This window comes from Coregonus clupeaformis, chromosome 35 (assembly GCF_020615455.1).
Source record: "Coregonus clupeaformis isolate EN_2021a chromosome 35, ASM2061545v1, whole genome shotgun sequence".
NCBI classification, from domain to species: domain Eukaryota; kingdom Metazoa; phylum Chordata; class Actinopteri; order Salmoniformes; family Salmonidae; genus Coregonus; species Coregonus clupeaformis.
This window is the reverse complement of record NC_059226.1, coordinates 40062255-40128992: the sequence shown is the minus strand read 5'-3', so window position 1 is coordinate 40128992 and position 66738 is coordinate 40062255. Positions and strand designations below refer to the sequence as shown.

The 66738-nt window shown below is 43.9% G+C and overlaps 1 protein-coding gene and 2 pseudogenes across 1 annotated transcript; 1 reads left to right on the top strand and 2 right to left on the bottom strand.

Annotated features, from left to right (window-relative positions):
* LOC121564181 overlaps positions 1 to 299 on the bottom strand; it is a 99501-nt pseudogene extending 99202 nt beyond the window's left edge.
* A 6070-nt stretch (positions 300 to 6369) lies between these two features.
* Positions 6370 to 25807, bottom strand: LOC121538044 (annotated as a pseudogene).
* Positions 25808 to 47224: 21417 nt separating this feature from the next.
* On the top strand, positions 47225 to 55522 carry si:ch211-153b23.7. The gene is made up of 7 exons (XM_045211097.1): positions 47225 to 47727; positions 52207 to 52357; positions 52615 to 52758; positions 52881 to 53015; positions 53173 to 53469; positions 53731 to 53856; positions 54829 to 55522. Exons 1-7 carry the CDS (start codon positions 47606 to 47608, stop codon positions 55093 to 55095), a joined length of 1242 nt encoding a protein of 413 aa, XP_045067032.1. The 5' UTR covers positions 47225 to 47605; the 3' UTR covers positions 55096 to 55522.
* Positions 55523 to 66738: the final 11216 nt, after the last annotated feature.

Sequence of the window (66738 nt, the reverse complement as noted above, 5' to 3'; positions counted from 1 at the left end):
GCGCAGTGGTGAGGGCTCTGAACGGCGCAGTTTCAAAACAACGCAGGGGCGGGATGCTAGAGTGTTCGCTGATGTTCACGGGCGGAGAGGTCCAAAGGTAAGAGGTAACCTGCAGCGGCAGCCGCCCTGACAAAACTCCCGTCGGGATAGATTAAAAAAACCCTGAATATGAGTGTAGTGGTCAGATCTGGTCGCCAGTTGGTCCCACGGTCGGGTCTTCCCTCCAGCACGCCTGAAGACCCGATCCATCGCTTCTCCTGCTGGCTAGCATCTGGAATGTTCCAGTAGCAGCCTTCCATGACCAGCATGTGGTATTTTCAAAAGACGACCCCAGCTGTGGCGGGACAAATCACCGAATAAAGGTTTGTTTCGTATATGCTGAAGCTGAAGCCTGGAAGTTTACACACTGGATGGAGCCACAAAACCTGTTTCAATCACTCCACACACTTCTTGTTAACAAACCATAGTTTAAAGCAAATAGATAGGACATCACTTTGTGCATGACACAAGTAATTTTTCCAAAAAATTAGCTTAATTATTTATTGTAATTCCTGATAGCAATTCCAGTTGACAGTGCTCTTTAAAACAGCTTGAAAAATTCCAGAAAAATGACGTCATGGATTTTGAAGTTTTCTGATAGGCCAATTTGAGTCAACTGGAAATGTATTGTGGGGATGTATTTGGCTGCCCACTCTTAAACCTCAGTGCCTCTTTGGCTTAATCATCATGGGAAAATCAAAAAGAAATCAGCCAAGACCTCAGACGAAAAACATGTAGACCCCACAAGCCTGCTTCATCTTGGGAGCAATTTCCAAACGCTGAACCAGTCATTGTAAGACATGTATGACCTATGGACCACGGAGTGGCATAGCTCAGGAGGAGACGCGTTGTAACGAACATACCTGCGTGAGAAAAGCCGCAAATCAGTCCCAGAACAACAGCAAAGCGACCCGGGGAAGATGCTGGAGTGAGTCACAGTCAAACGAAAGCCCATATCAGACAAACCTGAAAGGCGGCTCAGCAAGGAAAGAAGCCACTGCTCCAAAAAACCCCACAGAAATGCCAGATCATGCCACGGCTGCAAACCGCACATGGGGACAAAGATTGTACTTTTGGGAGAAATGTCCTCTGGTCTGATTAAATAAAAATCGAATCTGTTTGGCGACAGTGCGGACCATCGCTATGTTTGGAGGAAAAGGGTAACTTTGTGTTGCAAGAAACCATCCCACCGAAGCAAGGGGGAAGGCGCAGCACCATAGCTGGGGGGAAGTGGTTTGTTGCAGGAGGGACTGGTGCATTTGACAGACTAGATGCATGAGGAAGGAAAAATGATATTGAAGCAAACAATCCAAGACACAGCTAGGAAGTTAAAGCTTGGTCTCAAAATGGCTCTTTCCAAATGGGACAATGACCCCAAGCATACTTCCAAAGTTGTCAAAATGGCTTAAGGACAACAAAGTCAAGGTATTGGAGTGAACCACCGCAAAGCCCTCGACCTCAACTCCTATAGACAATGTGTGGGAAACTGAAAGGCGTGGTGCGAGCAAGGAGGCCTACAAACCCGACTCTGTTACACCAAAGCTCGGCAGGAGAGAAGGGCCAAGCAAATTCACCCAACTTATTGGGGAGCTTGTGAAGGCTACCCAAACATTATGACCCAAGTTAAAAAAATTTAAAGGCAAATAAAGCCCAACTACTAACTGAGTGTATGTAAAACTTGACTCCACTGAGAATGTGATGAAAGAAATAAGCTGAAATAAATAATTTTCTCTACTATTATTCTGACATTTCGCATTCTTAAAATAAAGTGGTGATCCTAACTGACCTAAAACAGGGAATTTCTTACTAGGATTAAATGTCGGTGGAATTGTGAAAAACTGAGCTTAAATGGTATTTGCCAAAAGTGTGGTCCCGCGCAGCTCAGCTGGTAGAGGCATGCGCTTGGCAACGCCAGGTTGGTTGACTCCCACGGGGTCACAATGAAAAATGTATGCACCCCGACTTCAACTGTATGCTCTACACAAAGTACGAGGCGCCCACCAAGCTCATATGTTAACTCGGCAAAAAACAACCAGCACACAAAGACAAGGGGGGGCAGAGGGAACACTTGAGACATGGTACTATGAGGGAATTGAAACCAGGTGTGTGTAATAAACAAGACAAAAACAAATGGAATGATGAGATGAAGAGTGGCAGTGGCTAGGAAGGCCGGCGACGACAAAACCCAAAGCCTGCCCGACGGTGACCCTCCCCCCGCACAAGAGAGGACGAGGGTTCCCCTCCCCCCCCAAAGCTGGAGCCACCGCCCCTCCTTCTATCCCTTTTTTTTCTCCCTCTATGTCTGCCTGTCCCACTCTGCTCACTCCTGCCTGGGAGAAAATCAATGGGAGCACAGTGTGGAGCAGCGTGTGTAATTTGTCCTCTGATTTGACAGAAACTCAATAAAGCCATTGCCTCTGCTACTTTCTCCCACTAGCCCTACAGTGTGCGCACGCACACACGCACACGCACACACGCCCCGCACACACACACGCACACACACACACGCACACACATGCACACATAAGCACACACACACACAGAGGTGGCTTCTGCCTGACACAGCAATACCCTGACTGCTTTGAAATGATAAACACGATATGGGCACGTGACCCCTGATCCATATCTCTCCCTGCCCTCTATACTGATCCACCAGCATCTCTTCCTCCATATTCCCTCATTTTCCTGTCTTACACTGATCCTCAGTTCTTCATCTTATATTCTCCATATCTCTTTTTATTTCTCTTCTCTCTTCATATTCTCCCCAGCTTTGTCCTTTTCATGATCCATCGGTTTTTCTCTCTTCTCCATATCTTTCTCTCTCTCTATTCTTCTTTCTCCATCCCTTTCCTTTTTCTTTCTGACTTACTCTCTCCCTCTCTCTCTCTCATCTCTTTCTCTCACCAGTCTATTTTCTCTCCAGTGTCAGAAAGCCGTGGGGTGAAACCACCACCTCTTCTTTGCTCCCCCCAGACACCAATACAGCCCTTTCACTGTTGAGTAAACAAGCTAAAACCAATGTGGAGTTTTTTCCACCATTAACGTAAACTTTGCTTGTTGTGACCAGACAGAAGAAGAGACGGAGGTGTGACTATGATGAACAAACAGACACAGAAAATCATTAGAACAAAAATCTTTATTACTTGAAGCAGTGAGAAAGTGAAGAAACGGATGACCTGTTGTTTAACTGGAGAAGGGCCAGAGTGTGGTCATTAGTCCCTACTAGGGTTTTACGACTAGAGCTACCGCCCAACCGGCCTCACAACTAATTTATTTATTTCAATTGACTGATTTCCTTATATGAACTCAAATCAGTAAAATCATTGAAATTGTTGCGCTTATATTTTGCTCAGTATACAGTATATGGTATACACTCCCCTACGTATTGATTTGGACAGTGAACTAAAACTTTTAATTTGGCTCTATACTCCAGCATTTTGGATTTGAGATCAATTGTTTCATATGAGGTGACAGAACTGAATGTCGGGTAATTTTCAGACATATCTGTTTATGGTTTAGAAATGAAAGCACTTTATGTATTTAGTTCCACCATTTAAAGGTGTCAAGTTTTTTGCAAATCTACTTACGGTATTTGGATAAAAGATAGCCGAACGTTTAGCATTTGGTAACATATCCACACGCAATGACTACACAAGCTTGTGACTCTACAAACTTGTTGGATGTATTTGCAGTTTGTTTTGGTTGTGTTTCTGATTATTGTTGTGCACAATAGAAATGATTGGGTAAATACAAAAAAAGTCACTAATATTGTGAATAAGAATAGAATATATTTTTGAAAACTTCACATGAATGAAAAATCATGAATGAATAATGATGGGTGAGAACGACACAGAGGCACAAAGATCATACCAAGACAGCTAACCCACTCACCATTACCAAAACAGGGGAGGTTAGGCATTTTTGGGGGTAATTATATTTTGCGTGTGTGGGGATGGTCCCCGGTTGTAAATCAGACCCCAAGCAGAAGGTAGGGACAGGTAGCTCATGGGGTCCCAACACTGGAGACCTGCACCACTTTTAATAAACACTACAATTACACCCTGTGTATTTCAGTTTTATATAACTGGTTACTGATACCGGGGGGAGGAGAGAGAGGAGGAAGTGGAGGAGAGTGATGAGGGAGAGTGGAGGAGAAAAGAGGAAGGTGGAGAAGAGTGAGAGAGAGAGAGAGTGGAGGAGAGGGAGAGGAGAGAGAGAGGAGGAGAGTGAGAGTGGGAGAGTGGAGGAGAGGAGAGGAGAGAGAGTGGAGGGAGAGTGAGAGGAGAGAGAGTGGAGGAGAGGGAGAGGAGAGAGAGTGGAGGGGAGAGTGAGAGAGGAGAGAGAGAGGAGGAGAGTGAGAGAGAGAGAGAGTGGAGGGATCCACATAGTAGCATCCACTACGGTGTAGAGAGGCCCATATGATCAGTAGAGGGAGGCAGGGAGGGAGATAGAGGGACCCACGGGCACAGACGCCACTTCAACTTCTATTCCACGTTGGTGTCATTGTAGTCCGCTGAAATTCGTGGAAACAACATTATTCAACCAGTGTGTGCCATGGGGAGGGAGAGTTAAGGTACCAGTCGCCATTCATTTTATTCACGAGACCCCCTTCAATGTCATCGCAAAAACATAATTGATTTGGCGAGCTAATTTCTCTGCTTATGTATCCCACCACCCTTCTTTGTTTCGATCTCTTTCCTTCAGTCTCTCTCTCTGTCACAGCCTAACATCTCTACATCTCTCTTCCTTCCTCGCTCTCTCCTCTCTACCTTCCTGTCTCCTTTCCTTACATAACCTGCTGTTAAATGCAAAATGATCAAGGTCTGATGAGAGGGATCATGCTAAGAGGTTGCTGGGATTCCTAGTCTAAATATAGGGAGAAATGATGTTGCCGCAACGCTAGTCTGTATGCGTCCCAAATGGTGCCCAGCCATTGCAGAATAAATTCCTCACCTTTTCTGGGTGTAATGACATACTCATGAAATAGCCTATAGGCATACAAAACATTTCTATTTCCTGTATATACATAATACATATACCATAACCATCACAGAATAAATTCCTCACATTTTCTGGCCACGATGAGTTCATATTCCCGAAGCAACCGTACAACAAATTACCATGCGCATCTCTTATTTAATTGGGCCTATAAGATAGCCTATTATAATTTCAAGAAATGTCATGCATCCGACAGGGAGAGCAGTTTATAATTTACAGGAGAATTTAACAGGTGAACAGACAGTTGATCTTTTGCATTGAACTGTGTTCTGTAATTTCCATCAGAGTAGACCATGGTTCAGAATTCGGCAGCAGTGCAGCATATTTAGGTTAGGGGGGAAAAAGTGAATGGAAACATTATTGCATTCAAACGATCTGTTTACAGGTCCATAACAATTTGTAATTGGTTTTGTCTTTCAGAAACGGTAGATACAGCAAATGTTCCTGCAAAAGAAAAAATTCTGCCAATACCTCCAAAGACATTTGATCAAGTTCTCAATGCGTTGCTATTTCCTTTACATACATTATTGGCCTAATTCTAATACTTCCAAAGTAAACAGCAAATAAGGGCATTATTGTCACCATAAAAGGTGACTTATGGGCGTTTTTCAGGCAGAGTCTTATTGCCCTTTCACCCACGCAGTTTTACGGTAGGTCTGATCCATAACAGGAAGTATGGCCTGCGTCAAGTTTATAAATCAATATTTTTGTGCGTGTGTCTTTTTAGAAATGGCACATGCAGATATTTAGTGTTACATTTACACAAAGGTTATAAATGAGGCCCCTGGAGAGAAAATAAACTGACCTCAGAACAACTCCTTACTTGGAGTCAGACAATCAACAGTGAAGATGAGAGAATCCTTCTCTGGGTATGAGTTGCTAATATCTGACACAAGACGAACAACAAAGGAGAGGAGATGTGAATTTTATTATGATATCAAAAATTGGATTTAAATCTTGCCATGTTAATGACTTAAGGGGGAATACATTTCAGTTGGCAATAATATTACTTAAATATTTACAGTTAATATACACATGCGTAATTTACTATATTCAAATGTGACTTGAGTTCTGTGAATATCATATCAGAATAATTCAACAGTATTCCAGTCAATTCAGAGAGTAAACCAAATTCCAATTCCACATTTTCTTCATTGAAAAGCATTGGAAGAGAATTGGAATTTGATTGTACTTCCTGAATTGACTGGAATTGACCCCAACCCTGGTATCTATGTAAAAAAGACTTCAGTCATGTTTCTTGATAGAACAAAAACTTACTGCATCTCATTGTCACATTACCATCCCATTTACAAGTGAAAACGACTTTACTCTTTAAGAACACTGGTGTGTCTTTAGATTGTATGACCGACTGAAAGTCTTCCCACACTGGGAGCAGTGGAACGGCTTCTCTCCTGTGTGAGTGCGCTGGTGTATTTTTAACTTTCCTGACTCCCTGAAACTCTTCCCACACTGGGAGCAGTGGAATGGCTTCTCTCCTGTGTGAATGAGCTGGTGTCTATTGTAATCACTCCCTGTATTGAAACTCTTCCCACACTGGGAGCAGTGGAACGTTTTCTCTCCTGTGTGAATGCGCTTGGTGTGTTCTGAGATTACTCTCTTGACTGAAACTCTTCCTACACTGGGAACAGTGGAATGGCTTCTCTCTCTCCTGTGTGAGTGCGCTGATGTGCTGTTAGAACGTGTATGAAACCAAAGGTCTTCCCACACTGGGAACAGTGGAATGGCTTCTCTCCTGTGTGAGTTAGCTGGTGTCTGATGAGATTATACGCTCTAGTGAAACTCTTCCCACACTGGGAGCAGTGGAACGGCTTCTCACCTGTGTGAATGCGCTGGTGTATCTTTAAATTTCCTGACTCCTGAAGCTCTTCCCACACTGGGAACAGTGGAATGGCTTCTCTCCTGTGTGAGTGAGCTGGTGTCTATTGTAATCACTCCCTGTATTGAAACTCTTCCCACACTGGGAGCAGTGGAACGGCCTCTCTCCTGTGTGAATGCGTTAGGTGTGTTCTGAGATGATCTTCTTTAATGAAGCTCTTCCCACACTGAGAACAGCGGTGTGGTCGTTGCTTGTCCGTCTCTCTCTTGTTTCCTGGTGGAGCTGGATTGGAGGAACCTGATGTGGTTCCATGGTGTTGTGAGCTGCTGGAGGACATGAGATTCTCTGATCTGATCTCTCCACTCCTCAACAGTCTGACATACTCATCATGGTGACATCTCTTTATGTGCTTGAGGAGGAAGATCTGAGAGGTGAAGGAGAACGGACAGCCAGAACACGAGAAGATCTGGAAAGACTCAACGTTCACATCTGTGTGTGAGAGAGTGAGAACAATTAAGATAAGGGAAATCACAATAAATATAATCATTTAAAACATACATGTTTTCCTGACTATGTGACCTGAACAGGAACATCTCAGGACATGATAATACACAACAGAAAACATTGTTTAAAATCAAAATCAATGATTTGTCATTAGCTAGGATACCAATAAATTGGCATTAGATTTTCATGCAAATATTCTAAAATCCGCATTAAAAACAATATTTCCCACCAGAGATCGTTTCCATCAAACTGACAAATGCTGTGTGTGATGACTTAGTGCAAATAAAAATAACTTTTACAGTTAACCTCAAACTCTGATGCTGTCTGCGCCAAGGCAAGATCATTAGCGGCACTTAAAAATAAACGTTTTGTTATGCGTGTTCACTGATATACACTACCAGTCAAATGTTTGGACACACCTACTCATTCAAGGGTTTTTCTTTCTTTTTTTCTTTTTTTTACATTGTAGAATAATAGTGAAGACATCAAAACTATTAAATAACACATACGGAATCATGTAGTAACCAAAAAAGTGTTAAACAAATCAAAATATATTTTATATTTGAGATTCTTCAAATAGCCACCCTTTGCCTTGATGACAGCTTTGCACACTCTTGGCAATCTCTCAACCGTTGAATTGTTTATTATTTCCAATCCTTGAATGAGTAGGTATGTCCAAACGTTCTCCTGAGTGGCGCAGAAATGGTCTAAGGCATTGCATCGCAGTGCAACTGTGCCACTAGAGATCCTGGTTCGAATCCAGGCTCTGTCGCAGCCGGCGCGACCGGGAGACTCATGGGCGGCGCACAATGGCCCAGCGTCGTCCAGGGTAGGGAGGGAATGGCCGGCAGGGATGTAGCTCAGTTGATAGAGCATGGTTTGCAACGCCAGGGTTGTGGGTTCGATTCCCACGGGGGCCAGTATTAAAAAAATATATGTATTCACTAACTGTAAGTCGCTCTGGATAAGAGCGTCTCTAAAATGACTAAAATGTAAAAAAATGTAAATGTTTGACTGGTACTGTATATACAGTATGAGGAGAAAGCTGAAGTCTCTACCTATGTTGTTGTTAAAACGAATCGTTACACCCCTACTACCTATCCATTGATGTAAATATATCCCCCGTCTAATTCCCAGTTCGTGCACTAGATAGCAGTTGACGTCTCTTGGCCACTTGAAACCAGTTACGTCTGGTTTAGGTAGTGAGGCACTGTGCCAAAATGCCTGTCGTCTTAAAATGACAAATCAGGGCTTTCAAGTTGTGGAGTTACAGTTGAAGTGGGAAGTTTACATACACCTTAGCCAAATACATTTAAACGTAGTTTTTCACAATTCCTGACATTTAATCCTAGTAAAAATGCCCTGTCTTAGGTCAGTTAGGATCACCATTTTATTTTAAGAATGCGAAATGTCAGAATAATAGTAGAGAGAATGATTTATTTCAGCTTTTATTTATTTCATCACATTCCCAGTGGGTCAGAAGTTTACATACACTCAATTAGTATTTGGTAGCATTGCCTTTAAATTGTTTAACTTGGGTCAAATGTTTCGGGTAGCCTTCCACAAGCTTCCCACAATAAGTTGGGGGAATTTTGGCCCATTCCTCCTGACAGAGCTGGTGTAACTCACACACGCTTTTTCAGTTCTGCCCACAGATTGTCAATAGGATTGAGGTCAGGGCTTTGTGATGGCCACTCCAATACCTTTACTTGGTTGTCCTTAAGCCATTTTGCCACAACTTTGGAAGTATGCTTGAGGTCATTGTCCATTTGGAAGACCCATTTGCGACCAAGCTTTAACTTCCCTGACTGATGTCTTGAGATTTTGCTTCAATATATCCACATCATTTTCCTTCCTCATGATGCCATCTATTTTGTGAAGTGCACCAGTCCCTCCTGTAGCAAAGCACCCCCACAGCATGATGCTGCCACCCCGTGCTTCACTGTTGGGATGGTGTTCTTCGGCTTGCAAGCAACCCCCTTTTTCCCTCCAAACATAACGATGGTCATTATGGCCAAATAGTTATATTTTTGTTCATCAGACCAGAGGACATTTCTCCAAAAAGTATGATCTTTGTCCCCATGTGCAGTTGCAAAACGTAGTCTGGCTTTTTTATGGCGGTTTTGGAGCAGTGGCATCTTCCTTGCTGAGCTACCTTTCAGGTTATGTCGATATAGGACTCGTTTTTACTGTGGATATAGATACTTTTGTACCCGTTTCCTCCAGCATCTTCACAAGGTCCTTTGCTGTTGTTCTGGGATTGATTTGCACTTTTCGCACCAAAGTACGTTCATCTCTAGGAGACAGAACGCGTCTCCTTCCTGAGCGGTAAGATGGCTGCGTGGTCCCATGGTGTTTATACTTGCGTACTATTGTTTGTACAGATGAACGTGGTACCTTCAGGCATTTGAAATTGCTCTCAAGGATGAACCAGACTTGTGGAGGTCAAAAACATTTTTTGAGGTCTTGGCTGATTTCTTTTGATTTTCCCATGATGTCAAGCAAAGAGGCACTGAGTTTGAAGGTAGACCTTGAAATACATCCACAAAAACACCTCCAATTGACTCAAATGATGTCAATTAGCCTATCAGAAGCTTCTAAAGCCATGACATCATTTTCTGGAATTTTCCAAGCTGTTTAAAGGAACAGTCAACTTAGTTGATTTCCAAAAAGACAAGGACTGTAGCTTTCAAATGATGATGTCACTTTTTATTTTTTGACAGAAACCTCCCCCAAACTCACTGGACCCGGGTCCAAAACAACAACTCAGAGTTTAACAGGGTAAATTCACATGTACCGAATAATAAATACAAGTAAATGGGTTTCCATCGCAATTTTCAACTCTACTGACCGTTTTGTCACAAAGAAATGTGTTACATAGCAAATGTGCCCACTCTGGTCTTTGCATGTGCTCTCTAGCCAACAGCTCACAGATACAGTGGGGGTAGACTACCAACATGATGAGATTCTTATTATGGAAAAAAGAGCCAGATTCTTTTTATTTGTCAAACGGCAGCCAAGCATCGATCATCATGTCACCAGAATAAGACCCTCAATGTTTATTGGGAAGGAGCATCAAGCTCATCACCGTGCGCTTTCACCACCCTGTGAAGTTATTTCTATCGGTATCTTAATAAACTGCATGAGTCGTAGTGGGAGGACCACACAACATATCACGTGACTCCAAGTTTACTTTTACATTTTTTTTACATTTTAGTCATTTAGCAGACGCTCTTATCCAGAGACACTTACAGAAGCAATTAGGGTTAAGTGCCTTGCTCAAGGGCACATCGACAGATTTTTCACATAGTCGGCTCGGGATTAGAACCAGCGACCTTTCGGTTACTGGCACAACGCTCTTAACCACTAAGCTACCTACTTCAATATGATCGTTATTAATATTTGTTTCCACAGCCATTTCGCGCATAATACATTCTACAGACACAAAAAAGATCCCACCTTGTCATTTTGTTTTGTCGACATTTTATTGAAGCTGGAAAATGTAGTAGAATAAGAAAATGACAGACAAGGTGGAAATAACATTAAAGTACCTTTAGCAGAGCTCTTGTTGTTCCAGAGGTAAAGAGAGGGATGAAGAGGTGAGGAAGAGGGGAGAGAGAGTAAAGTACCTTTAGCAGAGCTCTTTTTGTCCCAGAGGTAAAGAGAGGGATGAAGAGGTGAGGAAGAGGGAGAGAGAGTAAAGTACCTTTAGCAGAGCTCTTTTTGTCCCAGAGGTAGTCGAAGACAATGCCCAGGTCTCTGCGTACTCCTCTCCGTACCAAACCAATAGCTCCTCTCCAACAGCTATAGGCTTACAGCAGCGGTATAGAATCTCTCCTCTGTACTGGAAGGCCACCAGATTCTGTTCTTCTTCTCTACGGGCACAGTTCACATACCTGAGAGAGAGAGTTAACAGAGGGTTAATTATGTTGGAGAAAAGAATGAGGGAAAACATATGGGAATAAAAGAGAAGGATTTATTGAAGTTATCAGGTATGAGGCAGAGATAGAGAGGACTGTGAGACTTCCTCTGTACTTACAGAGAGAAACGGAGGAAGAGGACTGAGACTTCCTCTGTACTTACAGAGAGAAACAGGAGGAAGAGGACTGAGACTTCCTCTGTACTTACAGAAGAAACAGGAGGAGATGGACTTCCTCTGTACTTACAGAGAGAAACAGGAGGAAGAGGACTATGAGACTTCCTCTGTACTTACAGAGAGAAACAGGAGGAAGAGGACTGAGAGACTTCCTCTGTACTTACAGAGAGAAACAGAAGGAAGAAGAGGACTGAGAGACTTCCTCTGTAGTTTACAGAGAGAAACAGAAGGAGGAAGAGGACTGAGACTTCCTCTGTACTTACAGAGAGAAACAGGAGGAAGAGGACTGAGACTTCCTCTGTACTTCACAGAGAGAAACAGGAGGAGGAAGAGAGACTATGAGACTTTCTCTGTACTTACAGAGAGAAACAGGAGGAAGAGGACTGAGAGACTTCCTCTGTACTTACAGAGAGAAACAGAAGGAGGAAGAGGACTGAGAGACTTCCTCTGTATTTACAGAGAGAAACAGAAGGAGGAAGAGGCTGAGACTTCCTCTGTACTTACAGAGAGAAACAGGAGGAAGAGGACTGAGACTTCCTCTGTACCTACAGAGAAAACAGGGGAGGAAGAGGACTATGAGACTTTCTCTGTACTTACAGAGAGAAACAGAAGGAAGAGGACTGAGAGACTTCCTCTGTACTTACAGAGAGAAACAGAAGGAGGAAGAGGACTGAGACTTCCTCTGTACTTGCAGAGAGAAACAGGAGGAAGAGGACTGAGAGACTTCCTCTGTACTTACAGAGAGAAACAGAAGGAAGAAGAGGACTGAGAGACTTCATCTGTAGTTACAGAGAGAAACAGAAGGAGGAAGAGGACTGAGACTTCCTCTGTACTTACAGAGAGAAACAGGAGGAGGAAGAGGACTGTGAGACTTCCTCTGTACTTCACAGAGAGAAACAGGAGGAAGAGGACTGAGAGACTTCCTCTGTACTTACAGAGAGAAACAGGAGGAAGAAGAGGACTGTGAGACTTCCTCTGTACTTACAGAGAGAAACAGGAGGAGGAAGACGACAGACTTCCTCTGTACTTACAGAGAGAAACAGGAGGAGGAAGACGACAGACTTCCTCTGTACTTACAGAGAGAAACAGGAGGAGGAAGAGGACTGTGAGACTTCCTCTGTACTTACAGAGAGAAACAGGAGGAGGAAGAGGTCTGTCAGACTTCCTCTGTACTTACAGAGAGAAACAGAAGGAGGAAGAGGACTGTGAGACTTCCTCTGTACTTCACAGTGTTGCTCACCTCATCCAGTTGGAGTGAGTGTCTCTCCCAGCATCAATGTAGTCGTCCCAGTGTTTGCTCTTGTAGATCTGAGGAAAACAACAATTCATACTTACAGTTTTGATCAGGTTGGACAAAATGTAAGCACAGCGCGATGACACACACACACTCCTCTCACCACCCAGGAGTATCCACTCTCCATGGCCTGGTCCTTGTCTGTGATCTCTCCTTCATAAGGTCCATAATGGGCTCCTGCAGGCACAGTGTTTCCTTGGTTGAATACCCCCAGTCCTGCTTCAGGGATGCCTGATGTCCTGACCTCCAGGCCGGACGGCAGGGTGAGTCTGGCCCTGTCAGGGGCTCCTAGAGGGGCAGGGGATGTCAGGGACAAAGAGAGCAGGACCATGGAGCTCACACTCCTCCATGAAGAAAGACTTGCAGTCCTCAGTCTGGGAGAGAGAAAGATAAATAGAACATGTTAAACGTCAGTTATCATGATGATGAAGACATGCAGAGAGGTAGAGAGAGAGAGACATAGACAGAGACAGAGACAGAGACAGAGAGAGAGAGAGAGAGAGAGCAGACAGAGAGAGAGGGACGAGAGAGACAGAGAGAGAGAGAGACAGAGAGAGACAGAGACAGAGACAGAGACAGAGACAGAGACAGAGAGACAGAGAGACAGAGAGAGAGAGAGAGAGAGAGCGAGAGAGAGACAGCGAGAGAGAGAGAGAGACAGCGAGAGAGAGAGCGAGAGAGAGAGCGAGACAGCGAGAGAGAGAGAGACAGAGACAGAGAGAGAGCAAAGAGAGAGAAACAGAGAGAGAGAGAGAGAGAAAAACAGAGAAACAGAGAGACAGAGAGACAGAGAGAGAGACAGAGAGACAGAGAGAGAGAGAGAGAGAGAGAGCGAGAGAGAGAGCGAGACAAAGCGAGCGAGAGAGAGAGCGAGAGCGAGAGCGAGACAGCAAGAGAGAGAGACAGAGAGAGAGCAAGAGAGAGAGAGAGAGAGAGAGAGAGACAGAGAGAGAGCAGACAGAGATAGAGAGAGAGAGAGAGAGAGAGAGATATCCCCCCACTAGAATCCCCACTAGAATCCCCATACTTTAATGAAGACAGTTTCTCCATCCTGGAGGGAAATCAATCATTTCCAGACCCAGGGACATGTACTAGTCTGTGGCGACCTAAATGCCAGAACTGGACAAGAACCTGACACCCTCAGCACACAGGGGGACAAACACCTACCTGGAGGTGACAGCATTCCCTCCCTCATATGCCCCCTAGGCACAACTACGACAACATAACCAACAAAAACGGGTCCACGACTCCTGCAGCTCTGTCGCACACTGGGTATGTGCATAGTCAATGGTAGGCTTCGAGGGACTCCTATGGTAGGTACACCTATAGCTCATCTCTTGGCAGTAGTACTGTAGACTACTTTATCACTGACCTCAACCCAGAGTCTCTCAGAGCGTTCACAGTCAGCCCACTGACACGCCTATCAGACCACAGCAAAATCACAGTCTACTTGAACAGAGCAATACTCAATCATGAGGGCATCAAAGCCAAAGGAACTTAATAATATTAAGAAATGCTATAGATGGAAGGAAAGTAGTGTTGAAACCTACCAAAAACAATTAGGAAACAACAAATTCAATCCATTCTAGACAACTTCCTGGACAAAACGTTCCACTGTAATAGTGAAGGTGTAAACTTGGCAGTAGAAAACCTAAACAGTATATTTGACCTCTCAGCTTCCCTATCAAATCTAAAAATCTCTAACAGAAAACCAAAGAAAAGTAATAACAGTGATAAATGGTTTGATGAAGAATGCAAAAACCTAAGAAAGAAATTGAGAAACCTATCCAACAAAAACATAGAGACCCAGAAAACCTGAGCCTACGCCTTCACTATGGTGAATCACTAAAACAATACAGAAATACACTACGGAAAAAGAAGGAACAGCATGTCAGAAATCAGCTCAATGTAATTGAAGAATCCATAGACTCTAAACACTAAACAAACAACAACACGAAGAGCTATCTATCCAAACGGAGATGTATGGGTAAAGCACTTCTCCAATCTTTTTGGTCCTATACCAGAGAACAAACAGCAAAAAAATATACATGATCAAATGCAAATCTTAGAATCAACTATTAAAGACTACCAGAACCCACTGGATTCTCCAATGACATTGAATGAACTACAGGACAAAATACAAACCCTCCAACCCAAAAAGTCCTGTGGTGTTGATGGTATCCTCAATGAAATGATAAAATATACAGACCACAAATTTCAATTAGCTATACTTAAACTCTTTAACATCATCCTTAGCTCTGGCATCTTCCCCAATATTTGGAACCAAGGACTGATCACCCCAATCCACAAAAGTGGAGACAAATTTGACCCCAATAACTACCGTGGGATATGCGTCAACAGCAACCTTGGGAAAATCCTCTGCATTATCATTAACAGCAGACTAGTTCATTTCCTCAGTGAAAACAATGTGCTGAGCAAATGTCAAATTGGCTTTTACCAAATTACCGTCACGACAGACCACGTATTCACCACACCTAATTGACAAACAAACAAACCAAAACAAAGGCAAAGTCTTCTCATGCTTTGTTGATTTCAAAAGCTTTTGACTCAATTTGGCTGAGGGTCTGCTATACAAATTGATGGAATGTGTGGTTGGGGGAAAAACATACGACATTATAAAATCCATGTACACAAACAACAAGTGTGCGGTTAAAATTGGCAAAAACACACATTTCTTTCCACAGGGCCGTGGGGTGAGACAGGGATGCAGTTTAAGCCCCACCCTCTTCAACATATATACAATGAATTGGCGAGGCACTAGAACAGTCTGCAGCACCCGGCCTTACCCTACTAGAATCTGAAGTCAAATGTCTTCCTGTTTGCTGATGATCTGGTGCTTCTGTCACCAACCAAGGAGGGCCTACAGCAGCACCTAGATCTTCTGCACAGATTCTGTCAGACCTGGGCCCTGACAGTAAATCTCAGTAAGACAAAAATAATGGTGTTCCAAAAAAGGTCCAGTTGCCAGGACCACAAATACAAATTCCATCTAGACACCGTTGCCCTAGAGCACACAAAAAACTATACATACCTCGGCCTAAACATCAGCGCCACAGGTAACTTCCACAAAGCTGTGAACGATCTGAGAGACAAGGCAAGAAGGGCCTTCTATGCCATCAAAAGGAACATAAAATTTGACATACCAATTAGGATCTGGCTAAAAATACTTGAATCAGTTATAGAACCCATTGCCCTTTATGGTTCTGAGGTCTGGGGTCCGCTCACCAACCAAGAATTCACAAAATGGGACAAACACCAAATTGAGACTCTGCATGCAGAATTCTGCAAAAACATCCTCCGTGTACAACGTAAAACACCAAATAATGCATGCAGAGCAAAATTAGGCCAAAACCCGCTAATTATCAAAATCCAGAAAAGAGCCGTTAAATTCTATAACCACTTAAAAGGAAGCGATTCCCAAACCTTCCATAACAAAGCCATCACCTACAGAGAGATGAACTTGGAGAAGAGTCCCCTAAGTAAGCTTGTCCTGGGCCTCTGTTCACAAACACAAACAGACCCCACACAGCCCCAGAACAACAACAACAACAACAACACAATTAGACCCAACCAAATCATGAGAAAACAAAAAGAGAATTACTTGACACATTGGAAAGAACAAACAAAAAAACAGAGCAAACTAGAATGCTATTTGGCCCTAAAAAGAGAGTACACAGTGGCAGAATACCTGACCACTGTGACTGACCCAAACTTAAGAAAGCTTTGACTATGTACAGACTCAGTGACCATAGCCTTGCTATTGAGAAAGGCCCGTAGGCAGACCTGTCTCTCAAGAGAAGACAGGCTATGTGCACACTGCCCACAAAATGAGGTGGAAACTGAGCTGCACTTCCTAACCTCCTGCCAAATGTATGACCATATTAGAGACACATATTTCCCTCAGATTACAGCGATCCACAAAGAATTCGAAAACAAACCCAATTTTGATAAACTCCCTTATCTACTGGGTGAAAAACCACAGTGTGCCATCACAGCTGCAAGATTTGTGACCTGTTGCCACAAGAAAAGGGCAACCAGTGAAGAACAAACACCATTGTAAATACAACACATATTTATGTTGATTTATTTTCCCATTTGTACTTTAACTATTTGCACATTGTTACAACACTGTATATATACATAATATGACATTTGAAATGTCTTTATTCTTTTGAAACTTCTGAGTGTAATGTTTACTGTTAATATTTATTGTTTATTTCACTTTTGTTTACTATCTACTTCCCTTGCTTTGGCAATGTTAACACACGTTTCCCATGCCAATAAAGCCCTTAAATTGAATTGAATTGAATTGAGAGAGAGAGAGAGAGAGAGAGAGAGAGAGAGAGAGAGAGAGAGAGAGAGAGAGAGAGAGAGAGAGAGAGAGAGAGAGAGAGAGAGAGAGAGAAATAATGAGAGGAACAAACAGGGATGATACTGTCGTGGAAATTCTTACACAGGGACACTCAAAGTCCATCTTAAATGAATCATTGTTTATTATCAGCGCGCTGGAGAGGTTCCAACAAACTTGATGCACCATAGTGAACATCTGTCAGGAGCTCTAATGGGGCAGTCCCGTTAGCTCCCTTATATACTGACAAGTTATATTTGCATGATTTAGCTTATTCATCATCCATAATTAATGTTTGCTTCATTCATGTGACGACCAATACTGGGCCATGCATGTGACAGACCAATACCTCACAAGGTTTCTTCTCTCTAAGCTGAGACCTTGAAACCTTTCTCTAAACAAGGTTCTGGGCGTACTGCCAAATTGCAGAAAATGCTGCAGTAGTGGTTTTCAAAGCATTTCTGCCGTTTCGTTTCATAGCTGCTAAATCGCACAAAGAACTAGGAATCCAATATCCCACCTCGAGCAGCAACACTGCCTGGCTGGGGAGCTGTGCGCACTGTGCTGATCATATTGTTTTGGGAGGCGTTGCGCACAGGCATAACAAATTGTCTCATTTACTCTAAAGTCAAAGTGAGACTATGTCCTTGTGTTTCTTGACTATTTACATTGTTTTGTTATAATATATTCATTTAGCAGGCTTTTATCACGTGCATTTTTGTGTATGGGTGTCACTATCTTGGCGAATCTCCACAAGCTTGGTTGTTTTTCAATGTTAATTTGAGTCTGCTGCTTCAAATGATAGCATCTACTACTAGTTAGATCCAATCCCAAATCTCACACACACACACACACACAACGTGACACGACCCATGTTACCACGGTAACCTCCCGCCCTTAAAGGGGGCAGTTGAACATTTTGTCTCGTCTCAGGTCACAAATTTGTATAAAATTTAGCAATATACCATCTGTTTTTTTATATATATTCATATATATATATATGGCGCAAATATATTTTGGCTGGTAGATGTTTTAATCTACCTGTCACTGTGGCTGGTGGACCAAATATTGTATTTTTGGCCCTGTAAATGACAAGAATGCTTTAAAAAAAATTTGACAATAAATTCCTCTTTGTTCTAGGTCCAGACTCATAGAGATAGCCATTGTCTCTCAGATTGAGAGAGAGAGAGAGAGAGAGAGAGAGACAGAGAGCGAAAGACTCACAGAGGTAGTGGTCATCTTTGGGGACCTCCTCTTCTGTGTAAGTGATTCTTGGTCTGTCTCTCAGGTTTCTGCCGTGCTTGTACGTGTCTTTCTGTCTTTCCAGCCACTCTCTCTTCTTACACAGGTCTGACGCACACATCCAATACATACAAACAACAGTGCCTTCAGAAAGTATTCACATCCTTTGACTTATTCCACAGTGTTGTGTTACAGCCTGAATTCAAAAGGGGGAGGAAAAAACGTGAAAATAATTTACATAAGTATTTACACCCCTGAGTCAATACGTTGTAGAAGCACCTTTGGCAGCGATTACAGCTGTGAGTCTTTCAGGGTAAGTCTCTAATCCACACCTGGATTGTGCAACATTTTCCCATTATTCTTTAAAAAACTCTTCAAGCTCTGTCAAATTGGTTGTTGATCATTGCTAGACAACCATTTTCAGGCCTTGCCATCGATTTTCAAGTAGATTTAAGTCAAAACTGTAACCCGGCCACTCAGGAACATCCACTGTCTTCTTGATAAGCAACTTCAGTGTAGATTTGGCCTTGTGTTTTAAGTTATTGTCCTGCTGAAAGGTGAATTCATCTACCAGTGTCTGGTGGAAAGCAGACTGAACCAGGTTTTCCTCTAGGATTTTGCCTGTGCTTAGCTCTATTCCGTTTCTTTTTTATCCTGAAAAACTCCCCAGTATTTAACGATTACAAGCATACCCATAACAGGATGCAGCCACCACTATGCTTGAAAATATGGAGAGTGGTATTCAGTAATGTGTTGTATTGTATTTGCCCCAAACATAACACTTTGTATTCAGGACAAAAAGTTAATTTCTTTGCCACAATGTTTGTAGTACTATTTTAGTGCCTTGTTGCAAACAGAATGCATGTTTTCAAATATTTTTTATTCTGTACAGGTTCCCTTCTTTTCACTCTGTGAATTAGGTTAGTTTTGTGTAGTAACTACAATGTTGATCCATAGTCCGTTTTCTCCTATCACAGCCATTAAACTCTAACTGTTTTAAAGTCACCATTGGGTTCATGGTGAAATCCCTGAGCGGTTTCCTTCCTCTTCGGCAACTGAGTTAGGAAGGATGCCTGTATCTTTGTAGTGACTTGGTGTATTGATAGACCATCCAAAGTGTAATTAATAACTTCACCACGCTCAAAGGGATATTCAATGTCTGCTTTTTTTTACCCATCTACCAATAGGTGCCCTTCTTTGCGAGGCATTGGAAAACATCCCTGGTGTTTATTTGAAATTCACTGCTCGACTGAGGGACCTATTATTGCACACAGAGTGAGTCCTTGCAACTTATTATGCGACTTGTTAAGCAAATGTTTATTCAGGAACTTGTTTAGGCTTGCCATAACAAAGGGGTTGAATACTTATTGAATGTTTAATTAGTAACAATTTTGAAAAAACATAATTCCACTTTGACATTATGGGGTATTGTATGTAGGCCAGTGACCAAAACATCTCAATAATGTTTTTTAAACATTTCAGGCTGTAACCAAATTGTTTTGGGGTGAAAAGACAAGGGGTGTGAATACTTTCTGAAGGCACTGTACACACACACAGACAACTGAAAAGAATAGCCATATTAAAATAATAGCCATATTGCATGTGGAATAAGATAATAATCATTATTATTATTATAATGTATTTTTCCAGAAACAGTCAATGTGCCTAATCTTTTCTCTCAGACCAAATAAAATCACAATATCAAACTCTAACAAGTCTATTCCTGTCTGTCTCTGTTACCTGAGGTTGATGGTTTGGAGTACAACAAGGGAGCCCCTCTCTGAGTGACAGCTGGGGTGTCTGCCCCCCTTCCCTGAGTGGATCTCCCTGCCTCCCCTCCACTGGTGCTGGGGGTCGCTTCACTTTGACCCTCCTGGAAAGAGACCAGAGGAGAGTTCAAACTGACCACTGGGTCTGTGTGTCATCATCACTTTACCTTTGTTTAGTAGCATCATTAATTAAAATATATTGTGTGTTGTGTTATGTGTATGACAGTAACACACACACCTTGTCTCCTAGCGCCTCCTGTCCTCCACTGTGTGTGTCTGCTGTGCTGCTGTCTCTGAGGAAGGCCACTTCTTCTTCAGTCAGCACCTCCAGGAATGGCTGGGGTGGTTCTGTCCTCATATTACTGGGTCCTGCCTCCTCTCCGCTGGGGGGCTGCTGAGGGCATAATGGGATGACCACAGAACATGATATTTATCATCATTTCATTCCATTATTTTTAGGACCAAAGGGGGTTGGGCTGTAATATGACAATGCTGACTAGACAGAGCTGTCAGAGTCCTCTACAGGATTACATAACATTATATCCACAATGAAGCATAGTTCCCGCTCAGCCCAGTCAAAACTGTTCGCTGCTCTGGCACCCCAATGGTGGAACAAGCTCCCTCACGACGCCAGGACAGCGGAGTCACTCACCACCTTCCGGAGACATTTGAAACCCCACCTCTTTAAGGAATACCTGGGATAGGATAAAGTAATCCTTCTACCCCCCCTTTACTCCAACCCCCCAAAAAATAAATAAAAATTGTAAAGTGGTTATCCCACTGGCTATAGGGTGAATGCACCTATTTGTAAGTCGCTCTGGATAAGAGCGTCTGCTAAATGACGTAAATGTAAATGTAAATATCTACAGTACCATCATAATTTAATTCATAATTTAACTCCAACCCTTTAGAGCACTAGTATCTAAGAGAAGAGAAAAAACACCCCAAATGTATAATATGCTAGTCACCTGTGCAGTTACCTGTACTGTTTTAAATAACACTCACCTGTCCTGTTTTAAATAACACTCACCTGTACTGTTTTAAATAACACTCACCTGTACTGTTTTAAATAACACTCACCTGTCCTGTTTTAAATAACACTCACCTGTCCTGTTTTAAATAACACTCACCTATACTGTTTTAAATAACACTCACCTGTCCTGTTTTAAATAACACTCACCGGTACTGTTTTAAATAACACTCACCTGTCCTGTTTTAAATAACACTCACCTGTCCTGTTTTAAATAACACTCACCTGTCCTGTTTTAAATAACACTCACCGGCCTTGTTTTAAATAACACTCACCTGTACTGTTTTAAATAACACTCACCTGTCCTGTTTTAAATAACACTCACCGGTACTGTTTTAAATAACACTCACCTGTACTGTTTAAAATAACACTCACCTGTACTGTTTTAAATAACACTCATCTGTACTGTTTTAAATAACACCCACCTGTCCTGTTTTAAATAACACTCACCGGCCTTGTTTTAAATAACACTCACCTGTACTGTTTTAAATAACACTCACCGGTACTGTTTTAAATAACACTCACCTGTACTGTTTTAAATAACACTCACCTGTCCTGTTTTAAATAACACTCACCTGTACTGTTTTAAATAACACTCACCTGTCCTGTTTTAAATAACACTCACCGGTACGGTTTTAAATAACACTCACCTGTACTGTTTTAAATACCACTCACCTGTCCTGTTTTAAATAACACTCACCTGTACTGTTTTAAATAACACTCACCTATACTGTTTTAAATAACACTCACCTGTACTGTAGGTGTGGCAGCCTGAGGGATTCCCTGAGACGCTGCTGGTCTCCTGGTTGAGGGTCGTAAGCTCCGGGGTGCTGTGAGGAAGGACAGACCACAGGGACATAATATAACAGGTTACCAGAACTAACAGGTTACCAGAACTAACAGGTTACCAGAACTAACAGGTAACATTTTATGGCACCTTCCTCTCTACTACTAACCTGACTTCTTTTAGCATACCTTCCACTCCTTTAGCCCTACCAGTCTACTAGCCTGGTGGTATCTGGGTAGGTCCTACCAGTCTACTAGCCTAGTGGTATCTGGGTAGGTCCTACCAGTCTACTAGCCTAGTGGTATCTGGGTAGGTCCTACCAGTCTACTAGCCTGGTGGTATCTGGGTAGGTCCTACCAGTCTACTAGCCTAGTGGTATCTGGGTAGGTCCTACCAGTCTACTAGCCTAGTGGTATCTGGGTAGGTCCTACCAGTCTACTAGCCTGGTGGTATCTGGGTAGGTCCTACCAGTCTACTAGCCTGGTGGTATCTGGGTAGGTCCTACCAGTCTACTAGCCTAGTGGTATCTGGGTAGGTCCTACCAGTCTACTAGCCTAGTGGTATCTGGGTAGGTCCTACCAGTCTACTAGCCTAGTGGTATCTGGGTAGGTCCTACCAGTCTACTAGCCTAGTGGTATCTGGGTAGGTCCTACCAGTCTACTAGCCTGGTGGTATCTGGGTAGGTCCTACCAGTCTACTAGCCTAGTGGTATCTGGGTAGGTCCTACCAGTCTACTAGCCTAGTGGTATCTGGGTAGGTCCTACCAGTCTACTAGCCTAGTGGTATCTGGGTAGGTCCTACCAGTCTACTAGCCTAGTGGTATCTGGGTAGGTCCTACCAGTCTACTAGCCTAGTGGTATCTGGGTAGGTCCTACCAGTCTACTAGCCTAGTGGTATCTGGGTAGGTCCTACCAGTCTACTAGCCTAGTGGTATCTGGGTAGGTCCTACCAGTCTACTAGCCTAGTGGTATCTGGGTAGGTCCTACCAGTCTACTAGCCTAGTGGTATCTGGGTAGGTTCTACCAGTCTACTAGCCTAGTGGTATCTGGGTAGGTCCTACCAGTCTACTAGCCTAGTGGTATCTGGGTAGGTTCTACCAGTCTACTAGCCTAGTGGTATCTGGGTAGGTCCTACCAGTCTACTAGCCTAGTGGTATCTGGGTAGGTCCTACCAGTCTACTAGCCTAGTGGTATCTGGGTAGGTCCTACCAGTCTACTAGCCCGGTGGTATCTGGGTAGGTCCTATCGTTCTACTAACACGATACTTCTTATAACATCCTCATTTACTACTACTGCTCTACCTGGTGGGCATCTCTCCAGTCGAGGGGTCCACTCATCCTCCTCGGAGTCGCTGGGTGCGAGAAGCGGAGCAATGTTTACCAGTTTAGGTCTGCCTTTCCTCATAAACGCAGGTACCGGGGAGTTCAGCCCTGAGGGACACATTAGAGACACTCTGCTCAATACAACACACAGTAGAGACACTCTGCTCAATACAACACACAGTAGAGACACTCTGCTCAATACAACACACAGTAGAGACACTCTGCTCAATACAACACACAGTAGACACCGCTCAATACTAGGAGACAGGAGTAAAAATCATACAAATAGCTACATTCATTGTCAAATTGGCTAGCTATCTAGCTACAGTGCATTCGGAAAGTATTCAGACCCCTTGACTTTATCCACAATTTGTTACGTTACAGCCTTATTCTAAAATTGATTAAATATATTTTCTTCTTCTCATAAATATACACAGAATACCCCATAATGACAAAGTGAAAACAGGTGTCAACATTTTTGCAAATGTATTAAAAATAAAAACAGAAATACCTTATTTACATAAGTACTCAGACCCTTTGCTATGAGACTCGAAATTGCGCTCAGGTGCATCCTGTTTCCATCCTTGAGATGTTTCTACAACTTGATTGGAGTCCACCTGTGGTAAATTAAATTGATTGGACATGATTTGGAAAGGCACACACCTGTCTATATAAGGTCCCACAGTTGACAGTGCATGTCAAACCAAAAACCAAGCCATGAGGTCGAAGGAATTGTCCGTTGAGCTCCGAGACAAGATTGTGTTAAGGCACAGATCTGGGGAAGGGTACCAAAACATTTCTGCAGCATTGAAGGTCCCCAAGAACACAGTGGCCTCCATCATTCTTAAATGGAAGAAGTTTGGAACCACCAAGACTTCCTAGAGCTGGCCGTCCGGCCAAACTGAGCAATCGGGGGAGAAGGGCCTTGATCAGGGAGGTGACCAAGAACCCGATGGTCACTCGGACAGAGCTCCAGAGTTCCTCTGTGGAGATGGGAGAACCTTCCAGAAGGACAACCATCTCTGCAGCACTCCACCAATCAGGCCTTTATGGTAGAGTAGCCAGACGGAAGACACTCCTCAGTAGAAGGCACATGACAGCCCGCTTGGAGTTTGCCAAAAGGCACCTAAAGGACTCAAACAATGAGAAACAAGATTCTCTGGTCTGATGAAACCAAGATTGAACACTTTGGCCTGAATGCCAAGCGTCACGTCTGGAGGAAACCTGGCACCATTCCTATGGTGAAGCATGGTGGTGGCAGCATCATGCTGTGGGGATGTTTTTAGCGGCAAGGACTGGGAGACTAGTCAGGATGGAGGGAAAGATGAACGGAGCAAAGTACAGAGAGATCCTTGATGAAAACCTGCTCCAGAGTGCTCAGGACCTCAGACTGGTGCGAAGGTTCACCTTCCAACAGGACAGCGACCCTAAGCACACAGCCAAGACAATGCAGGAGTTGCTTCGGGACACGTCTCTGAATGTCCTTGAGTGGCCCAGCCAGAGCCCGGACTTGAACCCGATCGAACATCTCTGGAGAGACCTGAAAATAGCTTTGCAGCGACGCCCCTATCCAGAGCTTGAGAGGATCTTCAGAGATAAATGGGAGAAACTCCCCAAATACAGGTGTGCCAAGCTTGTAGCGTCATACTCAAGAAGACTTGAGGCTGTAATCGCTGCCAAGGGTGCTTCAACAAAGTACTGAGTAAAGGGTCTGAATACTTATGTAAATGTGATATTTAAAAAAAACTGTTTTTGCTTTGTCATTATGGGGTATTGTGTGTAGATTGATGAAGGAAAAAAATGATTTAATACATTTTAGGATAATGCTGTAACGTAACAAAATGTGAAAAAAGTCAAGGGGTCTGAATACTTTCCGAATGCACTGTAGATGCATAACCAAGCTTGTCATCTAATCTAAAACATTTAGCTCCCTACCCTGAAGAAATACTAATACATCTAAAATGCCCTTAACATGAATGCATCTAAAATGCTCCTTGTCTTGATTCGGTCTTCTCCATAATTTGTAATTGGTTGTAATAATGTGGTACTGTATCATAGAGAGTTCAATCAGATCAGTCGGTCTTACCTTATAAACAAGAACACTAAGGACATTAACACCGTTGAGATTTTAAAAAGAAATGTAGCGCTTCAAATCATGTTTTAAAAAAGTAATGTTGCTATCATGGTATGTTGAGTATTGAGACTGAACAATGCACTACAGAAAGAGATATTCAGATAAATATAATGAGAGTATTTGATCCATTAACATTGGCTGCCCCCAATCTTTGTAGCTTTAACGATTCCTACAGTACAGAACAACATATTCAAGTGTAGAACTTCAGTAGAATGCCCCTTTAAAAACACACATTGGTTCAATAATGGCAGTTTGTGCCCCTGTTTTTAATACGGTATACTTACTGCTGGTGTTAATCAGTTCTCCAATCTGCTCTTCTTCATCATCCTCATCCTCTTTCACTGTGACAGTCATCTCTTCCTGCTCCTCTTTCACTGTGACAGTCATCTCTTCCTCCTCTTCTTTCACTGTGACAGTCATCTCTTCCTCATCCTCTTTCACTGTGACAGTCATCTCTTCCTGCTCTGCTTTCACTGTGACAGTCATCTCTTCCTGCTCTGCTTTCACTTTGACAGTCATCTCTTCCTGCTCTGCTTTCACTGTGACAGTCATCTCTTCCTGCTCTGCTTTCACTGTGACAGTCATCTCTTCCTGCTCTGCTTTCACAACATAACTCCAGCATCTCTCCAGGCGAGGGGTCCACTCATCTTCCTCCTCCGAGTGGCTGGGTGCGAGAAGCGGTGCAGCGTTCACCAGTTTAGGTCCGTCTCTCCTCATAAAACGCAGGTACTGGGGAGTTCAGCCCTGTGGGACACATTAGAGACACACAGTAGCGACACTGCTCATTACAACACACAGTAGAGACACTCTGCTCATTACAACACACAGTAGAGACACTCTGCTCAATACAACACACAGTAGAGACACTCTGCTCATTACAACACACAGTAGAGACACTCTGCTCATTACAACACACAGTAGAGACACTCTGCTCAATACAACACACAGTAGAGACACTCTGCTCATTACAACACACAGTAGATACACTCTGCTCAATACAACACACAGTAGAGACACTCTGCTCATTACATCACACAGTAGAGACACTCTGCTCATTACATCACACAGTAGAGACACTGCTCATTACATCACACAGTAGATACACTGCTCATTACAACACACAGTAGAGACACTCTGCTCATTACAACACACAGTAGAGACACTCTGCTCATTACAACACACAGTAGAGACACTCTGCTCATTACAACACACAGTAGAGACACTCTGCTCAATACAACACACAGTAGAGCCACTGCTCAATACAACACACAGTAGAGCCACTGCTCAATACAACACAGTAGAGACACTCTGCTCATTACACCACACAGTAGAGACACTGCTCATTACAACACACAGTAGAGACACTGCTCATTACAACACACAGTAGAGACACTCTGCTCATTACAACACACAGTAGAGACACTCTGCTCATTACAACACACAGTAGAGACACTCTGCTCATTACAACACACAGTAGAGACACTGCTCAATACAACACACAGTAGAGACACTCTGCTCATTACAACACACAGTAGAGACACTCTGCTCATTACAACACACAGTAGAGACACTGCTCAATACAACACACAGTAGAGACACTCTGCTAATTACAACAGTCGCCGTGTCTGAAATCTGGCTTGCCTTAAACTGTATACTACATACTATTTAGAATGTACCGTTTAGTAAAAACGAATGCAGTAAGGAAAGAATATCAGCATTCTACTGAGAATGTTTAATCTAAATGCACAATTACGTTGATTCCAGCCATTCTTACATTTTTGTACAGCGCGTCCCATCAGCTATTATGAGCTGTTGTCAAACACACGTGAATCTCGAAATATGATTATTTTCTCCTCAATAGCGTGCAATGAATTCTACTAGATGAAAAGCCGAAATGAGTATGAAATCCTGGCATTTAAATCATACTACATTTTCGAAATTTCACATACTATATATATATATATATATAGTAAAATACTAATAATCACATACCCAAAATGCCTACTATTTAGAATGCATGTACGAGTATTTGGACATGGCCAGTGACTCCTAAGACGTGTAAAAACACATAGCTAGATAATCTATCTAATCACCTAATCTAAAACATTTAGCTACCTTTCAAGTAATAGTGATGAATTTAAAATGTCCATGACATAGGTCGCTGTCTCCATGGGGGACACGTACCTATAGCCAGCATAGCCAGGTGGTTCCTTTTCAAGTTTCTGTAGTTCACTTTCTCACATTTCACTAGACAGGTCCATTCCATCTTTGAGAAATACGTTTTCAAATCCTTGAAGTCATCCTAGGGGTGTGTCATGGTGCAAATGGCACAAGCAGACACTGAGCATATCAGCTAGCTGTTAACGTTAGATAGCTAAAATGTAAATGTAAATAGCTTACAGATAGCTAGCTAATGTTTATCCTGAGGAGTGGTCCAATCACCAGTGGTTATCTTCAAATATTATGGCAACTACATAAACTTTCATCTCTGTTAGGTTTGTCTATGCTACGCTAGACAGAAGATTCCCACCCTACCATTACGCTTGTTTACATTGAGCTGCACTGGGGTCTCAATGCCATCATGGCTTGATAGGCCTATCTCTCGCGGGTAACAGCAGCTGCTGTACACCAAGGGCACAGATAGCAACGATTTTTATAACTAGCTCCTTGTTCTACGTGTGCGTCAAAAGGAATTCAAAAGTAATTCTCCAGTAAAAAATAAACGTCAGTCTTTACTTCTAAACTAAGCTAGAGTTGTGTTTACAGCCATTTTTCTATCACCAACACTTGATGCTAGCTAGCTAACTAGGCTAACATTTGAAAAGCTAGCTAGCTAGGTCGCTAAATATTATAGCTAAAAAAGCTTAGCTTGCTGCCAAAGAGCTTGCTAAGACTATGTATATAACGTAAACAATCAAATAAATAGAATGTTATTTCAAAACAACAGTAAACCTAACACTTTATAGATATAATATAGCTAACGTTAGCTAGCTAATGAGAAGCTGATCTCTGCTCTTGGTTTGCGCCATTTCTATTGAGAAAAGACCATACGCCCGACACCGGATATAGGATTTCCCAGCTTTTCCCCAAAATGGATGTCCCAACCCCGGAAATTAGAGAATGGATTATTAAGACACTGCAGAGCCGGCACGAGATATGGGTCAGAAAACGTACCTCAATGCAGGGATGGGATATACCACTGTACTCCAAATTTTACCTTTATCCAAACTGCTACATCGAGAAGATTGAAATACTGCTTGTTTTTACGGAAATCCTCCCTTTTTCTTCCTCATGCTAGCTAGCAATAGCCCTCCACATTGTTACAAAATGTGGTCATTTGCAGTTGTGTCGCAGCTGGAGGTGGAGGGCTGGAGCAAGCGGGGAATGGTGTCCCTTGAGGGCAAGAACGAGATGCATGTCAGGAGAAGTGGAGTATCATAAGGAAACATATACTTGAATTACAGAGGAGGAATGGAGGGGGACAAAAAGGCAGAGGAGGTCGAAGAGAGACAGGGAGGAAGAGAGACAGGGAGGAAGAAGGGTCAGGGAGGAAGAGAGACAGGGAGGAAGAGAGACAGGGAGGAAGGGAGACAGGGAGGAAGAGAGACAGGGAGGAAGAAGGGTCAGGGAGGAAGGGAGACAGGGAGGAAGAGAGACAGGGAGGAAGAGAGACAGGGAGGAAGAGAGACAGGGAGGAAGAGAGACAGGGAGGAAGAGAGTCAGGGAGGAAGAGAGACAGGGAGGAAGAGAGACAGGGAGGAAGAGAGACAGGGAGGAAGAGGGTGAGCTTGACTTGGTAAAGAATTGAGGGGAAAAGTGAGATGGTTTGTTGAAGAAGAATGGTAGAAAGTGTAAACAGAGTGAGATCGAAGACAGGAGGAGAAATGGAAGTGAATGCGGGCAAAGTATCGGAGGTGGTAGGTATGGTGAAGTTCTTGGAGCCCGAGGCTTGCACCGAGGGTCAGGATAAAGATGAGTCTGTGATGGTAGGAGTGACAATTTTGGAAAAAATTGACCCTTGCCTTTTGGCTGATCCATTTGTGGTTTCAGGGTGGGTGAAAACTGAGTTACGTGCCGTGGAATTGGTGAAGGTAACCGGAAGTGGTCTTGTGATAATTGTTTGTGTTTCTGTTGGTCGGTCAGAGGGAGAAGGCACTCTGCGTCAAACGACTGGGGACAAGAGATGTGAATTGTTTTTGCTCTTAAGAAAAGGGTGCCATTGAAAGGAGTGATTACTGGGGTAGCGGTAAATGTGAAAGTGGACCAACTGAAGAGGAAGATTTCCGGTGTTTGTGATGCTCGTTATTTGGTGCGACGCAGACAGGGTGGCGTGAGTGGAGAAACAGAACAGTTATTGTCTGTTCTTTTGAGTTTTGATTTTGAGCCTTTGCCCGACAAAGTGATGTTAAGACATACACTTAATGACCAAAAGTAGGTGGACACCTGCTCGTCGAACATCTCTTTCCAAAACCATTGGTATTAATATGGAGTTGGTCCCCCCTTTGCTGGTATAACAGCCTCCAGTCTTCTGGGAAGACTTTCCACTAGATGTTGGAACGTTGCTGCGGGGACTTGCTTCCATTCAGCCACAAGAGCATTAGTGAGGTTGGGCACCGATGTTGGGCGATTAGGCCTGGCTCGCAGTCAGCGTTCCAATTCATCCCAAAGGTGTTCGATGAGGTTGAGGTCAAGGCTCTATGTAGGCCAGTCATGTTCTTCCACACCGATCTCGACAAACAATTTCTGTATGGACCTCACTTTCTGCAAGGGGGCATTGTCATGCTGAAACAGGAAAGGGCCTTCCCCAAACTGTTGCCACAAAGTTGGAAGCACAGAATCGTCTAGAATGTAATTGTATGCTGTAGCGTTAAGATTTCCCTTCACTGGAACTAAGGGGCCTAGCCCGAACAATAAAAACAGCCCCAGACCATTATTCCTCCTCCACCAAACGTTACAGTTGGCACTATGCATTGGGGCAGGTAGCGTTCTCCTGGCATCCGCCAAACCCAGATTCGTCTGTCGGACTGCCAGATGGTGAAGCATGATTCATCACTCCAGAGAACGCGTTTCCACTGCTCCAGAGTCCAATGGTGGTGACCTTTACATCACTTCAGCCGACTCTTGGCATTGCGCATGGTGATCTTAAGCTTGTGTGTGGCTGCTCGGCCATGGATACCCATTTCATGAAGCTCCCGACGAACAGTTATTGTGCTGACGTTGCTTCCAGAGGCAGTTTGGAACTCGGTAGTGAGTGTTGCAACCGATGACAAACAATTTTTACAAGCTACAGCACTCGGTGGTCCCTTTCTGTGAGCTTGTGTGGCCTACCACTTCGCGGCTGAGCAGTTTATGCTCCTTGACATTTCCACTTCACAATAACAGCACTTACAGTTGACTGGGGCAACTCTAGCAGGGCAGAAATTTTACGAACTGACTTGTTGGAAAGGTGGCATCTTATGACGGTGCCATGTTGAAAGTCACTGAGCTCTTCAGTAAGGCCATTCAACTGCCAATGTTTGTCTATGGCGATTGCATGGCTGTTTGCTCGATTTTATACACCTGTCAGCAACGGGTGTGGCTGAAATAGCCGAATCCACTAATTTGATGGGGTGTCCATATACTTTTGTATATATAGTGTATCAGTTATCCCGTACAAGCTTTTGTACCAAATACATTGTGTTGTTACAGGTGTCAAGCTTATGGACATGTGGCATCAGAGTGTAGGAGGGAGGTTCCTAGGTGTGAGAAGTGTGCAGAAGGGCATGAGACAAAAGGTATGGGTAGCATTGGGGAAGGAAGCGGAATGTGTTAATTGTAGGGGTGCCCATGTGGCTGGGGATCAGAAATGTCCGGTGAGAGTGAGGCAGGTTGAGGCTACAAGGGTTAGAGTATTGCAGAACTTGTCGTATGCTGAGGCAGTGAAGAATGTAGAAAGTAGAGGAAGATGGGTCAAGGGGAAGGGATCCTGAGAGGAGTGGTGTGAGTAGTAGATCTGCACGAGTACAGATGGATAAGCCAACAAGTGATATATGCTTCAGTAAGATTATATGCAGAGAAGTATTTGGGTGTACGAGATTTGATGTCAGAAGAGTTACAGGGTGTGTTGAGTGGTGGTGTCCCGTCCTTTCAGGCTGTTGGCCTGAGGTACGACTAGATTTAGTAGAGTAGGGTGGTGGGTTTTTAATGAGTTTAGGGTTATATGGTAGGGTATTTGTTGATTTCTTTCTTTTTTTCAAGCAAAGTATAAGGGAGTTATACTCCAGTCCAGTTGGTGGCTGTAATTCAACATTTATTGGATGCCAACCACCGTTAAACATCATTGAAGAAGAAGAAGATACCAAACGTGAGAGGTGCAGGGGCGATGTGGTAGAGACGAGCAGTTGGAAAGGGAGTAAGTCCCGATGATAGTGAGGTTAACAGCTCGGATGAGGGATCGGAAGACGATGGTGATTCAGGAGAGGAAGACAGCGGATCAGAAGAGGAGAGCAATGAAGAGGTCAAGGCCGAGGATAGAATAGACGCCGGAAGGGAAAGGAGGGGGAAAATGGAATCCTTAGAGAAGGCAAGAAACAGATATAGGTTTGGAGAAATGCAGTATTATCATAAGGAGACGTATACTTGGATGAATGAGGAGGAATGGAGGGAAAAAGAGAGGCAGAGGAGGTCTAAGAGACGATGTGTCCTTGAGCAAGGCACTTAACCCTAATTGCTCCTGTAAGTCGCTCTGGATAAGAGCGTCTGCTAAATGACTAATTATTATAATTATTATTATGTAGCGGAGGTGGAAGGAGTGGTGAAGAACTCGGAGCCCGAGGATTGCACAGCGGGTCAGGATAAAGATGAGTCTGTGACAGTAGGAGTGAATTTTGTGGAAAAAATGGATCCTTGCCTTTTGGCTGATCCATTTGTGGTTTCAAGATGGGTGAAAAAAGCGTTGGGTAAAGTGGAATCGGTGAGGGTAACCAGAAGTGGTCTAGTGATAATTGTTTGTGTTTCTGTTTGGCAGAGGGAGAAGGCGCTCAGAGTTAAACCAATGGGGGAAAGAACTGTGAATTGTTTCGCTCTTAAGAAAAGGGCGCCATTGAGAGGAGTGATTACTGGAGTAACAGTGAATGTAAAAGTTGACCAACTGAAGGAGATGATTCCCGGTGTGTTTGATGCTCGTCGTTTGGTGCGACGTAAACAGGGTGGCGAGAGTGGGGAAACAGAAGAGTCATTGTCTGTTCTTTTGAGTTTTGAAGTTGAGTCTTTGCCTGAGAAAGTGAGGTTAGGATATATAAGTTATCCAGTGCGAGCATATGTGCTGAATACCTTAAGATGTTACAGGTGTCAAACTTATGGGCATGTGGCAGCAGTGTGTAGGAGGGAGATTCCAAGGTGTGAGAAGTGTGCAGAAGGGCATGAGACAAAGGAGTGTGAAGCAGTGGGGAAAGTGGTGGTGTGTGCTAATTGTAGGGGTGGCCATGGGGCTGGGGATCAGACATGTCCAGTGCAAGAGAAGAAAGTTGAGGTATCCAGGGTAAGAATAGAGAAGAAGTTGTCATATGCGGAGGCAGTGAAGAAAGTAGAGGAAGATGGGTCAAGGAGGAGGGATCCTGAGAGAAATGGTGTGAGTAGTAGATATGTACCAGTACAGAGGAATAAACCAAAAAGTGATATATGGTTCAGCAAGATTGGATTTTTAGCATTTATAGCAATGGTTATTAATTGTACTGCAGGGATGGAACGCAAATCGAAGAAAATTGAGGTGATGGTGGCAGCTGCAGAGAGATATTTGGGTGTGCGAGACTTGACAGCAGAAGAGTTACAGGGAGTGTTAAGTGGTGATGTCCCATCAATTCAGGTTGAGGGCATGAGGTAGGAGTGAGTGTATTTAAACAGTGGAGAAGGGTGGGGTTAATTATTAGTTGTAGTGTAGAAGGTGTGAGTGTAGTGTTAGATGGTAGGATATTTCTTTGCTTTGGTTTAGGGAACTCCCGAGTGGCGCAGTGGTCTAAGGCACTGTGCCACTAGAGATCCTGGTTCGAGTCCAGGTTCTGTCGCAGCCGGCCGCGACCGGGAGACCCATGGGCGGCGCACAATTTGTCCAGCGTCGTCCAAGGTAAAGGAGGGTTTGGCCGGCAGGGATGTGGGTTTGTATGAAGAAAAAAAACTACCCAAAAAACATGTATGCATTCACTAACTGTAAGTCGCTCTGGATAAGAGCGTCTGCTAAATGACGAAAATGTAATGTAAATGTTTTTTTGTTTTTTTTTAAGGAAAGATAAGGGAGTTGAACTCCAGTCTAGTAGGTGGCGGTAATGCAACAAATTGGATGCCAACCGTAGTTAAACCTCATTGAAGAAGAAGAAGGCGATGTGGTATGGAGCTTCATTTGGCCTCTGCATGCACCGCAATTTAATATAAATTAAAATAAATATGTTATAATAACAAGAACGTTGTACTTTTTAGCCAGGTATTGTAAATTATTAGCCTTTTGAAACCGTTGTTGGAAAAGAAAAAAAACAGCTAGCTAATCCTACCACAGTTTCTAAACCCAAAGGCGCAACATCATGAGACTTCTAGGAACGCTTGAAACAGACCAAGCAGACCAGGCCGGGGTTTGAGAAGTCAATGAGAGAAGTGAAAAATTATTCCTTAGTTGTTAATTTTCTCGAAATCTAAAGGCACAACCTAGATTCGAGCCAATGTCTTAAGTAGTTGAACATGTTATTACTCCAACCTAGTGAAAATGACAAACGGACACGTTTTCATTTTCGTCAAAAACAACTTTATATCGAACGAGTGCCTTTGAGCTGACGGCTTGCACATGCGCGAGACGACAATAAGACCCAATGACATGTTTCTGCGCATGAGTTTAGCTTAGATAGCATCGCCTACAAGCGTTATTGGAGAAGCAGTTTCTGCTATCTTTGGCCCTGCAGTCTTCTGTACTGTCTACTGCGCAGACGTTGCATGCATCAACCAATGGTTGCGTGCGACGTCTTCGACTGTCATCTTCTTCTTTTTCTTTTGTATTATGGCGGTCCGCAAACAAACGTTAGAGGTGCATGCCGCCACCTTCTGTACGGGTGGTAAACTATAGAGAAAAAAATCCATTGTAGGAAAGTGGGAAATAGACACATAAAAAAAAAATACGATACAAAGTCCACCTTTTTACTTGCATTATATCAGGTTCCCTAGAAATATTCACTGGTGCAGGCTCTACTACCATTGCATATTCAACACTACTCACTCCTTCGACTCGTCTCACTGCCTCCAGATAGGAAACAAGCTGGCCAGCCCTTACTCTTGCCACCTCTGTCTCCTTCACCCTAACAGGAACATCCAGGAATTCAGGTGCATGTTTACCACCACAACTGCAACATATAACCTGTTGTGGTCCTCTGTAGCTCAATTGGTAGAGCATGGCGCTTGTAACGCCAGGGTAGTGGGTTCGATCCCCGGGACCACACATACGTAAAAATGTATGCACACATGACTGTAAGTCGCTTTGGATAAAAGCGTCTGCTAAATGGCATATTATTATTTAACCTCCGCTGGCATTCGATACGCTTCCTGTCTGCATATACTTGCCAGATGACCAAATCTTTGACACTGAAGGGGTTTATGCATGAAGGCTCTTACAGGGTATCTCATATAGCCCAACTTTACATGAGAAGGGAGAGACTGTTAATCAAAGAAGAAAAGTATGGATGAAGTGAATTTCTTCACTCCATCTACCAATACGGGTCAGTCGACGTGCACCAACCACTCCACCTACTTCCTCAGGTATTTCATCTGCACACACTTCATGCGCCACCACAGAGATAACCCCCTTAATAGACACTCTGCTTTGAAGATCCATACACAAAACATTCCACTCCGATATCTTTTTGAGGCGCAAAGCAAAGCAGACACAAAATATATAAATAAGACCACTTATCTCTACAGTGTCATCGACTGACAGATTGCTATAACTGTGGGGCGCGTTCTTATGCCCAGGCGTTGCTGCCTGATCTTACAAATACCTGTATGGGTATTTTACGTATCTGCTAACCACATCATACGTCATAGCAATCTGTCAGTCGATGACATGGCACGCAACCATTGGTTGATGTGCACAACATCTGAGCAGGGGAACACGACTATTATGTGGTTAGCTGATACTTAAATACAATTTAAATAAATACCTATCCAGGCAGCAACGTCTGGGCAGAGGAACGCGCCCACAGTCTCTCCCAACTGACAGAGCCAGCCCACTCTGGTCCGCAAGACGGTTGCAACCTGGCCTCAGAGCATTTAGTATTATTCTTTACGTATTTACGAGACACTCCATTTAGTATCACTTGTTACGTTAGGTTACATTAGGCTACCAATGGAATAGCTGTGGTACAATATAATAGGAATTGTAGGACGTATAGTATCCTATGTCTTGATTGCACCAGTATGCTTTGACCCTTTTAATACGATATATTACATTTGACTGCTTTAGTATGCTATAAGTCGCGTTCCCCTGCTCAGACGATACATGCATCAACCAATGGTTGCATGCCACGTCATCGACTGTGCCATCGACTGATAGATTGCTATAACATATGATGTTAGCTGATACGTAAAATACCTATCAATTAAATTTCAATCAAATGTATTTATAAAGCCCTGTTTACATCTGCAGATGTAAACACCATCCAGGTAAGATCTGGCAGGCACCAGCAACGCCTGGGCAGAGGAACACGCCCTTAGCATGATATGTTGCGTTACGTTAGACTACCAATGGAATAGCGGTCGTACCATATAATACAAAATGTCGGACGTATCATATCCTAAGTCTTGAATGCACCCGCATGTTTTGACCCGTGTCGTATGATTTTTTAAAGCGGAACCATATAAACAAAACACAATGGATGGACCACTTATGTTGTTGCACACGGTCCTCCCTGCAATTTGTTCAGGTATGTTTAGTTTGAGCCATAGAGTATGATAGAGGCCTCTAGTGGCCAAAAGGCTGTATTACCATGGGCAGCGCCATTGAAGGCTTCCACCATTCTAATGTAGTCAACAGGGTGGAACTTCCAACTTCATTGGCTGATTCTTCCTGGTGGCCCTGTTAGAGTCACGTCCAATTGGGTCATCAGGAGGGATCAGCCAATCGTGAAGAAGAAAATTGACTACTTAAAAATTGAGAATTTCCTCAATGTCGCTGCCGAAACTGTCACAGACACTATAATGGCACTGATACAAAGATGAGTCCTCTATCTATCTCTATGGTTTGAACCAATGATGAGCAGCTAAAATATTGTGTGACCCCTGAACCTGCCCAGTTTATTGGCACAAGTTTTCCCACTCCCATCCCATCTTTCCCGACTAAGGTAGGTAGTGACGTGCACGATAGCTTGTCCATGTTTCAATACTAAGTATTTAGATTTGTGTGTATTGTTGTGAATTGTTAGATACTACTGCACTGTTGGCGCTAGGAACACAAGCATTTCCCCACACCCACAATAACATCTGCTAAATATGTGTGTGTCCAATACAATTTGATTTGAAGTCATGCATTTTCATAACTTATAGGCAATTGTAGGATACCTTTTGCAGCCAGTGTTTGTACTTTACATCAACTCAACATACATTTTGGCAGACAGATTAATAGATAATGTTATGAATCTCAACAGTGATAAACTGCCAGGATTGCTAGCTAGGGCTAACATAACTGCAAAGAATGTTCAATGCTTTTCTGTTGTTGCAGCATTAGTCTATTTTTTTTATTCCAAGTTAGATTTTCTAAATTAACTTAATAACAACTGTATTCCAACAACGCCAATGACGACAACAACAATGACATATAAATAAGTAGCAAAATATTAGGAAGTTACATGAAGGACAGGTTATAAAAGTGTGTTTAAAGTTGGGGCCTAAAGATTGTAACTGATATTGACTGCAAGTTCTGAAACGCTACAGTAGCCAACATTCATTGTTCATAAATTCGCAGTTTTTCTTTCTTTCTTTGCAGACTATCTGTGGATTGCTCCCTTCTTTCATTCTACATATATTCATTAACTTTCTTGGTTCTTCTCACCCAACTCATAGGCTCTTTTAAGATCCATTCTCTCTTTCCATTTCTCTCTCTCCTCTTACTCTCTCTCTGTGTGTTCTCGGTCTGTCTGCCTGCCTCTGAACGCACCTGTATGTCTGCCTTAGAGTGTATGTCTGTTATTCTGTCTGTCCGTCCGTCTGTCAGTCAATCAGTCTGCCTGAGCTACCTGTCTGTCTGCCTCTATCACAACAGGCACATAGGATGGCTTCGTCTTCAGAGGAAGACTATAACGCCCCACCAAGATTGACATGCTAAAATCGCCACTGGAACTGAGTCAGCCTATAGAGAGGAGGTTAGTGAACTGAGTCAGCCTATAGAGAGGAGGTTAGTGAACTGAGTCAGCCTATAGAGAGGAGGTTAGTGAACTGAGTCAGCCTATAGAGAGGAGGTAAGTGAACTGGCATTGTGGTGTCATGACAACAACCTCTCCCTCAACGTTAGCAAAACAAAGGAGTTGATTGTTGACGTCAAGAAGCAGAGGAGGAAACATGCCCTGATCTACATCAATGGGACTGCAATAGAGACTCCTCACGAGGACTTGTCATGGACCAACAACCACCACCACTATTGTCAAGAGTGCGCAACAATGTCTCTACTTCCTAAAGGCCGCTACAAGCTCCACTCCGTTGATCTACGTGCGTGCATGCACGTGGGTGGAGTCCGTTTTCTGGGGGGCAGCGGACTCTTCGTTGCGTTCCACCCAGAGACGGAGTCCACCTTGTGTAGTGTATATCCACTAGGGGGCGTGGGGAGCCACAGTAGCTTACCAGGTAAGAGGGGCAGAGGCATTCCTTTTGACTCTAGCTAGTGACGACATTTAAACATCCGATCCAGTGTTATGCCTGTTTACAAATTCTAGCTAGCTAGCTAGCTACATGTCAGCCTAGTTTGGTCCAATTTGTAAGTCGCTCTGGATAAGAGCGTCTGCTAAATGACGTAAATGTAAATGTGTTATATGCTTTACGACTACTTTTTAGCCACAAAAGCAGAAGCAAACATGCCTCTTTTTGAATTGCAAGTGCTGCAAAATAGGCAGAAATTGGCAGAGATTTTGGGGACCGTTGGGATTATCCGTCTTTTTGCAGGAGCTGTCGACGGAAAACATATTCGGATCCGAGCTCCGGCAAACTCGGGCAGCGAGTTTGCCTAGAAGGGCTTTTTCGCAATGGTTCTGATGGCAGTCTGCGATGCAAGGTACCGCTTCACCATGATCGACGTGGGCGCATATGGTCAGGAGGGAGATGTGGGAATCTTCTCGCGAAGCAAGTTCGGCTCCCCACTCATTGCAGACCAGAGAGCTTGAGCTGGGGACTCAAACACTGAGCCCATATTATGTCTTTGTGGGAGATGAGGCATTCCCTCTGGGGGTAAACCTGATGCAACCATATCCAGGTAATACATGACTATATACATATGATGTGACAATTATACCAATATAGACGTTGTAATGATATGCACACCTCGTCTACTTAACCCTTTTCAGATTACGAACATACCGGTCCTCAATCTTTCTCCATGTTTCTTTGATATCTCCCTCCAGCTGTTGTCTTTTACGTGCTTGTCCAAATACAACCGCATTGAAGGGTTGTAAAGGTTCTCGTATTCTCACCAGCTCGAACTGACTCTCCTTAAAACTGGACATAGACATAATTGCGTGTAGCAAATCTAGAAATAAAAGCACAAAAAAGGAAGCTTGCAAGTAGTAGAAGCGAAGTAGCAGAATGTGCATCTCTTCCGTGTTTATACCAGAAGGAAAACGTGATGTAGACACAGGGGCGGGACTTCCATTGAAAAACTCACTCAATACTGCCCCTCAGTCTTCGCAAGGAATGATCCGTTGGGTCTCCATCTCCAGGTAGAACAAAACTGTGTCGAATGACGGAGCGAATTACAAGGAGCCGCCTACTTTTGTGACTTAAAACGACATTGCAGTGCTCCGTCGGCCCAGTTTGCGTACTCTCTGTAGACACTTTAAGGTGGCCGCCCCAGGTCCACTCCATATACTACCACTGCACCATCGAAAGCGTCCTGACCGGTTGCATCACGGCCTGGTACGGGAAATGCTCTGTCCATGACCGCAAGGCCCTCTAGCAGGTGGTGAAGACGGCATCACTGGGACCGTGCTCCCACACATCCAGGACATCTACTCGAAACGGTGCCTGAGGAAGGCACGCCGCATCATCAAGGACCCCATACACCCCAGCCACGAGCTGTTCTCTCCCTTACCGTCAGGCAGATGGTATCGGAGCATGAGCTCTGATACCAACAGGCTCAGAGACAGTTTCTATCTACAAGCCATCAGACTGCTGAACACTTGAACTGGACTGACCACCTGCTCTGATTTGGTTTGCTATTGCTGAGGTGGTGGAGTGACACCCTAGTGGGTGTCTAAAGGGGGCCAACATTTACTTCCCTGTTTGTGTTTTATGTTTTATTAATCTTGTGTTTTGTGTTCTATTAATCCTGTGTTTTATGCTTTATTAATCAAGTTAACCATTGTGAATGTTTGTCTTTCCTTATGTGAAGGTTTGAAGTTCCTGGGTGGCTGGTAGCCAACCTAGTACAAGTTAGGTGTAGATGGAAGGACTGAGGGTTTTTATTTTTTATTATCATTATTGCCCATTAATAAAAGTGTGATTCTTTTTGTTTGTATTGTATTTTAATGAGTGACACCCTAGTGGGTGTCAAAAGGGGGAATCCTAAATTTCCCTGAAATTTCTTATTTGGGGTTTTCTTATTTTGGGTTCACACCCAGTGGGTGTGAAAAGGGGGATTGTGGGAAATTATTCTCTTATATTTTAGATGTGCTGTTAGCTTAATAAGAAAGCATGAATGATTAAACATAATAGGTTTGTGCTGTACTGACATAGATTGTTTAACATAACAAGCTGTGATTAATGTGGGGAACTGTTAGGGAGTAGGATGAGATAAGACTTGTGTCTCACATACACAAACACTGCCTATTTGTTAGAACGCTCAAGGACATGTGTTCTGCTACAAAGATGTCTGAGGTTGCTGACTCTCTGGACAAGTTGCAAAACAACTAAACACCTGGCAACAGTGAAGCGCCAAGGGGCTGGGACCAGCCTGTGCGCCAACGATAGGCTGAGTAAGTCTAAACCACGCTCAGTCTCTACTCTGATAGGCCAGCAGGGAGCGGGAACTATCTCTGTCAGAGTATTTAAAGAAGAACTTATAACAATGGACCAGTTCTCTGAGGGCCCTGCGTGGTATTTCAGTGGACCCGTATATACGAACATCATATTTACCATTGAAGCGTTTTGCATTAATTAAAATACTAGTCTATTTTAGAAGACGTGTATTGACCTCTTTTTGTTCCAATACCAGATTTGAATTGACGCAACTTAACAAGTTCCAGTAGTTAGCTGCACCACTACTGTCAAGGTGCTGTGTATAGGTGTGGTGTGGAATCAGGCGCAGGCAGCAGAGGGTAAGTCCAACAAGACTTTACTTAGCACAAAAATAATCCACAACAGCCCGGAGGCAAAAAGACGCACACAGGCGTAATGCAAGCGCACACACAGGTGCGTAAATCTCTCCTAACAACAAGGAGGAAACTACGGAAAATAGCGTACCGAAACAGGTAGCGCAACCACGACACGAACAATTACACACAACACTAACCTAACAACAAGGAAACTAAATAGGGTGCTAAATGAGACCTAACACAAAACAGGTGTGACTAACAGACAAAACCAAACAAACACGAAACATAGAGCGGTGGCAGCTAGAACTCCGGAGACGACGACCGGCGAAACCTGCCCGAACAAGGAGGAGGAGCCGCCTCGGCCGAAACCGTGACAACTACATGGCAAAATGTTTTATTAACTACTGAAAACACCACCTAGATTTGAATTTAATTAAACTACCACCAAGTTAATGTAAAATGTAATTAACTTACTACATGTAGTTCACTACTCCCCAACACTGGCTAATCATTAGCTAGATCCCAAATGTGGTATTTTAACTAGTTAGCATGTATTGATGAATGTAAACATGAACACACATTAAAAGCTCTTTGGCTTCAGCTATTCAAACACAAGAAGCATGGCAGTGCCACTCATAGTCCTAGATATACCTAGAACCGTATGAAACATTAAAGACAGAATAACACAATACAAAATGAACAAGGGAAGCTTACAGTGGCTTGCGAAAGTATTCACCCCCCTTGGCATTTTTCCTATTTTGTTGCCTTACAACCTGGAATTAAAAATACTTTTTTGGGGGTTTGTATCATTTGATTTACACAACATGCCTACCACTTTGAAGATGCAAAATATTTTACAAGAAATAAGACAAAAAAACAGAACTTGAGCATGCATAACTATTCACCCCCCCAAAGTCAATACTTTGTAGAGACACCTTTTGCAGCAATTACAGCTGCAAGTCTCTTGGGGTATGTCTCTATAAGATTGGCACATCTAGCCACTGGGATTTTTGCCCTTTCTTCAAGGCAAAACTGCTCCAGCTCCTTCAAGTTGGATGGGTTCGGCTGGTGTACAACAATCTTTAAGTCATACCACAGACTCTCAATTGGATTGAGGTCTGGGCTTTGACTAGGCCATTCCAAGACATTTAAATGTTTCCTCTTAAACCACTCGAGTGTTGCTTTAGCAGTATGCTTAGGGTCATTGTGCTGCTGGAAGGTGAACCTCCGTCCCAGTCTCAAATCTCTGGAAGACGAAACAGGTTTCCCTCAATAATTTCCCTGTATTTAGTGCCATCCATCATTCCTTCAATTCTGACCAGTTTCCCTGTCCCTGCCGATGAAAAACATCCCCACAGCATGATGCTGCCACCACCATGGTGTTCTCGGGGTGATGAGAGGTGTTGGGTTTACGCCAGACATAGCGTTTTTCTTGATGGCCAAAAAGCTCAATTTTAGTCTCATCTGACCAGAGTACCTTCTTACATATGTTTGGGGAGTCTCCCACATGGCTTTTGGCGAACACCAAACGTGTTTGCTTATTTCTTTCTTTCTGGCCACTCTTCTGTAAAGCCCAGCTCTGTGGAGTGTACGGCTTAAAGTGGTCCTATGGACAGATTCCCCAATCTCCGCTGTGGAGCTTTGCAGCTCCTTCAGGGTTATCTTTGGTCTCTTTGTTGCCTCTCTGATTAATGCCCTCCTTGCCTGGTCCGTGAGTTTTGGTGGGCGGCCCTCTCTTGGCAGGTTTGTTGTGGTGCCATATTCTTTTCATTTTTTAAAAATGGATTTAATGGTGCTCTGTGGGATGTTCAAAGTTTCGGATATTTTTTTATAACCCAACCCTGATCTGTACTTCTCCACAACTTTGTCCCTGACCAGTTTGTAGAGCTCCTTGGTCTTCATGGTGCCGCTTGCTTGGTGGTGTCCCTTGCTTAGTGGTGTTGCAGACTCTGGGGCGAGATCCTGTGATAGATAATGTGACACTTAGATTGCACACAGGTGGACTTTATTTAACTAATTATTTGACTTCTGAAGGTAATTGGTTGCACCAGATCTTATTTAGGGGCTTCATAGCAAAGGGGGTGAATACATATGCACGCACCACTTTTCCGTTATTGATTTTTTAGAATTTTTTGAAACAAGTCTTTTTTTTCATTTCACTTCACCAATTTTGACTATTTTGTTTATGTCCATTACATGAAGTCCAAATAAAAATCAATTTAAATTACAGGTTGTAATGCAACAAAATAGGAAAAACGCCAAGGGGGATGAATACTTTTGAAAGGCACTGTATATTCAGGCGAAGGTGTTTGAGTGTAATCATGTCCATATTGGATTCGGAATCAAATTGATTCACACCAAAACAGTCTTTATGGGCATGAGTGTTGTACAAAATTCTGAAAAAAAGGCCTCATCAACAAAATTAATATTTAAACGTGATTTAACCTCCATTAAATGGTATTATTGGATTTTGAACGCCATAATGAATTTGAGGCAAAATCCAGGATGGACCCAAAGATAATGTTACGCGGAGTGGAACAGGGGAACCCAAGAGCAGACTCAGACGAGGAGACTGGGATGAAGTAACCAAGGTATTTATTGAAACATGGGGGAAGATGGAGTGCAGGTCAGGGGAAACTGCTGGAAACCAGGTGCGGAGGCTGAGGCTGGAGCGAGGGGGGTTGATACAGGGTGAGCAGGTCCGGAGGGGAATCCAAGGGAGTAGTAGAGTGGGGAATCCAGGACAGAGTAGCAGGATGACTGGAGACAGGGACCAGAGTCAGAGCGGGCAGAACTGTAGCGGAGAGGAAAACAGCGTCAGGCAAGGAAAACAGGTACAACAGGATCTGAATAGTAACAAACGGCTAGAACCGTAGACTGACTGAGCAGAGATTATGATCTGGAAGTGGCAGGACTGAGTATTTGTAGAGGTCTTGATTATGGAACAGGTTGCAGCTGGTGGGGATCTGCTCTGACTCCAGCACACCTGTCTCCGCCCACACAATCACACACAGAGAGAGAGGGAGAGGGAGAGAGTACTGGGGGAGTGGCGGCAGGTCAAGGAGACAGGATGAGCAGTAGAGGGCGTTGCAGGAGCAGATGTGACATATAATCTGTGGTGGCCCCCTGACTAAATTACAAAAGTAGAGGCTTCAAGGAACCTTGGACCCCAAAAACTGTAATTCCAATATCTGAGCCCACTTGTTTTTCTTAGAGCTGATTCCAATAGCTACAACCTCAAAAGACAGGTATAACTGTATGTATTGTTGTCTAGCAGGACCGTACAGTACTGAATGAGAGAACATTTGACTTGGAAAGTTCTCTACTAATCAGCTACAAAAAAGTCAAGCTTACATTCATCATAAATATTCATATTTGATATTATACAGTATATTTCCGCCTATTGTACCACTGTGTTTACAAATCAAATTGTATTTGTCACATGCGCCGAATACAACAGGTGTAGACCTTACCGTGAAATGCTTACTTACAAGCCCTTAACCAACAATGCAGTGCAAGAAATAGAGTTAAGAAAATATTTACTAAATAAACCAAATCAAATCTAAAAGTAAGAAGTAAATTACATAACAGTAACGAGGCTATATACAGGGGGTACCGGTACCGAGTCAAAGTGCGGGGGTACAGGTTATTCGAGGTAATTTGTAAAGTGACTATGCAATGATAATAAACAGCGAGTAGCAGCAGTGTAAAAACAAAAGGGGGGGGCGGGGTGATAGAAGCTGTTAAGGAGCCTTTAGGTCCTAGACTTGGCGCTCCGGTACCGCTTGCCGTGAGGTAGCAGAGAGAACAGTCTATGACTTGGGTGACTGGAGTTTTTGACAATTTTCCTCTGACACCGCCTAGTATATAGGTCCTGGATGTCAGGAAGCATGGCCCCAGTGATGTACTGGGCCGTACGCATTACCCTCTGTAGCGCCTTACGGTCAGATGCCGAGCAGTTGCCATACCAGGCGGTGATGCAACCAGTCAGGATGCTCTCGATGGTGCAGCTGTATAACTTTTTGAGGGTCTGGGGACCCATGCCAAATCTTTTCAGTCTCCTGAGGGGGAAAAGGTGTTGTCGTGCCCTCTTCACAACTGTCTTGGTGTGTTTGGACCATAATAGTTTGTTGGTGATGTGGACACCAAGGAATTTGAAACTCTCGACCCGCTCCACTTCAGCCCCGTCAATGTTAATGGGGGCCTGTTCAGTCCTCCTTTTCCTATAGTCCATGATCAGCTCTTTTGTCTTGCTCACATTGAGGGAGAGGTTGTTGTCCTGGCACCACACCGCCAGATCTCTGACCTCCTCCCTATAGGCTGTCTCATTGTTGTTGGTGATCAGGCCTACCACTGTTGTGTCGTCAGCAAACTTAATGGTGTTAGAGTTGTGCTTGGCCAAGCAGTTGTGGGTGAACAGGGAGTACAGGAGAGGACTAAGCACGCACCCCTGAGGGGCCCCCGTGTTGAGGATCAGCGTGGCAGATGTGGTGTTGCCTACCCTTACCACCTGGGGGCGGCCCGTCAGGAAGTCAAGGATCCAGTTGCAGAGGGAGGTGTTTAGTCCCAGGGTCCTTAGCTTAGTGATGAGCTTTGTGGGCACTATGGTGTTGAACGCTGAGCTGTAGTCAATTAACAGTATTCTCACATAGGTGTTCCTTTTGTCCAGGTGGGAAAGGGCAGTGTGGAGTGCGATTCAGATTGCGTCATCTGTGAATCTGTTGGGGCGGTATGTGAATTGGAGTGGGTCTAGGGTTTCCGGCGTGATGGTGTTGATGTCAACCATGACCAGCCTTTCAAAGCACTTCATGGCTACCGACTTGAGTGATACGGGGCGGTAATCGTTTAGGCAGGTTACCTTCGCTTTATTGGGCACAGGGACTATGGTGGTCTGTTTGAAACATGTAGGTATTACAGACTCGGTCAGGGAGAGGTTGAAAATGTCGGTGAAGACTCTTGCCAGTTGGTCCGCGCATGCTTGAATACACGTCCTGGTAATCAGTCTGGCCCGGCGTCTTTGTGAATGTTGACCTGTTTAAAGGTCTTGCTCACATCGGCTACGGAGAGCGTGATCACACAGTCGTCCGGAACAGCTGGTGCTCTCATGCATGCTTCAGTGTTGCTTGCCTCGAAGCGAGCATAAAAGGCATTTAACTTGTCTGGTATGCTTGCATCACTGGGCAGCTCGTGGCTGGGTTTCCCTTTGTAGTCCGTAATAGTTTTCAAGCTCTGCCACATCCGATGAGCATCAGAGCCGGTGTAGTAGGATTCAATCTTAGTCCTGTATTGACGCTTTTCCTGTTTGATGGTTCGTCTGAGGGCATAGCAGGATTTCTTATAAGCATCCGGATTAGTATCCCGCTCCTTGAAAGCGGCAGCTCTAGTCTTTAGCTCGGTGCGGATGTTGCCTGTAATCCATGGCTTCTGGTTGGGATATGTACGTACGTTCACTGTGGGGACAACGTCGTCGATGCACTTATTGATAAAGCCGGTGACTGAGGTGGTATACTCCTCAATGCCATTGGGTGAATCCCGAAACATATTCCAGTCAGCTCTATATTTCCAAGATGCATGAAGATATCCTAATGCCTGTTTGTTTGTGTATGTAGGACAGACAACTGGCTACTTGTATTCCACATTTTAGCAATATCAGAGCTTGCAATATTTTCTGAACTTTGAGTTCAGGGAGTGTGTCACAATATCTATCAATTTAACAACTTTTGCAGTAAAATATTTTTGGGAGACATTAGGGATGTGAACAAAACATGATTGTGTTTTGTTCTACCTCAGGTAGGGGTATCTTAAAAGTAAAAAATGTGGGGGCCTTGCCATAACTTAGATCTGTATCTCACTGGAATGTCACATGATGTGGTAGAAGTGGAATGCAGGCTGCTTTGTTATGATAACAGTTGTGTTCTTTTATTTACATGTAATGCCTTTGATTCAGTAACTGTGATACTTGTGAGATTGGGGACATGACAGTTGTTTGTACATTGAGAGTATGCTGTGAACTCTAGACACTCACTCGCTCGCTCACTCGCTCACACACAGAAAGAAACATGAGCATGAGTGGAATTCCCCACTGATGTCATACTTCTTTATTTGTACTCAAAAATAACTCCTAAATCTGTGGGACAACCTCTCAAAAACCCCACTTTGAAAGTAATGACAGAAACAGAACGATATTTACCTATTGTTTAGACCCAGACAGAGTTGAGATGAGTTGAGAGTTGTTCTGTGACTTCCTATTCTCACATTATAAATACTACATTTAAAAACCCTCTGACAGAGTTGAGACAGAGAAGCAGCCTAAGTTGTTGTGCGACTTCCTATATTCTAACATCATTTGTATGTGGGTACAGGCAGCAGGGTATGTTTGGACTTCCTTTTTAGGCAGACAACAGAGACTGAAAGTCATATTGACTCTCCACCACATGCTCTGTGGAGGCTTTATACAACTTGGGCTGGTGTTCATCACATCAGAGGATTCTGGATCAGTTGACAGTTGGATCAGGTCAAAAACAAGTGTAAAATCTGCACACTAGAGAAGACAGCCTTGACCAACCTTGACTTCTTATTTAGTTCTTATTTCTTTTTATATTTCCTTTTGGAGTGCAGTTTTTGAACTTTTGTCAGGTTCATTTGTTGGCTCAGATCAGTCATGGACGGAGGTTCACTGTCCGCATCATTATCGTCGTCTGAGGAGGAGGAAGATTCTTCACCCTACAGCGCCAGTGCTCTCCTGCAGAACCCAGAGGAACATGGGGCTACAGAGGAATCAAGGTATGCATGTCCAAAACACCACAAGTGTGGATGATTAAACCCAGCTGACACATTTGATTTCTTGGAAGTTGTGGGAATGTACGTTTTTGATTTCCCATTGGTTCTGGGAACGAACCCTATACGTTTCCTGTCCGGTAAAACTGAACGTTTTTTAATAAATCTTCTGAGGACAAAAGTGAACTTTTAGCCTGTTCTGGGAACATAACTTTTTTGGTTGCAGGGAGGTTCTGAGAACATTTTACTGCTAGCTTAGGTTAACTGTTTTGAATTCCAAGCACAGATATGACACATAGAAATTAATTTGCTTAGGCATTAATCATGCAAACACATTATGTTTATTTTTCATTTCTTGTGGCATGGCATCAGTGAGATTCGAACCTATGATCTTCTGCTTGCTATCCATGGAATAAGTCCACTACGCCACAAGGATGGAGCTAGCATGCCATGTTCTTTTTAAACTTATACAAAGCTGTTCATTTTAGTCTATTCAAACAGACCCCATTTCAAAGGAAACAAACACTCATTAACATCAGGTGTGGCCAATTAGTGGGCGAGGACAACACAGCTGAACACACTTAACAAGATAGAGGATAGAGATCGTTTGTTGATGCTGAGAACAGAATGTATGTTTTTAAATAACATTCTTAGAACGTTTATTGAACGTTACACACTTTTTCTTGTGTTTTTTATGGAAACTTTTTGTTATGTTCTGAGAACATAACTTGAAATAGAACCATGAGGAATCTGTAGAAAAAACGTTAGGCTGAAGTTCTGAAATTCCCACGGAACAACGTTGTTTCTTAACGTTCTCCGAACAATTTGAGAACATTACTTTAAATATAGCCGTAATGAAACCTGTAGGAAACATTATGGAAATGTTGTATGCAAATAACCATAGGACAACCAGGCTCTCACCAAGTTCTAAGAAACATATGGTTCTTAGAACATTATGTGCTAGCTGGGAAAACACTTACAGTACAATCAGTAAATAACAGTGTGTGTGTGAATAAATCATGTGTGGGTGATTCCAGCTACATTAAAAAAGGAACTTGGTATGTCAGGGGAGTTTCCCAGGTCAATAAGTTGAATTGTCCCTCACTGTTCAGGTCACATGACTACTGCTGATGCTCTATGACGTGTTCAGTAGCATTAAGGGGGAACCAAGAACTCTGTTCTAGTTATAGTAAATGTCAGTGCACTACCACCTGTGCCAATAAGGCACAGACTTCTCAGCAGAGGTTGTGGTGCACTCACATACAAGAAAGCAAAAAATATATATATATATATTTGGCAATTTGTCTCCAAATAAAACACTACTTAGACTGCAATGCAATTATCTGTTTACTCCTGTGGAATGACATTGCAGAATGAGAATTAGATAGTCCTGTTGCATGGAAGTTGTCCTGAATGTTTTTATCCTGAAATGGCTTTGATTCATGTCTTTTTGTCCCAGAAGTGGGTGAGGACTGGGTTGTCCAATGACCCAATTATCAATTAATCTGATAGTAGTATAGCCTGCTACTGCACAGAACATCAATAGACATTGGTGACATCCCAAATGGCCTCCTATTCCCTAGATAGTGCACTAATTTTGGCCAGAGCTCTATAGGCCCTGCTCAAATGTAATGCACTATGAAGGGGAATAGGGTGCCATTTGGGACATACAGTGCCTTGCAAAAGTATTCATCCCCCTTGGCGTTTTTCCTATTTTGTTGCATTACAACCTGTAATTGAAATTGATTTTTATTTGGATTTCATGTAATGGAGTTACACAAAAGTCAAAATTGGTGAAGTGAAATTAAAAAAATAACTTGTTTAAAAAGAATTCTAAAAAATAAATAACGGAAAAGTGGTGCGTGCATATGTATTCACCCCCTTTGCTACGAAGACCCTAAATAAGCTTTGGTGCAACCAATTACCTTCAGAAGTCACATAATTAGTTAGATTCAATTTAAAGTGTCCCTTAGGTCTCTCACCTGTCTGAGCCCGTCTGCACCCCCACCCACAGCAAGGACAGACCAAGGAGCTCTCCAAACAGGTCAGGGGCAAAGTTGTGGAGAAGTACAGATCAGGGTTATGACAAAATATCCTAAACTTTGAACATCCCTCGGAGCACCATTAAATCCATTCTTAGAAAATGAAAAGAATATGTCACAACAAACCTACCAAGAGAGGGCCGCCCACCAAAACTCACGGACCAGGCAAGGAGGGCATTAATCAGAGAGGCAACAAAGAGACCAAAGATAACCCTGAAGGAGCTGCAAAGCTCCACAGCGGAGATTGGAGTATCTGTCCATAGGACCACTTTAAGCCTTACACTCCACAGAGCTGGGCTTTATGCAAGAGTGGCCAGAAAAAAGCCATTGCTGAAAGAAAAAAATAAGTTAACACGTTTGGTGTTCACCAAAAGCCATGTGGGAGACTCCCCAAACATATGGAAGAAGGTACTCTGGTCAGATTAGACTAAAATTTTGCTTTTTGGCCATCAAGGAAAACGCAATGTCTGGCTTAAACCAATTTTCAGGGACTGGGAAACTGGTCAGAATTGAAGGAATGATGGATGGCGCTATATACAGGAAAATTCTTGAGGGAAACCTGTTTCAGTCTTCCAGAGATTTGAGACTGGGATGGAGGTTCACCTTCCACCAGGACAATGACCCTAAACATACTGCTAAAGCAACACTTGAGTGGTTTAAGGGGAAACATTTAAATGTCTTGGAATGGCCTAGTCAAAGGCCAGAACCTCAATCCAATTGAGAATATGTGGTATGACTTAAAGATTTCTGTACACCAGCGGAACCCATCCAACTTGAAGGAGCTGGAGCAGTTTTGCCATGAAGAATGGGCAAAAATCCCAGTGGCTAGATGTGCCAAGCTTATAGAGACATACCCCAAGAGACTTGCAGCTGTAATTGCTGCAAAATGTGGCTCTACATAGTATTGACTTTGGGGGGGTGAATAGTTATGCACGCTCAATCTTTCTGTTTTTTTGTCTTATTTCTTGTTTGTTTCACAATAAAAAATATTTTGCATCTTCAAAGTGGTAGGCATGTTGTGTAAATCAAATGATACAAACCCCCAAAAAATCCATTTTAATTCCAGGTTGTAAGGCAACAAAACAGGAAAAATGCCAAGGGGGGTGAATACTTTCGCAAGCCACTGTAGACATTATTTGGTTCATAACGTGTAGGCCAGTAGTAAAGCCATACTCCTTACTCAGAGAGAATAAGATTATCCATAGACCCTTTTCATTTGTATAGGATAATACATTATATTCCCAACATGGCAGCCTGCTAAAGAGGAAGGAAGATATTATTTCCTTTTCTTTTTCATGCTAGATTACAATAAATGACCAAACCGCCACGGGGAGAAATGTAATCTTGTTGTCCTTCCAAGACAGTGTTTATGATTGAAAACTTCCTTTATCTGGGTCACATTCATCTGCTGTCCAAGAGGAAGGAAATATGGTGGATATTCAGGAGACATAAGGGCTGGAGACTGGATCCATCTGTGAGGTTGAATGGACCTGGACAATTTGTTGATGGACATGCTCTATTCTATACTATATTGGATTCAAGCCAAATCAAACAGACAAAATAGGGTGGTTATGCCTCAAAATTAGTGTTCTTTAATTCTGATGATACCCTAGTTTTGAGAAAAAAGAACATTCTGGCAACAAGAGATTATAGTGCACCTAATTTGCCTTAAACACACAAAAACATATTCACTGAAATCCTTACCTTTGTCATTGAGTTGATGAAGCCATCAAGCTTTGAACAAGGTGATCTCAAGAGCCAAAGTTTCCTCTAGCCACAAGAAGCATGCAGGCGGCACAGCACAGGGATCATTAGATGGTGATGATGTGAATCTGCTGCAGTTGACAAGTAGCTCACAGGGGAATGTACTAGATCAGGGGTAGGCAACCCTGTTCCAGGAGAGCCGCAGATACTGAAGGATTTCTGTTCCATCTAGGCACCACACCTGACCAACTGGGCTAATTAATCGGTTCAGTGATTGACTAAATTCAACACACCTGGTCTTCTTCCAGGTTGGTTAAATCAAAAACATAGGACCAGGATTGCCTACCACTGTACTAGATTGTAGAATGTATCAAGGATGTGTTTTTCTCATCTTAGACAAGACACACTTGAAGTGGTGATAAACATTGTTTGGGTGTTTGAGAGTGATGGTGGGTGTATTTGCAGGCATGTGTGAATGCTACAGGGTGTTACTGTGTGTGCATGTGTGTAGGTGTGAGTTCATGCTCCATACCATCTAAGTGTACTCTGTGTGAGTACAAGTATGTGTCTATCTGCTTGCAGGTACGGTATGTTCAGGCGAGTGCTGTGGGTTTCCTACACAATATTCTCACTGTGTGTGTGTGTGTGTGTGTGTGTGTGTGTGTGTGTGTGTGTGTGTGTGTGTGTGTGTGTGTGTGTGTGTGTGTGTGTGTGTGTGTGTGTGTACACGTATGTACAGGGCGGAGGAGATTGTCCCTGCTGGTGAGAGGTTGCTGTCCGGGGAGGACCAGGGGTCTCTGATCACTGACAGTATGTCAGTCACGTCAGCTGACCAGGAGAAACTGCTGCTGCTCAACAGGAACACTGAGCTACGACGAGTCAACAAAGAGGTGACACACAAAACTACACCGCACCTAACTACAGGAAAATGAAACCAGAAACTACACCGCACCTAACTACAGGAATTAAACCAGAGACAAGTGTACCACATTCTGTGAATACAAACTATTTCGGAAGAGGCCAGAAAGGATGATGGTGATGATAATGTATGTCTGTGTTAGCTGATGATGATGATGGTGATGACCATGATGATCATGACGATGTGTTTATGTCGTAGCTGATGATGATATTGATGTGTCTGTGTTAGTTGATGAAGCTGAATGAAGACTGGGATCATGTGTATCGCAGCACCACTCTGAGTCTCCAGCAGAGAGTGGAGACTCTGGAGCAGGAGAACAGCACAGTCAAACAACTCAACAACACACTGCTGCTCAAAGTAGACCACGAACAGGTACCGACCGACCGGGCAGAGGACACACACGTACACACGCACAAACAGATGAATGCATGTGCACACACAAACACACTGACAGACACACACACACTGACTGTATCCTGACTGTGTTTCTGTAGAACAAGAGGGAGTACTATGAACACACACTGATGCAGGAGTTGAAGAAGAACCAGCAGCTACATGAATACGTCAGATTGCTGGAGAATAGACTACATCACACAGACACCACCAGAGACTGGACAATGGGCACACAGGTGCGTCCATTGACTATTATTATTATTACCTCTAGATGCTTTTAAAAGTGGCTGTATGTCCTGCTTTCCTTGAGAATGTATCTATAATATCTATACTACATATTATATATATATATAATATATATCTATGCATCTACCCTCTCCTTCCATCCTGTAGACCAGTATGAGCACTGTGACCCATCTTCCAGAAACCACCCCAATCTCTGATGCTCCTGGGGGGCCAACTATGTCCCCCAGCCTCAACCATCGCACCATACCCGGCCTCTCCTCCTCCTCCTCCTCCTCCTCCAGCCATGGCCCACCATCCCACCTCTTCTCCTCCTCCACCCCAGATCGAGGGGCCCGGAGTGGGGGTAGAATCAGCAGTGGCCCCTACAGGGCACTAGAGGACCCAGCTGACCCCCAGAAGGAGGTGCAAGAACTAAAGGAGCAGCTGGAGGCCCTCAGATGCCAGGTAGGTCACCTCACCTCCCCCATCCACTCCCTTCTCCCTCCTCCTCCATACCACCTCCACTCCCTCCTCCTTACCCCATCCACTCTCTCCTCCATTCCCCCTCCACTCCCTCCTCCTCCATTCCCCCTCCACTCCCTCCTCCTCCATACCCCATGTCTCACCTACTGTGTTTCACCCAGAATTAACTACCAGTGTCCCTGTCCTCTGTCCAGACTGTGTTTCACCCAGCATTAACTACCAGTATCCCTGTCCTCTGTCCAGACTGTTATTTATGAAGCAGACTACCAGACGGAGCACAAGGACCACAAACACACCCAGCAGGAAAACCAGAGACTGAGGAGGAAGAGAGAGGAGATGAGACAACAGATGGCCCTACTGCAGGAGCAGGTAGTGGATACACACACACACACACACACACACACACACACACACACACACACACACACACACACACACACACACACACACACACACACACACACTCTCTCACACACAAACACACACACTCTCACACACAAACACACACACTCTCACACACAAACACACACACTCTCACACACACTCCCACACACTCTCACACACACACACTCTCACACACACACACTCACACACACACACACACACACTCACACACACACACACACACACACACACACACACTCTCACACACACACACACACACCCCCCACACACACACACTCTCTCACACACACACACACACACTCTCACACACACACTCTCACACACACACACACACACACACACTCACACACACACACACACACTCTCACACACACACACACACACTCCACACACACACACACACACTCTCACACACACACACACTCTCACACACACACATACACACACACAAACTCACACACATACACACACACACACACACAAGCACGTACACACACACAAACACACACATATACACACACACATATATATATATATATATCAATTATACACACTAACACGCACCTGAATGAATAACGACAGCTGGGCATACGGGATGTATCGTAACAGATAAGGACATAAACTGACATTGGGTTAAGTTGAATGTGAATATAATGTGACACAACATATCCGTAATGACCATATGTTTCATTAGAAGTCGTCTGGGAGATGTGCTGCATGTGAATGTACCAACAGGGCCTTGCTGTAAAGATCACTTTTATTTTATATGCTAGGGTCAGAGTCCATTCCATTTTAGGAGATTCATTGAAACTTCAAATTCCAAATTGTAATGGATTTTCAAAAGGAATAATCAAATAGGGATATATTTCTTGAATTGACTAAAAACGATATAACTAACTAACTAACTAATCACTGTCTCTGGTCTCCTGTGTCCAGCTCAAGGTGTATGAGGATGACTTTAGGAAGGAGCGGTCAGACAAGCAGGTCCTGCAGCGTCTACTGATGAAGAAAAGTCCAGCTCTGGTCAAACAGCCTGTCCTGGTCCACCGCTGTAATAATGAGCAGCAGCCTGCAGGGGGAGACAGAGAGAGGAGGAAGAGAGAGGAGCAGAGAGGTGCTCACCCCAGTACAGCACAACCAGATAACCACCACCCGCTGTGCCCCAAACACTGTGAGAGGAGGAACACTGAAGAATCCCCATGAGGCAGACAACACACATTGAAATTGTATTACGATTTTGGTATTGCCGCTAATGCACATTGAGGCCTAGCCTACTCCAGAGTGTAATTGACAACGAAATGATTTGTATCTATTATCTTTCTCTGAATATGTATTAACCTTTATGTTATTTCCTAATTCTGCCGATAATGTTGCTTATTGAAGAAGGGACAGAGTGATTTTCCAGTTGTCTCCGCCTCCCTGCTTAGATACCATGGTCAACATCACCACCTAGTGTTTTTTTTAATCATACATAATGTCATGTTTTATGATGCAGTTGTTGGCTAAGGACATCTCCTGTAAAAGCCACAGTGAATTCAACTAATGAAATATACCCCTTGATTTCAAAGAACACCGGGATGTCCTTTAAACACATGTGATCAACTTCAGATGTTGTCATTTCTTATAACAAATATAACTAAAGTAAAAAAAAAAAAAAAACTATTAAATGTATTTTTTGGTCGTTCTAATTTCCCTGGAATAACTCTGTGTCACCAGTCAGCTGAGAGGGGTAACTGAAGATGGGTAGTTACTTTCCAGTGTCAAAACATCTCCCATCCATACCTGCTGGTGTCAGTCCTCACCAAGGCTACAGCATATTGCCAATGTAGCTTCTTAAAATTCTAATCCCAAATGGCACCCTCTTCAATTACATATGGTGCTACCTTTCCCCAGGGCCCAGTGAATAGGGTGCTATTTGGGACGTAACCATTGAATCTGAATACAACACACAACTAAAAGCAAGGGTGCCATTTGGTATCAGTGATATCTGCAGACAGGTTTTTGTCTCAGATGAATACGTTTTGCACAGGGAAATCTAATCTCCTATACGATAAACTCCTCTAGGGCTGTGAGATGGAATGGGATGGTACTGTAATGTGATTACATTCTAACTTGTTTAACCTACTGAGAAAATATGGAAGACAACATATTCCTTCAGCTCTGACACAACACAGCAGTGGTTGTTGTTGTTGGTAGATGGTTCCTCTGCTTTAGTCTCCTTCTAGCCTGAACCAGCAGGTTAAACTGGTAGATGGTTCCTCTGCTTTAGTCTCCTTCTAGCCTGAACCAGCAGGTTAAACTGGTTTCTGGTTGTAACGACGTCATTTCAATCAGTCTTGCACGCTATGGAGGAGAGATAAAACACCATAGAACACACTGTTTGCACTATAGAACATTGACCATAAGACCATAGAGCAGGGGTAGGCAACCCTGTTCCTGGTGTGCTGCACGTACTGCACGATTTTGTCCCAACTAGGCACCACACCTGACCAACTGAGCTAACTGATCAGTTCAGTGATGGTCTTCCAGGTCGGCTAAATCAAAAACATCCCAGAACCAGGGTTGCCTACCCCTGCCATAGTGGAGCACTGACATCTGTGGATCACTGTGTGAATACAGGTATTATAGGCTATTTAGTGTTGCCAATCCCACTTCCATTGCCTGTACTGTCTTTAGGCATTCCTTGAGAAGCTGATCTTTGGTGAGACCTATGCAGCTCACAGGTTTCACAGCGCACAGATCAACATCTCACACCCCTCAAATAGCAGGTTTACTGGTGCTGCACATATCAACATCTCACACCTCTCAAATAGCAGGTTTCCTGGTGCTGCACAGATCAACATCTCACACCTCTCAAATAGCAGGTTTACTGGTGCTGCACATATCAACATCTCACACCCCTCAAATAGCAGGTTTACTGGTGCTGCACAGATCAACATCTCACACCCCTCAAATAGCAGGTTTACTGGTGCTGCACAGATCAACATCTCACACCCCTCAAATAGCAGGTTTACTGGTGCTGCACAGATCAACATCTCACACCCCTCAAATAGCAGGTTTCCTGGTGCTGCACAGATCAACATCTCACAGCCCTCAAATAGCAGGTTTACTGGTGCTGCACAGATCAACATCTCACACCCCTCAAATAGCAGGTTTACTGGTGCTGCACAGATCAACATCTCACACCCCTCAAATAGCAGGTTTACTGGTGCTGCACAGATCAACATCTCACACCCCTCAAATAGCAGGTTTACTGGTGCTGCACAGATCAACATCTCACACCCCTCAAATAGCAGGTTTCCTGGTGCTGCACAGATCAACATCTCACAGCCCTCAAATAGCAGGTTTACTGGTGCTGCACAGATCAACATCTCACACCCCTCAAATAGCAGAGGCCAAGAAAGAAGATGTCATGAACCCTCTACTGCTGGGGGCTGAATCAGGTTCACAGAGTGTTTCTTGGTAGTCTTAAACAAATCTACTTTGAAACAAAAGTATACACCTCACACACATGGTTATGGGCTTAAAAAAAAGAAGACACATGCACCATGTCAGATATAGAGTTGAAATGTATTAAATCTTGAGTTTGCATCCCAATATTACACTTTATATACATCACAGAAGACTGAAATATAACAAAATCGTTAGACATAGAAACCCCAGATTTTCTGTGGTTGAAAAAAAAGTATGTTCATTAATTAAAAAATTATGAAAAATATGAATAACTTTCCACCCATAAGACCACTGGGTCATTTGACTGCAGGAAAGTGCTACGGACTGTCCACATGTGGAAGAAGTGTAATGGCAATACCACTTCATCAATTATCCTACTATATCATCTCACTGTTTCACTAACATTATAGAATATTATGGAGTCACACACAAACACACTATACATAATGGTTTCTAACACGGAACATCAGATGCATGTTTACATCCAATCTAGCCCAGATACACCACTAGACATTCACCATGTATCAGCGCTACATCCCATCTAGCCCGGATACACCACTAGACATTCACCATGTATCAGCGCTACATCCCATCTCATACACCACTAGACATTCACCATGTATCAGCGCTACATCCCATCTAGCCCGGATACACCACTAGACATTCACCATGTATCAGCGCTACATCCCATCTAGCCCGGATACACCACTAGACATTCACCATGTATCAGCGCTACATCCCATCTAGCCCGGATACACCACTAGACATTCACCATGTATCAGCGCTACATCCCATCTAGCCCGGATACACCACTAGACATTCACCATGTATCAGCGCTACATCCCATCTAGCCCGGATACACCACTAGACATTCACCATGTATCAGCGCTACATCCCATCTAGCCCGGATACACCACTAGACATTCACCATGTATCAGCGCTACATCCCATCTAGCCCGGATACACCACTAGACATTCACCATGTATCAGCGCTACATCCCATCTAGCCCGGATACACCACTAGACATTCACCATGTATCAGCGCTACATCCCATCTAGCCCGGATACACCACTAGACATTCACCATGTATCAGCGCTACATCCCATCTAGCCCGGATACACCACTAGACATTCACCATGTATCAGCGCTACATCCCATCTTACTGACGATAAGTATATTTAGTTGATTAACGGTCCAAAGGCATCAGACACTTCTCCACTACAGTCTTATACAAACCAAGCCTTTTGAATACTACTGTGGAGGTTTATTGTATAGAAAATATTTGAATGACCTGTAAGACCAAATGCATATCAAATTGTTGAAGTCACTTGAAATGTGTCATGGTCTTCCGTCTGTAATCAAGCTTATGTTTGCACCTATAAAGACAGCATCATTGAGAACAACCCTTTCATTAAAATGTTGCAAGTGTAAAAACAATGTCAGTGGTCACATGATATAGAGCATCCATTGGACTGTACAAATCCTCCCTAGCAGCCACCATAGTACTACATTTACATTTCCTTCCCCGGGAGGAAGAGCAGCTCCGTCTTGCCGAGGTTCAGCTTGAGGTGGTGATCCGACATCCACACTGATATGTCTGCCAGACATGCAGAGATGCGATTCACCACCTGGTTATCAGAAGAAAATTAATTGTGTGTCGTCTGTGTAGCAATGATAGCATGGTGAGAGCACGTGGTGCGGAGACAGATTTTCGCCACGCCACCTGGTAGGAGCGATCCAAGTGTGAGCAGCGCCGGTGATGCCCAACTCGGAGAGGGTGGAGAGGAGGATCTGATGGTTCACAGTATCAAAGGCAGCAAATAGGTCTAGAAGGTTACAAAGAGAGATTCTTTAGTCACTTCACAGAAGAGCGTCAGTTAATACCAGTCTTCCTGACTGTTTTAAAAAAGAGATAGCAGGAGAGTTGGCTAGAGACGGCACGCTCAATAGTTTTGGAGAGAAAAGAAAGAAGGGATACTGGTCTGTAGTTGTTGACATCGGAGGGATCGAGTGTAGGTTTTTTGAGGAGGGGTGCAACGCTCGCTACATTTTAGTAATTTAGCAGACGCTCTTATCCAGAGCCACTTAAAGGAGCAATTGGAGTTAAGTGCCTTATTCAAGGGCACATCTATAGATTTTTCAACTAGTCGGCTTGGGGATTTGACCCAGCAACCTTTCGGTTACTGGTCCAACGCTCTTAACCACTATACTACCCGCTGCCCCCAAAAGGATAAAGTACGGTACAACCATTCACTATTATCTAACCGTCCTTCACTATTATCTAACCCTCCTTCACTATGTAATAAAATAGTGTTTCAGTCTCAATATGTGCTACATAGTAAATATTTAGACATGGATGACACCAGACCTAGATCCCTTATCTTATCTTATCTTATCTTATCTTATCTTATCTTATCTTATCTTATCTTATCTTATCTTATCTTATCTAGTCGAGGCATATTTCTGAAGATGAACTCATGTTCTTACTCCTTTTTTTCTCCTCAGGAACTAGCCAGGCAACAACCCAGCCAGGCAACAACCCAGCCAGGCAACAACCCAGCCAGGCAACAACCCAGCCAGGCTACAACCCAGCCAGGCAACAACCCAGCCAGGCAACAACCCAGCCAGGCTACAACCCAGCCAGGCAACAACCCAGCCAGGCAACAACCCAGCCAGGAAACAACCAAGCCAGGCAACAACCCAGCCAGGCAACAACCCAGCCAGGCAACGACCCAGCCAGGCTACAACCCACAGGCAACAACCCAGACAGGCAACAACCCAGCCAGGCTACAACCCACAGGCAACAACCCAGCCAGGCAACAACCCAGCCAGGCAACAACCCAGCCAGGCAACAACCCAGCCAGGCTACAACCCAGCCAGGCAACAACCCAGCCAGGCAACAACCCAGCCAGGCTACAACCCAGCCAGGCAACAACCCAGCCAGGCAACAACCCAGCCAGGCAACGACCAAGCCAGGCAACAACCCAGCCAGGCAACAACCCAGCCAGGCAACAACCCAGCCAGGCTACAACCCACAGGCAACAACCCAGCCAGGCAACAACCCAGCCAGGCAACAACCCAGCCAGGCTACAACCCAGCCAGGCAACAACCCAGCCAGGCAACAACCCAGCCAGGCTACAACCCAGCCAGACAACAACCCAGCCAGGCAACAACCCAGCCAGGCAACGACCAAGCCAGGCAACAACCCAGCCAGGCAACAACCCAGCCAGGCAACAACCCAGCCAGGCTACAACCCACAGGCAACAACCCAGACAGGCAACAACCCAGCCAGGCTACAACCCACAGGCAACAACCCAGCCAGGCAACAACCCAGCCAGGCAACAACCCAGCCAGGCAACACCCAGCCAGGCAACAACCCAGCCAGGCAGCAACCCAGCCAGGCAACAACCCAGCCAGGCAACAACCCAGCCAGGCTACAACCCAGCCAGGCAACAACCCAGCCAGGCAACAACCCAGCCAGGCTACAACCCAGCCAGACAACAACCCAGCCAGGCAACAACCCAGCCAGGCAACGACCAAGCCAGGCAACAACCCAGCCAGGCAACAACCCAGCCAGGCAACAACCCAGCCAGGCTACAACCCACAGGCAACAACCCAGACAGGCAACAACCCAGCCAGGCTACAACCCACAGGCAACAACCCAGCCAGGCAACAACCCAGCCAGGCAACAACCCAGCCAGGCAACACCCAGCCAGGCAACAACCCAGCCAGGCAGCAACCCAGCCAGGCAACAACCCAGCCAGGCAACGACCAAGCCAGGCAACAACCCAGCCAGGCAACAACCCAGCCAGGCAACAACCCACAGGCAACAACCCAGACAGGCAACAACCCAGCCAGGCTACAACCCACAGGCAACAACCCAGCCAGGCAACAACCCAGCCAGGCAACAACCCAGCCAGGCAACAACCCAGTCAGGCAACAACCCATCCAGGCTACAACCCAGCCAGGCAACAACCCAGCCAGGCAACAACCCAGCCAGGCAACAACCCAGCCAGGCAACAACCCAGCCAGGCAACAACCCAGCCAGGCAACAACCAAGCCAGGCAACAACCCAGCCAGGCAACAACCCAGCCAGGCAACAACCCAGCCAGGCTACAACCCACAGGCAACAACCCAGACAGGCAACAACCCAGCCAGGCTACAACCCAGCAGGCAACAACCCAGCCAGGCAACAACCCAGCCAGGCAACAACCCAGACAGGCAACAACCCAGCCAGGCATCAACCCACAGGCTACTGTTCCATAAAGAAGTCAGCCAGAGTTGGTATCAAGATTGTCATGGGCCATCATTCAAACAAAGATTCCTCCCTGGCCACCAGTGCATATTTCCAAACTATGTTTGCATATAATGACAATCAAATCTCAAAACTATACTGGCATTCATTTGTCCATTAATTAATTGTTTAATATATTATATTCTTAGCTAGAAATATTGCTATTTATTAGTAGCCATAATTCATAAATGGCACCATACATGGTTCTATATGGAACCAATTTTGGTTCAGTTAAGAAGAACCCCTAGGGTTCTGATCAAATAACCCTATAAAACGGTTCTATATAGAACTTTTAAGGGCTTCATATATGAAGCAAGCGACAGAACCCTTTTTGGTTCTATATGGAAGTTGGAACCTGTTTTTATAAGAGTGCATCATAAACAACGTTTTTTAAGAAAGTTCCACTATGTGAGAAGTCTAACAAAGTTGTTCAGGACTACAAAAGGCAGGGAATTGTGAAACGGGTGGACAACGAAGATACAGAGAATCCTACTACCTACTGCCTTCCACATCACACAGTCATAAAAGAGACTGACCACTAAACTCCGAATTGTATTCAATGTGTCATCCCATGCACAAGGGAGTAGGCCTAAGTCACTGAATAACTTAAGCAAGGCATATTGAAGGAAAACATGGTAAACCCAGTGAGTGAAACATGGAATTGAAAATTCAAAACACTGTTCTGAAAGTTGGACATGGAGAACAGAGAATGACGACTTTGTATTCGAGCTGCGCAATGAAGTTCATACAAAGAAAAAGTCCAGTGTCTGTGTTCTTTTGCCCATCTTAATATTTTATTTTTATTGGCCAGTCTGAGATATGGCTTTTTCTTTGCAACTCTGCCTAGAAGGTCAGCATCCCGGAGTCGCCTCTTCACTGTTGACGTTGAGACTGGTGTTTTACGGGTACTATTTAATGAAGCTGCCAGTTGAGGACCTGTGAGGCGCCTGTTTCTCAAACTAGACACTCTAATGTATTTGTCTTCTTGCTCAGTTGTGCACGGGGGCCTCCCACTCCTCTTTCTATTCTGGTTAGAGCCAGTTTGCACTGTTCTGTGAAGGGAGTAGTACACAGCGTTGTACGAGATCTTCAGTTTCTTGGCAATTTCTCGCATGGAATAGCCTTAATTTCTCAGAACAAGAATATACTGACGAGTTTCAGAAGAAAGTTATTTGTTTCTGGCCATTTTGAGCCTGTAATCGAACCCACAATTGCTGATGCTTCATATACTCAACTAGTCTCAAGAAGGCCAGTTGTTTTGCTTCTTTAAATTAGCACAACAATTTTCACCTGTGCTAACATAATTGCAAAAGGGTTTTCTAATGATCAATTAGCCTTTTAAAATGATAAACTTGGATTAGCAAACACAACGTGCCATTGGAACACAGGACTGATGGTTGCTGATAATGGGCCTCTGTACGCCTATGTAGAGATTCCATTACAAATCAGCCGTTTCCAGCTACAATAGCCATTTACAACATTAACAATGTCTACTCTGTATTTCTGATCAATTTTATGTTATTTTAATGGACAAAAAAACCCAAGTACATTTCTAAGTGACCCTAAACTTTTGAACGGTAGTGTATATTCCATCTTAATCTCACTGTGAATGACTTCATACCATATTACTCAATATTTGTCATTGAAAACAATCAAATGTAACCTACCAGGAGTGTGAATACAGGAGATGATTCTGGTGATGTCCTGGACCTGTTTGAATGATTTGTCAATGAAAATTAATGACCTAATGTCCACTTGTGTCAGACACAATGATGATGTCATTTGCCAACCCTGCAGAAAATCGGCCTCATGCTTGTTGTTAAAATGACTCATAACAATTGTGTAAATAAACACAGCACAAAACAATTTGTGAAGCAGAAGCTGTGGCAGGACTAAGATTGAATCCTACTACACCGGCTCTGACGCTCGTCGGATGTGGCAGGGCTTGAAAACTATTACGGACTACAACGGGAAACCCAGTCGCGAGCTGCCAAGTGACCCGATCCTACGAAATGAGCTAAATGCCTTTTATGCTCGCTTCGAGGCAAGCAACACTGAAGCATGCATGAGAGCACCAGCTGTTCCGGACGACCGTGTGATCACGCTCTCCATAGCCGATGTGAGCAAGACCTTTAAACAGGTCAACATTCACAAAGCCACGGGGCCAGACGGATTACCAGGACGTGTACTCAAAGCATGCGTGGACCAACTGGCAAGTGTCTTCACCGACATTTTCAACCTCTCCCTGACCGAGTCTGTAATACCTACATGTTTCAAACAGACCACCATAGTCCCTATGCCCAAGAAAGCGAAGGTAACCTGCCTAAACGATTACTGCCCCATAGCACTCACGTCGGTAGCCATGAAGTGCTTTGAAAGGCTGGTCATGGTTCACATCAACACCATCATGCCGGAAACCCTAGACCCACTCCAATTCGCATACCGCCCCAACAGATCCACAGATGACGCAATCTCAATCGAACTGTCCTGATATCCAGAAGCTCTTTTCGGTCATAAGAGACAGTGGCAGAAACATTATGTACAAAATAAGTTACAAATAACGCGAAAAAACACACACAATAGCACAATTGGTTAGGAGCCCGTAAAACGGCAGCCATCTCCTCCGGCGCCATTCTTCTGAACAGAACAGAAATATGTTAAAGGGAACAGACTAAACACTGAAAGTCAGGACACCGTTCAAGAAACAATACATGCCTATTAGACTATATTAAGGTGAGCTGCTAAGAAGTTTTATAATGCCATAAGGCAGTCCTGATAGTCCTGTTATTAAGAGAAGAGTTCCTCAGATAGCCAGTGGAAGTGGGTTTTATTCAGTGTCGACTGCTAGAGTGTGTTGGTCCCGATTAGAATTCCAAAAAAAATCAGTTGTTTCCTCTGTAGTTGGGACAGGAAGTAGAACTGTGCTCCTCTTCTTCTGCTCTTGTTTACTGGAGCTGGCCTTCCTGTTTTGAGATTCCTACTGATAGTGCTAAGAACTCTCTCTTTCTTTTTCCTCTCTCTCCTCTTCCTCTTTTTCTTCCTCTCCTTCTTCTCCCCTCCTCTCTCTCCTCTTCCTCTTTCTCTTCCTCTCCTTCTTCTCCCCTCCCTCTCTCTCCTCTTCCTCTCCTTCTTCTCCCCTCCTCTCTCTCCTCTTCCTCTTTCTCTTCCTCTCCTTCTTCTCCCCTCCCTCTCTCTCCTCTTCCTCTCCTTCTTCTCCCCTCCTCTCTCTCCTCTTTCTCTTCCTCTCCTTCTTCTCCCCTCCCTCTCTCTCCTCTTCCTCTTTCTCCTCTAGATAAGGTAGATAGCAGAGCCTGGCCCTCTCCCCCCACTGTCACCACTACATAAACTCCCTCAGAGTCCTCATTAAATATTCCTCCCACTCTAAACGTGATGTTGTGAGGGGTATGATGTGCACGTGAGTGTGTGCAGACAATATGCAAAGCTTCTGAAACTCCTCTCACAGCATTGTTTTAAGCAGATAAGAAATAACAGTTGTGTCAGTGGGTTAGAGTTAGGGTTAGGGTTAGGGTTAGGGTTAGGGTTAGGGTTAGGGTTAGGGTTAGGGTTAGGGTTAGGTTTAGGGTTAGGGTTAGGGTTAGGGTTAGCAGTGATGTGTGTGTGTGTGTGTTGGGCAGTGATGGGGCCATGAGCAGACAGGCCAAGGGAAGAATGTAGATCTGGTCTGCCTCTGCGTCCCAAATGGCACCCTATATTCCCTACATAGCGCACTACTTTTGGTCCCTGGTCAACAGTAGTGCACTCTATAGAGAATAGGGGGTCATTTGGGACCCTGCTAACCCTGCTCTGAGGGAATGTGAAGAATGCCAGTGTAATTTTATCTAACCCTCCTCTACCGTATATATTTCATATCCTGACCGTGTGTGTGTGTGTGTGTATCCCTTTAACCAATCTGTCAATAGTATACATGACTGTTATCAGCTTTCCAAGAATTACATTAACAAGTCTAAACAGGTCATCCTCATGTGCTTCTTGAAACATATTTCAACACAAACGTTCACGTGTAAATGCCATAGCAAGTATGAACAAACAGTACGACACTCAAATGAGCTAGCTATGGTATGTGAATCAAGTTCCCAGGCTTTTATAATATTATATCACAACATAACATATCTGACCCTCATATCGTCTGCTCTCTCTTCTTTTCATACACTCTGTTTTCCCTAGGTGGCGTTGACAATGACTGCTGAAATCATTACAGCTGTTTGTAGCTAAATTGTGTCCTGTGTGTATGTGTGTGCGTGTGTGTGTATGTGTGTGTGTGCGTGTGTGTGTGTTATCTCTATCTATCCCTGCAGTCAGTCGGGACTATGTCACAGGAAGCACAGGAAGACGCCAATTGTTCTGAAAATGTGAAGCCTAAGATCAGTAGCTATATTCACACACAGTTCAAACACCCTTAGAGCAGTAGCTAGCCTGCATACTGTATATTCACACACAGTTCAAACACCCTTAGAGCAGTAGCTAGCCTGCATACTGTATATTCACACACAGTTCAAACAACCTTAGAGCAGTAGCTAGCCTGCATACTGTATATTCACACACAGTTCAAACACCCTTAGAGCAGTAGCTAGCCTGCATACTGTATATTCACACACAGTTCAAACACCCTTAGAGCAGTAGCTAGCCTGCATACTGTATATTCACACACAGTTCAAACAACCTTAGAGCAGTAGCTAGCCTGCATACTGTATATTCACACACAGTTCAAACACCCTGAAACCAGTAGCTAGCCTGCATACTGTATATTCACACACAGTTCAAACACCCTGAAACCAGTAGCTAGCCTGCATACTGTATATTCACACACAGTTCAAACAACCTTAGAGCAGTAGCTAGCCTGCATACTGTATATTCACACACAGTTCAAACACCCTGAAACCAGTAGCTAGCCTGCATACTGTATATTCACACACAGTTCAAACACCCTTAGAGCAGTAGCTAGCCTGCATACTGTATATTCACACACCAAACAGCCAAGGTACAGGACCAAACTCTGCTAGGGTTTATACAGTGGCACTCTTATACAGTGAGGGAAAAAAAGTATTTGATCCCCTGCTGATTTTGTACATTTGCCCAC

What these genes read in the sequence shown, in the direction of transcription:
- si:ch211-153b23.7 (XM_045211097.1), top strand. Translation starts at nt 47,606, where the DNA reads ATGGACGGAGGTTCACTGTCCGCATCATTATCGTCGTCTGAGGAGGAG. An exon ending in ACTGGACAATGGGCACACAG is followed by an intron (nt 53,016 to 53,172) that starts GTGCGTCCATTG and finishes TCCATCCTGTAG; the next exon opens with ACCAGTATGAGCACTGTGAC. An exon ending in TGGAGGCCCTCAGATGCCAG is followed by an intron (nt 53,470 to 53,730) that starts GTAGGTCACCTC and finishes TCCTCTGTCCAG; the next exon opens with ACTGTTATTTATGAAGCAGA.